The sequence below is a fragment of the Lissotriton helveticus genome, chromosome 3_1, assembly GCF_964261635.1.
Source record: "Lissotriton helveticus chromosome 3_1, aLisHel1.1, whole genome shotgun sequence".
Classification (NCBI taxonomy): domain Eukaryota; kingdom Metazoa; phylum Chordata; class Amphibia; order Caudata; family Salamandridae; genus Lissotriton; species Lissotriton helveticus.
The window spans coordinates 1,376,983,809-1,377,055,897 of NC_136061.1; positions in this window are offsets into that span (position 1 = coordinate 1,376,983,809).

Consider the following 72,089-nt stretch of genomic DNA (forward strand, 5'->3'; position numbering starts at 1 on the left):
CTGATAACGGCCAGCCATTCTCATCAGAACTCATGAAACATGTTTCCCTTTTGTTAGGGTACCAGTGGAAGTTCCATTGTGTACGCCATCCAGAAGCAGCTGGACTAGTCGAAAGGCATAATCAGACTCTGAAAATCCGTATAGCAAAAGTCTGTAAAGACAAGGGTGTGGATTGGTTAGTAGCTTTGCCAGTCGCTCTGTTTTACATGCGTATGGTCGCACATTCCAGATCAGGTCTGTCCCCGTATGAGGTCGTTTTCGGCCGCCCCCCTAACATGTGGGGTACTCCTAGACCCCGAAGTATTACCGATGTTTCATGTAATATGCTGACAGATTACCTAGCTTCCTTGATGTCTGCCCTCAACTCATGTCGTTCACAGGTTGCCGCCGCATTTCCAGACAATACCGAGGTGGCACCGCACGAGATCGTTCCAGGCTCCCTTGTGATGATCAGAAATTTCGACAGATCAAGTCCGCTGGAACCACGTTGGAAGGAGCCACGTCAGGTCCTCTTGACCACCCGAACTGCCGTCAAGTTGGAAGGCAGGAAGGGGTGGGTCCACCTTTCTCATGTAAAACTTTTCAAAGGATCGAAACCAGTCTTCAAAAACATTTCCAAGAACATTTCCCAGGATTCGAAGGATTGCCAGAACATTGTTTTAAAGGACTGTCCCGCACAAGACATTATTACAACCCCTCCCTTGTTAGAGAAAACTCCGCAACAGGAGTATAAGTTAAAGCTCAGGTCTAATAAGTCAGCCAGTTTGATTGTATAAGTCCTCCCCTAGGTGAAACGGTTAGACTGTTTCTGACATGTATAAAATAGACCCCCATAGTGAGAGAGTCAGTCAAAGCTCAATCAAATGTATCGTTTTTCTGAGTTTCGTATTATTCATCAGCATAATGGCTTCCTGCACCAGCTATGCTTTCTATCTGTGTTTTTCAGTTCCTCATGTAAATATGTCTGCTCATGCTACAGTAGAGCACACGTTTAGTGATCTGCCTCCTCACGAGTATTCATACCGCCTCGCTATGCGTAATAACACATTTATCCGTATGTTACATTATTCACACCAGACCAGCAATGCCACTAATTGTTGGGTGTGTGGTCGACTCCCCCCTTTCCAGACACCGAAGGGAGTTCTGCCACTCTTTCCTTATCCATTCTCACACAATGGTTCGTGTGGAGCATGGTCCACGTTAACGTCATCCTCAACAGATATGTCTTTTCTTAACAGTACATGTTTCCCAGACAAGCAAGGTCCCCCCCACAGAACAGGTTTAGATTTAGAAAATGAAGTATATAATTTAGGAAATTATTCGTCGAATTTCATGGTTCTGAATGTTCAGTCTGATACTACTCCAGACTCACCCGCTATTTCAGTACTACCAGTCAAAGGCGAATTATGTGTCCGTAGTTATGGTTCTGTACATATAGGTCATAGTGAATGTACTACTGTTATCCAGTATAGTGACAGTGGGAAATCTATTTTCAAAGCTTCACGTCATTCTTATTTTATTTGTGGTCAAACTGCATATGTCCGTCTGCCCCTCGATTGGGAGGGAACCTGTTACATTGCTTTCCTACTGCCACCTGTTTTTCTAGCCCCACCTGACTATCATAGGAATTCTTTCTTAGTACACACTAGACACAAGAGAAATCTCCCGATTGTCGATTATACTGAAACCGCCGCAGAGCAATTCATTGATATAGATAAAGGTGTTTTCCCTTATTTAGGTACAGTTGTAAATAGTAAGCTCATTCGTAGGTTAACAAGAACCCTTGAAGCAGTAGTAGATGAGACTGCCTCCGCTCTAGGTAACTTAACTGAAGAGCAATCCTTTATGAGAATTGTCGTTTTACAGAATCGTCTCGTCCTTGACGTCATACTGGCCGATAGGGGCGGGGCCTGTAGAGTTCTCGGATCCAGTTGTTGTATTTTCATTCCAAATAACGCGCCGTCTGTTTATTCAGCTATAACCAGACTCCATAAAATTGCCCATCTGTTACACCAAGATCCAGGCACCTGGACATGGTCCGGTTGGTTCTGGAATATAATTTCCGCATGGGGTTGGAAAGTCCTGTCCTTTTTAGGTATTGCAGTAGCGATCATATTTAGCTGCTGCCTCTGTATACAATGTGGCCCTGCGATTTGCAGCATGTGTGCTACCTCTTGTATTCCCAGTCCCAAGCCCTGTTCTAAATCCCGTTCCAAGACAATTCGAGACGAGCAAATGGTACTGTATGAAATGATAGACGGTATCATGAATATTGATGTTTCCTGATGGAAACGTAGTGACAAGGAGGGAATGTGGAAAAGTAAATTTCGCCATGTTCTGTGTCCCTACGCCTCATCCATCATATGTTATGTGTGCATGATCAATATGCATATGTTATTCCCCATTTCTGATTAAAGACGCAATTACAGTTGTGTCCACCTCTAGTATGTTAGTTTCCAGTCCTCGTGAATACTACGAATATCAGGCCTATGTAAGTAATGTTGCCACGTTTCTCAGTGTGCACGTTATTCAATTATAAAGTCTCCGTTTCCAGGCCTCAAAAGGGCCCGGACCACAGATTCAGCTCCTGTCTCCTGAAAGCCTCGCTGAGGAGCGATACAGCCCCCACCTGTATCCTCGACCCTTCACTTACTTCCTGCCTTGCAGTGCCCGGTGCACCCCGGCTCTGCCTCTGAGTCTGCCAAAAGTATGTTATAGTTCCTGCTATCAGTTCAGTCCTCCTCCTTCTGCATTCCTAAGCTACTGAACTGCATCAATAGTTTCCGTCATTGTCTAGCCTTCTCGTCTCCACGTTAGAGAAATACTGTATTTAATGGTCATTTAATATTCTTCACGTACTACATGTAGAATAATGCATGGTCCAGTCTTAGAGTCAGGTTAGCCTCTCCCCTCATGACTTCTAGTTTATATCAACATGTTCCCTAAACATTAGATACCAGATAGGGTTTAGGTACATGTCGCTCCGACCCTCCAGACTCTAGTCTCTGCTCCTAGCACAGAGTTCGTAGCCCCCAGCTTCTCCTAGTAACACGTCATTGCTAGTTTTCGCGCACCATTAGGTTAGAGGTCCCGGCTCCTTAGGTAGCCCCCTCCAATGTTTCCGCCCATTCATGACATATTCTGTTACGTTTTGCATCACATGTCTAAGTAAACTCCCAGTTACACCTCTTATTTCTGTTATCTCCCGCGACTGCTACGCGTCACGTCTTCTACTCCACCTACTGTTACGCCTACTGCAATGTAATGCTATGTGTTTGCGCTATGTATATAAGTCAATGTTTTGTTATTAAATGTTAGCGCGCTCATCCCAGACCAAGCCCCGGCAGCTGCTGGGCCCCAGTTGTCCTGCCGGGCCTTATTGTCCTATTCCCATGCAGGTTGTCCTGATCCTGTCCTTATGCTGTAATAAACCTGCAGAAACTCCTACTACCTCGAATCTTGACTCTTATTTATTGAGCTATCTGTTATGCTATAAGTCTAGTCAAAAATAGGGTATTATTTATTTATTTACCACACCACCAATATAACCACTAATACCACCACCACCAATACCATCACCACCACCACCAATACCAATACCACCACCAATACCTCCACAACCAATACCACCACCAATACAAATACCACACCTATACCACCGCCAATACCACCACCACCACCAATACCACCACCACCAATACCACCACCACCAATACCCCACCACCAATACCACCACCAATGCCACCACCACCAATATCTCCAATACCACCAATTCCAACAATACCACCAATGCCAGTACCACCACTACCAATACCTATACCAATACCACCAATACCGATACCACCACAAATACCACCATCACCAATACCAGCAGCACCAATGCCACCAATGCCACCACCACCAATACCACCACTACCAATACCACCAATCCCACCACCACCAATACCAGCACCACCAATACCAGCACCACCAATCCCAATTCCACCAATACCAATACCACCACCACCACCACCACCAATACCACGACCACCACCACCAATACCAATACCACCACCTCAGCGCCTCTTGCTCACTGGTAATAGCAGGGGCACTGTACTAGGCCGGAGCTGCAGCCAAGACCATCCCTCCATTACTGCCAACAAGCACAGCCCACCCTGCACCAGGAGGTGAAGCCAGGGCCCTACTATGGCTGGAGTGTTTCTTATTAGGCCAAAGATAGCAATGACATTACGCAGTGCCACACTGCATACTCATATCACAGAGAGGACAGGAAATAGCCCCCCTCCACTCTTCCTCCTCAGCCGCGACAGTGTAATCACAGAGCAAAAAGGTGTTGGAGCGCTTTGTTAGTGTTTATAGCTTGTATCGTTTGTAACTCTCACTTCACACTTTGTGTCTGTGTAATTTACAACACTTCCACATCTTCTTCACTGCACTATTTATCACTGCTTTGAAGACATCGCAGGCTGGTCTATTCCTCTGATATTTACAATCTAACAATCGGTCGAGAAGGCCCTTTTTTGCAATGCAATAGGTCCCGCATTTGTGAGAGTTTGAGCTATTAGTATTGTAAATGACAATGCCTTTTATTTATGTTTTAAAACCCAAAACATAAATAAAAGGCATTGTCATTTACAATGCCAATAGCTCAAACTTGCGTGAATGCAAGTCCTATCGAATTGCAAATGCTTGTTTTTAGACAGGCAGACATTCTGATGTATAGGCATGACAAGCGCTCATAGCAGAAATATTTCTGCTGGGCGTTGAAACTGTCATTGTCATATCTAAGCATGGGCGTAAAATCCGTTACGCTCGCGGATTTTTCGTATTTTCGGAGAATCCGCAATCCGCGAACTCTCGCGGATGTGGCGAGAATACGCAAATCCGCGCGAAGCGGATTTTTTGCTTGTGTTCGCACTGCTCGCGGTCCGCGGCGCGGGCAGCAACAATCTCGCACTCGCGAAAGTACAAAAAAAAGAGGGGTGCATCTCTACAGTCGCATCGCAGGCGCGATGCAACTCTAGCAATGCTCAGGGCTGCCCAATACTCAACATACCGCATCAGTCCTTACGCCTGCTTCAAGCAAGCAGGCATAAAGAATTGACGTAGCAGCGTCGCGGAAGTGCCTGCGTTAAATCTTGTAGATTTCACGCAGGCACTTTTGCGAGGCACACATCTGCCTGACCGCCACCCGCCCCCCTCCCCCTGCGTGGGAACGCTCCCATTGTGGCGCAGGCCCAGGTCTTAACGTGGCGCATCTCCCTAGATGCATCACGTCGTACATGACTCGCAGGGATGCGCCACGTTTACGTCGCTGTGCGTCAGGTAAGGCAGCGTAAACGTGGCGCAAGGGGCTTGTAAATCTGCCCCTTTGTGTCTAGCATTACGCAGTTCTGTAAAGTACACTCATACATTACTCAGCCCAAATAAATGAACACATAATAGAAAACAAATAAGCAGTGGCACCGCCACAGAGAAGGAGAGCAGTGCACCTGAAATGCACAGAAGATTTTGAAATATTAATTTACCTCTCCTATCAATGTAATCAGCAGCATTATTGCTCTTTGTAAAAAAGTTAAAGCAAACATTTGCAATATTATATAACACACAGAGCAGGAGAAAAAACAGAGTAGTGACGAGTGATGAAAAAATTGCTACTACTACTCACCAAGCCCGGGGACCTCCACTCCCAGCAGGTCGAGCAGGTCGTGCTCCCGGTCCAGGATGTTGGTCCAGCGGTGGGTCACCTGATTATAGGTGCGCTGGACCCCCGTGATGTTAAAAAGGGCCCGGCACACCTGCCCCCACCGCTTCCGTCGCTCCTGGCTGTTGGTGTAACCGGCAGCGATCCTGCCGCCTGCCGCGATGGTCCTGGGGAGACGGCGCTGCACATAATAAACAAGTGAGCCCACCTCCTCAGGACTGAAGATCTCCCGGGGCACCACCATTTCCGCCCTCAAGCGGCCACACGGGAGCCGGGCACGGGCTGCGGCGGCCGTCTTGGGCAGCTTGACTGCTGTCTTCACCATGTTCTGTGCAGGTAAGGAGATAAAATGAAAAAGAATAAGAGTAGAAAAGAAGGAAATAAAAGTTTAAAAAAGTAGTTGAAAAGTAAACAAAAGTAGACTAAAACACAAAAATATAGACCTAGAAAACAAGAGGGATAGAAAAAAAGTTTAATAGATCAAAAAATAAATAAAACAAGCAAAGGATGGCAGAGATATACAGAGGATAGAAACACCATGCCCAGACACATAGGAATCAATGAAAAACAAGATGGCCGCCCGAACACGTGCGTGTAAGTAAGTTCGCACGCGATTTCTCTCGCGAACTCGGGCGAACTTGTATTCGCAAGGCGCTCATCGCGCGAGATTACACATAGCGGGCGGAAACGGAAATACGTCACGCAAACAAAATGGCGGCGCCCGTAGTCAACCTTGTGGTAACTCGCACGAGTTCGCGGCTTCCACGGTCAATTTCGCACGACGCCGCGCCTCGCGAATAGGGCGAAATTACCGAAAAACGAGTTTTGCAAAAGCAAAACCAACAAGCAGGTGCAAAAGTTCGAGCTCATCATTTGTAACCATTTCCCTGTAGTGCTTCCTGAAGGGGCCCTCCAGAATCCGGTTGCCTACTTGCAACTATTGTGTGACCCTGCTCTGACAGTCACAGAATAGTTACAAGTATGCCATTGCATCCTGTTAAATTTTTTTTACATTGCAACAAAAAGGAAAGGGAGCAGACAAGCAGGTGCCAGCCTTCATTAATGTCAGTTGGGGCAGGGCAGGTGTTGTTGTTTGCAAAACTTAAAGCACTTAGCAGGTGTGCTTTGCTTTGCCTCAATAATGTACACTCACTGGTCAATCAGAGGGTGCTGTGATGACACCGAGGGTGGCATGGGTGTGCCAGCCAGAGGGTGGCATGGGTGAACCAGAGTGCCAGTGTTGACAGGATGGCAGTGCTTTGCTTTGCCTCAATAATGTACACTGGTGAACCAGAGGGTGCTGTGATGACACAGAGGGTAACATGGGTGAGCCAGAGGGTGGCATGGGTGACCAAAGAGAGTGCCAGTGGTAACAGAGGGTGGCAGTGATGAAGAAAGCCTTGCAAACAGGCTGGGCACGTAGAAACAACAAGTTCGCAAAACTGGCGACCCGACAAGTAAGTTCGCAATTTGCGAAATTGTACAAAACCCTCGCGAACTTGCAGAAACCCGTGCGAACACACCCCCCCACAAAAATACGCAAATTCGCGAGAATTCGCGGATTTTGCGGATTTTCGCAATCCGCAAATACGCAAATTCGCGGATTGCGAATCCGCAAAATACGCCCATGCTTAGTCAGATCATAGCAAGATTTGTAAGCCATCTTTAAAATAATGACTACCTCAAAGCGGATGCTCTCCCCAGGGCTAGAGCCTGGTTTAGCACAAACTGACTTGTCTTGAGCTAAAAGCATACATTATGTTCAAGCCAGGAATGCGGCTCCCTTGTTAAGGCCTAATGTTGCATTCCACACCACACTCATTCTGGCTGAGCAGCAGGTAAACATAAGTTACAACACATTCTAATGTGCATATAGGGCTATACATTTACCACATACCAGAAAATGATCAAGTCACTGTCTTAAATCATGATGTTTGCATTGAAAAGACCACAGTGTGCATCATCCACGTTGCCTCCAACTGAAACGCGTGCCATTACATTATATGAAAGACAGAAAATGCTATTAAAAAAATTCCGCAACCGTAACATTTTGAATTGAGTAATCAAATCAGAGGATTCTTTTTCTGAGGATAAGAAATTTAATTCTTGTGACATCCAAACAGAAGTATATTATCCAATATTCAATTAGCGTGTAATGTTACAATGAGCCACTCCCCTGTGCTAGCTATCCCGACCACCACAGCAGCAATGAATGCTCGCCCAATCCCCCTAGGATAACTCTCAGCATGAGTCACAGTACTGTATCCTGGCAGCTATCTCACAAGGGAAAGGGGACATTGGGATGGGAAGGGATGTTTGGTGTCTTGGTCTTCTCAATGGATGAAGCTGGTTGAGGATGGGTCATAGCTTGTCCCTCGGGCCTGATTTCACATTCTAGGGTTGTGCTCTGTTTCTCTGTTTCTGGGGGAGATGGGGGGTGAATGTAAACATTGGAGTGATCACTACATGTATTACACTATGCCTCCTAAAATTCACTTTAAACAATGTCAATGTGTAACAAGATCTACTACATCAGCATTCAACTTACCACAGCGTTGCAGGTTCAAGCATAAATACTATAATCAGTTGTTTCACTCAACAACCCTCTGACCAAATTGGAACCCTAGTTGTGGAACTGCTTTTGCAAGTTCTGTTCTCCCTGAGACTGTTTGTTTCACAACCCAAACGGAATCTGTTTGTTTCACAACCCAAGTGGAATGTACTTTAACTAACTGTTCTTCCCGAAATGTCTTTAGGTTTCATGCACTAACCTTGATTCTGAATTGAGTTTACTAATCCGTTCTTTTAACTTTTCTTAAACATAGATACCTCGAGTTCAGGAGCCAGAATCCCAGAGTCTGATGAGCAGCCAAGGGCACGGGCTACAAGATGTCGCCAGAAGTGCAGCGATCAACATCGCCCAAAATGAACAGACCAACACATTATCAGTATAGCAAAAAAGGCCACTTTATTTAGATCAGGTAAACTCTCTAAAAATAGCAATACTCTTTATTTTATTATGTATACACAATTTGGTAAAATAGGCCAAAACCTCACAATTCATTCATTAAATGTTGAACTTTCTGACCAAAACCATCAATATATATATATTTGTAACTTTTTCCAAAAACCTTGCTTTATTACCTTTCCTTCAGCATCCAAAAGGATGGGTAAGCCCGCTCCAGACTTACCCACCCCCCCCAAATTCGCCACCTAGGAAAACCAACGAGTTTTCCTGGTCCCAATCCTGCCACTGAAACAAATATGTGCACAATTATACATGTGGTACATTGCACCATAAATTCACCTGAAGCTCCTGAGATAAGAAATCACGCAGTTCCAATAAATAGTAGGCAAGGCCCAAGTCTGAAAGGTGTACCCCATCTTTCCTGAATAAGTGGCCTTCTTTGCTAGTGATAGGTTCATGTGAGATATAACTGATACCCATTGCTGCACAAAAAACTTTCATTGCCCTGTTGAGCTTTCGGCGCGCTTTGTCCATTGCTGACTGGTCTCGTGCCTGGCTCCACCGCTGCCTATAAATAAATTCCGTCCATGCAATGCAGGTGCCCAACCAATTATTCTTTATGACAGCCAAGTCTAACTGCATGTGCTTTATCAATGTTAAACCCGAAAGGGACACTTGATCGTTCTCGCCGAGGTGTATTTGTCACGATCAAGTCGAACTCCTCAGGATCAGGGTGATGCTTAAAGGGGTCCACCTCCTGATGTCCCCACACTCTGACTAGTGATTGACATACAGAGCATAGAGGTAATCAAGTGAGGGAAGGAAGGGAGGGAGCAGCAGTGGAAGGGACACCTGAAACGAGAAAATACAATTGTTAGGCACACCCTAATACCCTAGCTACTCTCAATTATTCTCGCTTGATATAACACACACCTAAAATAATCAACTCCGGAGATGGACCCTTCCTTATGTCTCAAAAATGAATAGATGCTTCTCTGTGTGTGGATCAATAATTCCTACAAAACCAAAGCAGAGATTATAGACACCAACATGTAGTATGATACGTACCAATCAACACACGCTTGTCACATACGTACCCTAGCTCGCACTCCCCTATTCCTTATCAAGAACAGAACCCACTCAATACTGCCTTGAGTAAGTGAGAAAGGTCAATGGAGAATAGTGGAAGTTCATGGTACTCTCAGAAAATAAAGAGTGTTTATATCACAGTTCAGAACACAAGATTTCACTTGAATCCAGCTTAATCCAGCTCTTAAGAATGATTCCAAGTGATAAGGCAGTCAATAAAATAAAGAATAAGCAAAGGAAAACTCATAATCTGTGGTAGTACATCCAGCCAGGATGTGACGGCTTACCGGACCTAACGGATCCTCCCTCAGGTTCGGAGAGAGCAGAACTCCGCTGATAGTGCTCAGCCGAGCAGAACTGTATCCGGGAAGTAAATCAGGAGTCACGCCGGACTCCGACAAGGCAGGACTTTTCTCCCCGCAGCAGTCGCTAGCGAGGCAAGGCAGCAGAAGCCTGCTCCGCCGAGCAGGAGTAGAGCAGACAAAACTTAGGATCAATCGGGGCTTGAGTCACGCCGGACTCAGACACATCAGTTTCCCCGCAGCAGCCGCTAGCGGGGCAAGGGTCACAGAAACCTGCTCAGCCGAGCAGGAATAGAGCCGAACCTCGGAACAATGGCTCAATGAGGGCTTCGCTTCCCAGCCGGGAGAACGATGCAAATTGGCAAAGAGTCAGCCGCGGAACCAGAAGGGCGACTCGACTCTGCCCAGAGGTTCGTAGAAAGTACTAAGAATCACGTAAGACGTGCTTCAGTGTCACGTGGTTTAAATGTCATTCAGTTCCTCCCAGAAAGCCTTCTGGGCATTGTAGTCCAATGTAATTCAATGTAGGCGCCGATGTCAGTTCCTGACAGTATTACCAAGAGTTCTGGTGGTCTTCTGTCATACCTCATTTTGTCAATGGTCGGAAATAGATCATCCCACCTCATTCCTCCTTTGCCACACCACCTCAGTTCATGCTTTGCACTGGGCACACCAAGAGCTCGTCCATAAATCTGCTTCTCCGCAAAGAGGGCCGCCCCTTTGACAAAAGAATGCCCAACTATCCACACCTGCTGTTTCTCAAAGTAATTAGCACTAATGTCACCTAAATTGGAAAAAACAATTAGCAACAATATACAGCTTAACAGAAAAATACAAGCATTATTTGCGCACATATCGAGCACACCAACTCAATTTCCACCTCCCTATTCGTCGAATAGCCTCCCAACCCATCCCCAATCTCGCTGCCTTCGTGGCTGCCCCAATTCTAAATGAATGAGTCGCAAAGGCTGTAGGATTTTCCCCAATCAAAAGCAATGCCTTCCATAAAACAGCTAGCAACTGGGGACTGGTAATCATATGGCCTGACTCATACACAAATATGGCACCTCGCTTAAGGTTGGACACTGACTGGAAATGCGCCCACTCTAACACTGGGCAGCAACTTTTTATACCACTACTTTTAAGAACAACCCAAACACCTCTCCCCAACTGGTCTGTTTTGGACCGCTTTAACCAGATCCTAATTTTGTTCTCCAGTAAAAAATATCCTCATAACAAAGGCCCACTTTGTCCCTCAAACCCAGAACTTCAGAAATCCGAAATGCTCCAAAAAATAACCATATCATACATAATCTGAAGCTGGCCACTTCTGCTTCACTGTAACAAAACACTGGCAACTGAAGTAAAATGCTTTGTAAAAGTTGAAAAGTGATAGGGGCACGGGGCTGCACCACCGTGGCCTGCTCCCTGCTCAAACCCTTCAACATTTTCTTGACCAGAACACTGTCTACCGGGTCAAAACCCCAAAATAACTGGCCATAAAAGGACACCCCGACAACTTCCCCGCTATTGTGGTATAAGACAAGCCTTTGTTAGCCAAAAACAGAGAAAATCTAAAATCAGGGGGTGAGGTCCTGTGTATTTCTGTTGCCCTGGAAAACCTGTTCATAACTTAAAAATTCCAGCCATGCTTGTCTGTACGTCCGCCTGGTAGATTCAGCTAAAGAATTCTCTATGAGCTGCGCAATTCTCAGTCCCGTAGGGCCCAAATGCTGGACGGAATTGGAGTCTTTGCGGCTTCTGCCCCAGGTGCCAACTCCTGGAAACGCTGTCAATGGAAACGTGAGAGTGTGTCAGCAATACAATTGTTCATCCCTGAGATATGTTTTGCTTGAAAAACAATGTTGAACTGCAAACTTAACAACATGAACTCTCGCAGCAATCTCAAAACGTTCACATCCCTAGCTGTCTGGTGATTGATCAAGTTCACTACCGTCATGTTGTCGACATTAAAACGGACTGTCCTGTTCCGGAATTCATTGTCCCAAACCATCAGTGCCACGAGCAAGGAAAACAGCTCTAAAAAGCAATACTGCGCCCTTGTTTTAACCGAGTCTCCGGCCAGCTTTCCACACACCAGCGGCCATCCCAAAATATTCCAAAACATTTGGAGCCTGCCGCTTCAGAATATAGCTGCACCTGCCACACTAAAGGTTCATCTAGAAAGTGCAAAGGGACTCCATGGAAATCTTTCAAAAAAATGAGCCATACCTTCCGATCCTCTTTCACCTGCATAGAAATGCTCACTTTATGGTGAGGCAAACTAGCTCCAGACATTGCCATGCCTAATGATCAACAAAACGTACGACCCGCTCTAATGACTCTACATGCAAAATTGAGGTATCCAAGTAAACGCTGCACATGACGTAGTTCAAGTTTTACCTTGCCCAACACCTCCCCAACACAATCTTGTATTTCTTGCAACTTATCCTGTGATAGTCTGGCAATCTTGGAGCTTGTATCAATTTCAATGCCCAAAAAGACCAAATGAGAGCTGGGAGTTACCGTTTTTTCGGGCGCCAACGGCACACCAAATTCTTGAGCTAGTTTCTGAAATGTCATCAACGCCTGCTGGCATTGCTGTGTCCTGGCTTGCCCCATGAACAAAAATCATCCAAGTAGTGGCAGGCCATGGCTGACGTACAAACCTGAGGAAAAACCCAATGTAAAAAAGAGCTACAAGTCTCAAATAGTGCACAAGACACTGCACATCCCATGGGGAGCACTCTATCTACATAATAAGCTCCCTCAAAAAACATGCCCAAAAGCTCAAAATCTGTAGGGTTAATTGGTAAAAGCCTGAAAGCCGACTTTATGTTGCATTTAGCCAACTCGGTACCTTCGCCTAGGGAATGTATCATTCGCATTGCCTCATCGACCGACGTGTATGACACTGCCGTGTCTGTTGGAGAAATGAAATCATTGACTGAGCCACCCTCCGGCCACGACAAGTGCTGGATCATTCTGTAATCCCCAGGTGTCTTTTTTGGAATGACCCCTAAAGGAGATACAATCAAGTTAGGCAAAGGGCAATGCAAAAAGGGGCCTGCTGTTCTACCCAGGGATACTTCTTCCTTAAATTTTGCTCTAACTTTCTGTGGTAATCCCTTAACCGATCGGAGGTTATCCGCCCAGCGTCTTACTCTGGGGCCCTGGTAACTGATCTTGAACCCTTCCTTAAAACCCCCAAACAACTTACTTGCAGTTTGCCTGTCAGGGTAGCTTTCTAACCAGGGGGCCAATGCCTCTAACTTAACTGGGGTATGTGCTTTTTGCCATAAGAGGGAATGCTGCCCCGCGTCCTCTGGCATGAAAACCCTGTCCTTGTGGACCTTGTCCCCCTGTCCCTGGGCCCTCTGACAAACATTGGAGAATTGAATGTAGTCCCCCACACTGCGAACATTTGTGTCGGAAACGACATGCTGGCCTGTCACAGAATCCCTGATTAAAATTTCAGCACGCACCCCATCCAGCCGCCTGACCTCTACCTATTCCACCCACCCCCTGCAGGACGGGACGCTGCAGAAAGGGCTGATATACCATGGGCAGGCCACTTGCCGTGTGTATTGTCGCCGATGGGTGTGTTGACGACATCAATTGTAACCACAACTCCGCATCAACCTCCCCCCAGGGTTTTTCATTCCACATGCCCATCCAGGCTCTAAACGCCTCATCATAATTAAGCCAGGAATACCCCCAAAGTGCATCTGAGCCATCCTCACTATGTCCATATACTTGAAAAGAGTGACTGCCCTGTCAGGATATCTCTTAGCATATATACTCGCAAAAATGAGGAATGCCGAGGTCCAATTCTCAATGTTACGAGGAACTCTTGGGCGCCTCGACAATTCCCACTCTTCTTCCTTCGACCCTTCCCTTGCCTGCACTTCCCTATGTAATAACCGAAAGACGTCCACGTATTCATAATCCCAAATTCATCTCTTAGTTACTACTGATAAATGAGTACCCAATGGCATAGCCAGCCCCATATATGGAAGCCGTTTATTAGCACCTGTCCCCACACTGCCTTGGGTATCTGTGTTGCTAAGCGCAACCTGTTTCACCTTCTCACCTTTGTTTCCAGTGTATGTGCCAACTACCTCAGTCTCAGCGACCCAGAAATCCTCCCGCCGAACCCTCTTGTTAACGTGCCTATGTGACAAATTCCCTTCATCACCATCGTTACCCACAATTCTATCATTAGAATCCCATACCCCCCACCACTGCTGCTTACCACATGTTAACTGATCCGTACTTTATTGAAATTCTGAACGAGTTTTCTTCCTGTGTTCTCTATATTGAGGCCTCTTCCTTGTAACTGCTGGGTCCGCTCTTGACTTCTGCAACGAGTTAACAAAGGAGGTTGACCTCGCCCCACCACCCACCTCCCGTTCCCTTTCCAATGCAACAGAACGTGATTCTTTGGGCAACTTTTCGTAAATTTCACCCTCTTCCAGATCACCAAAACCAACTTCCCCACCTTCATCAGAGTCCCCATCACCCTTTCCAACCTTACTGCTACCTGGACACTCCCCATCTCCCACTCTTCAATCAAAATACCGCCAATTAATGACAGACCGACGCTCTACCGGCCTGCCTGCACACCTAAAATCCGCACTGGACCCGTCACTGGACATCCAATTTTTATAAAATGTAGAATTAACTCAATTCAGGACTTGATCTCGCTTTGCAAGGTTCGGCCAAATGAATTTGTATGCTACAATTTATTTAACTCTTTAATCCTTTTTAACTTTGTATTAGAATGTAAACTTTTATCATCTTACTGTCTGAATTTTTTTCATCATTTATCAAAAATTGGTGGTTCTCAGCTGAAAACTAAATCAAATAAACTTAAACTCGTGAGTACTGCACATTCCTGCATTTTCAAAATGTCAGGACGTGATGCTGCCAAATTTGGCACAACTCTATGGCCCTACATTTTCTTGTGATTATGTCCCATAGTTCTCTGCCCTGAACTGTCAGACTCTTTAAACATATTAAAAATGATATAATAAGCTGAATGTATTGTTTGGAAAAATATAGATATGGCATAAAAAAGTAAAATTTCTATAGCTTTTAAGAAAACAGAGTAATGTGCCAAATGCATATCGCTCTCTATGTATATCTTTTTTGTTGTTTTTAGTATGTTTCTTTTAAATTTCAATAGCTCCATAATAATGTTACAATTATAAATAAACTAATTATTGCCTTACAGTATTACCTACTGAACTAGGCATTACTAAAATAAGCATTCACAATTTAACTGGGACTATTTCTGCACACGCTGCAGATTAATAATGCCTGGAGAGGAAGAAAACCAGCAGCACAATATTTAACCTACTTCTCAAATCTGTCAGTGACTACTAATGGAAATAACGTCTGAGTTTGAGGCTATCAGTAGGTGAAATGAGGCTTCCACTCCCTGACTGCTTTATATATGATTACAAATCTAAACTCGACATGTCATCTGGAATTCTAGGAACATTCAGTGGGTGCAAACAGTATAACATATGATGATGTTTTCAACCTACGAAACCCAAGTCCTTTATAGGACGAGCCTAGTGGCAGCGTGCATGCATTGCTCGCTCTGCGAGACAGCTGTAGTAGAGTATGGGACAGAAGCCGCGCACACTCTTCACCCATATTTTTCATTGGCTTGTGTCATTGTCTTTCGTAAATGCTGCCTTCGGATTTGTTAATAGGCTTTTTAGTCCCTCCTTAGTACGGCCTTGTCTTCATTTGTATCCTCCCATGGCTACTGCCGCCTTTCCTTTGGTTATTTCAAGGGACCTGTTATTGACACATTGCCGCTACCATAACCCTTGGTATTTTGACTACGACAGCCTCATTTCGGTTGCTGGTCTTTTGTTCACTCAATTTAATATTTACTTGACGGGACAGAATTTGGACGTCTACTCCTCCTTGTTGTGGCCTTGGGTAAGATGCCTCATGTAATCCCATAGGCTGATATCATTTAGGCCGATATTAGCCTGGTGTTACTGCTTGTCCATCCTGCGGGCTTTTTTGCATACTCTTGGTGTACTTGTTCTAATACTAGGAATTTGTACTCTTGGATGCTATCTAACTATAAAACGTACATTTTGGATGTGAGCCCATGTGTAATACATTACTGCGTTGATCGACATCCGAATGTTGGGATCCTCCTACTAGCCATCAGTGCCACATCCTCTCATCTCTTCATGGTCTTGATATAGACGGTGTATACATTTGATACTGTATACCATTTGACGGGGAACGATTTACAAGCAACAAAGCCTGCTACTCACTGGCCTCTGGATGAGATTGATCCACTTAATATCTAGTGCCCTGTAGAAGTCCTGCACTAGGACGAAACACGTCGGATGTACCGTGTGAAAAGTTATACATTTTGACTTTGCTTTTATTCTACTGGAAATGGAATAAAAAGAGAAAGTTTGAAGAACTACACAAAACTACAGGGTAGAGTAGGGCCCAAGGGGAATTATTATTATAGACCTATCAGCACCTTGTCCCCCAACTATACATATTCAATACAAGGAAGATGCCGCAGGTCTTGGGTACAATCCAGACACAGTAGGGGAATCTCAAAGGTATTCCGCAAGAGAGGCTGGAGTAACAGGATAGACACAGGGATACAAGAGGTGAGAAAAGTACCCATCAGCCCACTCAATAGTGGAAGCTCGTCATTTGGGATTTTCAAATGTAAAAGGTTGGTGTCCAGCAAGCACTGCCTCCAGTGAATACTGAGGCTAGCTTAGGACCCAAAGGTTGAACCCTCAACCAGAGCAAATGACAGCATAAGTGGCTGAAAAGGGCTTAGTTGCAGTGCTCAAAGAAATAAGAAAATGTGAGAAAAAGGAAAATGATCCATGTGATTCTAAAAATGCCTACCTTGACGTCAACAAGAAAACTTTATTGGGTGTGCCCGTCAAGATGGTATAATTAAAAACAGAGTGATAATAGCAAGAAAGATGGTTTGCTATTTACCAAAGATGTTATCTGGTCAACATGTTTCAGCCTATAAAGGCTTTCGTCAGGACCTATGTATCACTACTGCAACACTTACTTCATAACGTGTGAAAAAGAAAAATCAATATTTTCATGGGTGGTGTATCCCCTCCTGTTAGGAAAAAGAACAAAGAAAAATGTTTCCAAAGAAAACAGAATGCAAAACGTAACTTAAATTGATTCTAATGACAGTCACGTGTGTATGTATTATTTACAATATTTTAGTTTACTCACTTACCCAACTTTTTGGGATCAGGAACCTCACCTCACCTGGCGACAGCTCAGGCTGAAGGAGGCCACGCACTGAAAGAAATTTATTCAGAGTGGAGTTGTAATTTATTTAAGTTCATCTTTTATGCAGTTATTTCCCAGATTACATGCAGCGGCAGACTCAGGCAGTTGTTGGCTACAAACGTGCAGTGGTTCAAAATTGTGCAAACCAGATACTACACCCAAATATACCCTACACCTATATGGGTGACATAAAACCTCCATGGAAGTGTGTATCAATGGTATTAATTCAGAATACAGCTGTGTTTATTAGGTGACACAAAAATCATGGATACACATTCTGTGCCATCCGTTGTTTAAACTATAGTCTTAACAAACAATAAATTTACAAAACACAAAAAATGTTTGTCTCAAAAATCCTATCTAGGATGGAGAGTTTGCTGAAAGCTCTGTCATGATGGAGAAGAGAATGTATTCCTACATGACAGACTCCTTAATAAAGAATAAGGAACATATTCTACATAAGCGCTACTGAAAAATATTCTAAAACGCTAAAAAAGGGGGGACAGAGAGAGCGAAATTCAGTCCAAAATGTCCCTGCCTGGTCACCTACCTCTCCGTCGTTGCCTCTGGCTTAAACTGAGCCGAGGGGGAGGTAGTGTGCCAGTGTAGCTAGAAGGAAAATAAAGGGACAGAGCGGACCAGAGAGAAACACTTATTGTCTACTCTCCTATTGGTTCGTCCCCGCACGCTGAATAGACCAATCACACTCGGTTTTAGCAATCACCCGCTCCTGCACCGTTCACGATGCTGTGGTAAATAAATAAATAATACCTCTATTTTTGAATGGATAAATGAATAACAGATAGCTCAATAAATAAGAGTCAAGATTCGAGGTAGTAGGAGTTTGCAGGTTTAATACAGCATAAAGGACAGGAACAGGACAACCTGCACGGGAACAGGATGGCAGGGCCCGGCAGCTGCCGGGGCTGGATATGGGATGAGCGCGCTAACTTTAATAACAGTACACAAGCATATATACTAAAACAGTTGCATTACAGCGAATACAATAGGCGGAGCAGTGGGTGTGGTCAATAGCAGTCGCGAAAGATAAGAGTGAAAGTGGGTGTAACAAGAGGCGTGTACATAGACATGTGATGTAAACGTAACAGAATATGTCATAAATGGGGCGGAAACATGGAGGGGGCTACCTAAGGAGCCGGGACCTCTGACCTAATGGTGCGTGCAAACTGACAATGACGTGTTACTAGGAGAAGCTGGGGGCTATGAACTCTGTGCTAGGAGCAGAGACTGAAGTCTGGAGAGTCAGGGCGACATGTACCTAAACCCTATCTAGTATCTAATGTTTAGAGGACATGTTGATATAAACTAAGAGTCAGGAGGGGAGAGGCTAACAGACTCTAAGACTGGAGCATGCATTATTCTACATGTAGTGCGTGATGAAGAATATTAAATGACCATTAATACAGTATTTCTCTTACATGGAGACGTAAAGGCTAGACAATGACGGAAACTATTGATGCGATTCAGTAGCTTAGGAATGCAGAGAAGGAGGGCTGGACTGATAACTAGAATCATAACATACTCTTGGCAGACTCAGAGGCAGAGCCAGGCCGAGCCGGGCACTGCGAGGCAGGAAGTAAGTGAAGGGTCGAGGATACAGGTGGGGGCTGTATCGCTCCTCAGCGAGGGTTCAGGAGACAGAAGCTGAATCTGGTGTCCGGGCCCATTTGAGGCCTAGAAAACGGGGACTTTACAATGAAATAACGTGCACACTGAGAAACGTGGCAACGTAGTTTTACATAGGCCTAATACTCGTAGCTTTCACGAGAACTGGAAACTGGAATACTAGAGATGGACACAACTGTAATTGCGTCCTTAATCAAACATGGGGGATACATATGCATATTAATCATGCACACATAACATAAGATGGGGGACACGTAGGGACACAGAACATGGCAAAATTTACTTTTCCACATTCCCTCCTTGTCACTACGTTTCCATCAGGAAACATCAATATTCATGATACCATCTATCATTTCATACAGTATCATTTGCTCGTCTCGGATTTTCTTGGAACGGGATTTAGAACGGGACTTGGGACTAGGAATACAAGAGGTAGCACAAATGCCGCAAATCGCAGGGCCACATTGTATACAGAGGCAGCAACTGAATATGATCGCTACTGCAATACCCAGAAATGACAATACTTTCCATCCCCAGGCGGAAATTATATTCCAGAACCAACCGGACCATGTCCAGGTGCCTGGATCTTGGTGTAACATATGGGCAATTTTATGGAGTCTGGTTATGGCTGAATAAACAGACGGCGCGTTATTAGGAATGAAAATGCAGCAACTAGATCCGATGACTCTACATGCCCCGCCCCTATCGGCCAGTATGACGTCAAGGACGAGACGATTCTGGAGCACGACAATTCTCATAAAGGATTGCTCTTCGGTTAAGTTACCTAGAGCAGAAGTAGTCTCAATCACTACTGCTTCAAGTGTTCTGGTTAATCTACGTATCAGTTTACTATTTACAACAGTACCTAAATAGGGGAAGACACCCTTATTGATATCTATGTATTGTTCTAGAGCAGTTTCAGTATAATCGACAATCGGGAGGTCTCTCTTGTGTCTAGTATGTACTAGGTGGGAATTCCTATGGTAGTCAGGTGGGGCTAGAAAAACTGGTGGCAGTAGAAAGGCAATGTAACAGGTACCCTCCCAATCGAGGGGCAGACGAACATATGCGGTCTGACCACAAACAAAATAAGAATGACGTGAAGCTTTGAAAATAGATTTCCTACTGTCACTATACTTGACAATAGTAGTACAATCACTATGGCCTACATGTACGGAACCATTATTTCGGACACATAATTCGCCTTTAACTGGTAATACTGATATAGTAGGTAGGTCTGGAGTAGAATCAGACTGAACATTCAGGACCATGAAATTCGAAGAATAATTACCTAAATTATAAACTTCATTTTCTAGATCTAACCCTGTTCTGTGGGGAAGACCTTGCTTGTCTGGAAAACATGTACTGTTAAGAAAAGACATATCTGTTGAGGATGACGTTAACGTGGACCATGCTCCACACGAACCATTATGTGAAAATGGATAAGGAAAGAGTGGCAGAACTCCCTTCGGTGTCTGGAAAGGGGGGAGTCGACCACACACCCAACAATTAGTGGCATTGCTGGTCTGGTGTGAATAATGTAACATGCGGATAAAGGAATTATTTCGCATAGCGAGACGATATGAGAGTTCATGAGGAGGCAGATCACTAAACGTGTGTTCTACTGTAGCATTAGCAGACTTATTTACATGAGAAACTGGAAAATACAAATAAAATGCATAACATGTGCAGGTAATCATAAGGCTGAAAAACAATATGAAACTTAGAAAAACGATACATCGGATTGAGTTTTGACTAACTCTCTCACTATGGGGGTCTATTTTATACATGTCAGAAACCGGTCTAACCGTTTCACCTAGGGGAGGACTTAGACAATCAAACTGGCTGACTTATTTTACTAGACCTTAATTTGAGCTTATACTCCTGTTGCGGAGTTTTCTCTAACAGGGAGGGTTCAGTATCATTGTCTTTTGCGGGACAGTCCTTAAGAATAGTACTTTGGCAGTCTTTAAGATCCTCGGAAATGTTCTTTGAAACAGGCTTTAGTCCAAAAAATCTTTTCACATGTGACAGGTGGCCCCAGCCCTTCCTGCCTTCCAGCTTGACGGCAGTACGGGTGGCCAGGAGGACCTGTCGGGGTTCTTTCCAGCGGGGCTCCAGCGGACTTGAATGATCAAAGTTCCGGACAAGAACCATGCATCCGGGAACGATGTCATGCGGTGCCACCTCGGTATTGTCTGGAAATGCGGCAGCAACCTGTGAACGACAAGAGTTGAGGGCAGACATCAAGGAAGCTAGGTAATCTGTCAGCATATTACTTGAAACATCGGTAATACTTCGAGGTCTAGGTGTACCCCACATGTTAGGGGGGCGGCCGAATACGACCTCATACGGGGACAGACCTGATCTGGAATGTGCGACCATGCGCATATAAAATAAAGCGACTGGCAGAGCTACTAGCCAGTCTACACCTTTCTCTTTACATACTTTGGCGATGCGGATTTTCAGGGTCTGATTATGTCTCTCTACTAGACCAGCTGCTTCAGGATGGCGTACACAATGGAACTTCCACTGGTACCCTAACAACAGGGAAATGTGTTTCATAAGCTCGGATGAGAATGGCTGGCCGTTATCAGAATATACGACTCTAGGGAGTCCATAACGGGGGAAGAATTCACGAACCAACTGCTTGGCAGTGGTCGCGGCTGTTTAATCTGGGACTGGATATGCTTCTGTCCACCTGGACAAAGCGCATACAACTACAAGGACATACTTGAAACCTCGACATCGCTCCATCTGAATATAATCCATTTGGAGGACTTCAAAAGGGTGGTCAGGGGGCTGGAATCCACCTTGTTCCACCGGGACACTTTTACCTGGATTAAACTGACAACATATCATACAGGTACGGACTTTCTGTTTGGCTGCAGCCCGTAAATGCTTGTTGAACCAAATGTTCTGGATACTGTCTAACATAGCTTTTTCTCCTAAATGTGCTGGACTATGTGCGGTATTGATAATGACTTGAACCATAGAGTCGGGGAGAAACCATGTGGCTTTACCCTTCGTTACCCATCCCTGATCTGTCTGGACCCCTCCTTGTTCGGACCATTTCTTGATTTCATCGGGAGTAGCATGTAACTGGATATCTATGACATCTTGAGTGGGGTCCTTAACTGTCATACATGTAGTCTGATCTGGAGTATGTGTCTGTGTCGGATTAACTGGCATGTCTGGAGTCTGTGCTGTAAGCTTGGCTGTGCGATCTGCTAGATCATTACCTTGAGAAATAGTGTCAGTAACTTTCGTATGTGCTTTGCATTTCATGACAGCAATAGATGTCGGTAAATGTATGGCATCTAACAGAGCTTGAATAAGGAGACCATGCTGAATCTTGGTTCCATGAGAAGTCATGAAACCTCTCTCCTGCCAGAGCACTCCAAAGTCGTGTACAACTCTGAATGCGTAGCGTGAATCTGTGTAAACATTAACTTTCAGGTTCTTAGCGTGTATGCAGGCTTGTGTCAGAGCAACTAGCTCTGCTGCTTGAGCGGACAGGGTGTCAATACGGTGTGTTTCTATAACTTCAGTGTCAGTAGTCACTGCATACGCGGCTACTAGTTCTCCTGTACTTGTTCTCATACATGAACCATCCACATAAAGTGTCAGGTCGGGATCTGGTAATGGAATATCTGTCAGATCTTGTCTTGGCTTAGTCATAGTGTTAACTACTTCCACACAGTCGTGTGTGGCAGGATTCGAATTAACTGACGGTAACAGTGTAGCAGGATTTAGAACGTTGCAGCGTCTGATTTCTATGTGTGGCTGGAACAGTGTCAATTCATAACCTGTTAAACGTGCAATTGTCAAGTGCTGAGTCTGTGTTCGGTTTAAAAGAACTTCCACAGAGTGTGGAACTTGTACTGTCAAGGAGTGTCCTAACACTATGGAATCACTTTGTCTGATAGCTAGTGCTGTGGCTGCAACTGACTTGAGGCACGCAGGCAGAGCCTGGGCTACAGGATCTAGTGTGCTCGAAAAATAAGCACATGGCTTGTATTGTCCTGCTTGATCTTGTGTGAGAACAGATAATGCTGTACCTTCACGTTCAGAAACGAAAAGTATAAAAGGCTTACTGTAGTTCGGTGTAGCTAGAACAGGAGCTTGGCATAAAGCTTTCTTTAACTCATTGAAACTAAGTGTATGTCCAGATGTCCAAGGTAGGACAGTCGATACGGCTGCCTCCTGTGTCGTTAACTGTATCAGTGGTTTGGCTAAAAATGCATACTGAGGAATCCATTGTCTGCAGTAAGAAGTAAGGCCGATAAAAGCACGTACCTCCTTCTGGGTCTTGGGCTGAGGAAGACTCGCTATTAACTGGATACGGTCTGGTGTCAACTGCCTACCCCTCTTGGACAGTAAGTGGCCTAAATAGATCACTTGCTGGACACAGAATTGAAGCTTCGAAGGGGACACCTTGTGCCCCATCTCGGCAAGGAAATACAAGACTGTAAGTGATGCTCGCTCGCAAGCACGTTCAGAACGGGCTGTGATTAGTAGATCATCGACATACTGGAGCAGGGCAGTGTCAGTTGGCATGTGAATGTTGTCTAGTTGTCTCTTAAGTGCTTGACTGTAAATACTAGGACTTTCTGTGAAACCTTGAGGAGCTCGTGTGAACATATAGCTCCTTCCATTTAAACAAAATCCGAAAAGAAACTGGCTGTCTGGATGAATGGGGACACTGAAAAACGCGTTCTTGAGGTCTATGACTGTGAAAAATGAGGCTTCGGAATCAATAGCTGTCAATAGGGAAGAGATATCTGGGACAACTGGGTACTGGGGAATAATACATTTATTGAGTTCTCGAAGGTCAATCACTAATCGATATACTGGGGGTGCATTTGGATCAGTACGTTTCATGACTGGAATGATCGGAGAATTACATACATTGGAGTCAGTTTCTGCAACTACTCCTTGAGCCATGAGCTCGTCAATGATTTTGGATAAGGCTGTTACAGCCTCAGGTGGCAGTCTGTACTGTCTGATTCGTGGTAACACTACACCTGGTTTGAGAGTCACACGATGGGGTGTGATTTGCATAAAACCTACATCAGTTGGACCTTGCGCCCATAGATGCTGCGGAACATTAGACAATCTCGGATCAAAATCTCGTAACACATAGTGACCCTTGAAGTCACGTAGAAACAGTCGTATTCCCTCGGGGGAACAGCAAATAACTGCACCTAATTCTTTCAGTGTTTTAATACCTAACAGATTTTCTGGACATGACTTCGTAAGTAATAGATCAGTAGTGCGGGACAATGGACCTACTTCTAGAGTAACTGGCTTAGATATCTCATTTACAATAGGCTTTCCTGAAAATCCAAGGGAAACATTTCTAGAGCCTGAGAGCGGAGCCCCTGAAACTTCGGCGTGGCTGATGGTGGTCCTACTTGCCCCTGTATCAATCAGAAACTTTCTGTCTTTCCCTAATACTTGACTATGAACATAGGGACCCTCTTGATCTACAGGTATCTCGATGAGAGGCAAGCCTACCTCCCTCTCTAGGCTGTTTCATGAATATGGCTGATACTCTGGATACTCGGACTGTGCATACTGGTACATCTGCTGTGTAACATGCTGTGTTGCAGCGATAGGCTGCGGTGCTGGAACTGTCTGTTGTGCATTCTGCGGCTGAGAAGTCTGTGAAACTTGTTCTTGTCTAGGCGGACGTGGTCTTTCTTTAGTCTTACCAGTAGCTATATTGTGTTTCAGAACTGCACACTCGTTTATATAATGACCTGGCTGTTTACAATAATTGCATGTCCCTTTAACGGGAACTGCAGGATGACTTGCTTGATTCGGACCCCTCTTCTGACTGTCTTGAGGAACAGATTGTGCAACTAGTACTTTCATTTTCGTGTCTTTCATACGTTTTCTTTCATGATCTTGCTCTTCTCTGATTCTATTCTGGTGGTACTGGAGCATCTGTAACATCTGGGACGGAGTATTAGCTTGCCAGGTACTTTCGACTTTCTAAACTCGATTCTTTACTTGGGGACTTGAATTCTCGACTAATTTAGTAACAAAAAGATGAGGGTATGACTCGCTACTCGTTTTCAATCCACTGTTTATAACAAAACACTTTTCAAATCTAGAATAAAAATCACTAGTGTCTTCGTCTTGTTTCTGTTTACAGGCTGAGATTGCATCCCAGTCTTCCTTTTTAGTGGCTAATAATCTAGGCAAAACTTGTATTAACAGTTCTGGTAATTCTTTACATTTCTCTCCTAGACCGGTACCTGGTACTCGTATCTTATCTTCAGCTTCTAGAACTGCCCAATCGATCTTTTTCTCTCCCACCTCCCATTCTTTTTCCTTGAGTTTCTCATATACCCCTGCGGGCAACAGGACCTTTAACATTTTAATTATATCTGGATACGTGTATTCTCCCATACGGAGCATGTCTTTTAATTCTCGGTGGAACCCTGCTGGATCTTTGTCGTGACAAGGAATTAATTTCTTCATCTCTAAGAGTTCCATCTTTGTAATCGGGGTGTAAACAAACACTCGTTGCATTTCACCATCTGTTGTCCTGACTGGGTGTACTTCCCGTAACGGGTTCTGTCTATCTATGTAAAACGGTTTACTTTCTGGAGGTGAGACATGAACAAAATGCGGGTTCAAAAACGTTCTATATTTGTGGCGCTGTTCTAGAATGACGCTAATTAAATCGGTACCTAGACCTTTCCATCTATACTGGAGTAACTCGTTCAGGACATCGTGTAACGGACCTGGATCAGAGTGTTGACCCTCATACAGAGTAATGAGATGCTGGATCATATACATACCCACCAGTCGCTGCTCGGCTGGGGGCAGTTTCAGAAACATTTGTGCCACTATTTCATCTGGAAAAGTGGTAGAATCAGTAATCCATCGGACTGCTGATCGGACTAGTTCTTGTTCATGCATAGTACTTAACTCACTATAACCGATTCGTGACTTCAAAATGTGATCGGTAGCTTGAAATACTTGTTCTAGAGAACCTTGTTCTGGTGCTGGATGATGAAAAACTGTCTTGTGTTCTAGGCATAAATGGCGATCTGGAAATCTAGATTTTCCTACATACGCTATTCTAGTGGGATTCTCGTCGTCTACCTCTTCGGGAGAAGAGTCATTTTCTTTCTCGCTTACTTGTGCTGCTTTACGTTGTTCGTGTAACTTTAGTATTTCTTTATGAATTTTCTTGTACATACTCTCTATACTACTGATAGTCTTGTGCTTACCCTCGGCTATATTATCACTCCACCTTGTCAGGATTCTCATTTCGGCCGGATCTTTAGTCGGGTAGTCTTGTTCTCTTATTAGACAATTAATCAGAAACTTTAATATCATGAGCTGGATCTCAGCTTTCCTTTGAGACATGGCTTCGCTAATGCTTTCTGGATCATTCCCTGTACGGATGAAACGATATATTCTGTCTAGATCTTCTTTCATATCTGGTAGGGTGTCTAAATACCCGGTCACCCGTCTTACACGGATGGAATATATTACTGTACTATCATCACCTGCAACCGGATCATAGCGGCATTCAGTAAGAGCTCGTCGGATATCTGCAACGGACTTAAATTTGGGCGTACGTTGTAACGCACATTCATGTAACTCGGCCAACGTTCTACGTTGGTGTGGTGGCGGGGTACCAGGAGGACCTCCTCCTGCGGCCCCTAAACTAGAATCGTCGACTGATACTCGTCGTACCGGTGCGGTGGGAAATTGTAATGTAGGCTGGACCGGGGGTACCGTAGCGGGTACTGCAAAGGGTGCCCCGGTGTCTGGGGGAGCAGGAATTGCCTGATTTACAGGGACTGGCGGAACAGGATTTGCATATTCCGGGACTGTGTCGTCCAAATAGGACGAGATGAAAATATCAGCTGCGGTCGGTTTGTGACGTAGCTTAGTCGGAACTAATGGTGGCGGAAAATTACTGGATGCCTCTGGGGTCGCTTTTGGCAAGCCCTCGGCAAGAAGAGGATACATACCCTTAATAAGGGCATGCCTCTGTCTGTCTGACTGTTCGGTTTTGACTCGTTCACCTATCTCGATTAATTCCCTTTCTTGGGCTCGTTCTAAAGATTCTCTACTTAATTCTGACTTTCTGATTTCTTTTTCGGTTCTCTTATGAGATTCTTTGCGCCATAACTCGATGGCATCTTTCTGTGACTGTCTGGCTTTCTTTTTCCATAATGCTTCTTCTACTCGCATGATGCACTCGGCATCCCATGTGCCTGATACAGGCCATCTATACTTTTCCTCTAACTGTTTGGTATACTCTACCCATAAATCTAGATATAATATGGCACTTATGCCATGCTTTTGATACATAAAATGACCTGGACTGTCCCTAGGCGGGACAGGAACTGCTGCTTCTAGCAGACCTTTTCTGTTTTTTAACTGACGTAGTTTAGAAAATAAGGGCATGACTGAACTGTAACCTAGACACAATACGCAATTACAATACACAATGAACACGATAAATACTCCACATTCATACCACGACATTACAATACATGAAAAACATTTAAAATAACAGTTCGAACAGAATACTACCTGGAATACTGAAAACAGAATACATGAATTTTCTCGAGAAACAGAACTGACTAAAACAGAAACTAGATGTACTGCTAAAACAGTACGAAACTCACCGGTCTCATAAAGAGACACGTTAGGACCCGCATCCACCAAAGTGGACACTTCGTTTTGGGTCTGTGTACCACCAACCCACGGACCAGAGTCAATTTAGATTGACCCTGTCTAGATACTACCCCAGCAATGGTACTCACCGGGCAGCAAGAACGGAAGGCCTCGGACTGGACTGGACTGCTTCGACGCCGGACGGACGAACTTCGGACTTCTGTTACGGGTGGGCCTCCGGATACCTCGGACCTTGGACTCTCGGCTTGGGCTCTGGTCGGGACTCGCCGCGTTCCTCCACCGCCTCGTCTGGATGCTGGACCGCCACCTCCGTCTCCTCCGTGGGCCTGAGGGATACTTGAAGCAGAAATATCTGCCGGTGCGCAGAAGAGTTCCGTCACGGCTGCAGAGGGTCAGGGGGCCGGCGTGGCTTCGCCGGCGCGTGGGGAAAGGGCAAGTCCCTATTCGGGCGCCATTATGTGATAAATAAATAAATAATACCTCTATTTTTGAATGGATAAATGAATAACAGATAGCTCAATAAATAAGAGCCAAGATTCGAGGTAGTAGGAGTTTGCAGGTTTAATACAGCATAAAGGACAGGAACAGGACAACCTGCACGGGAACAGGATGGCAGGGCCCGGCAGCTGCCGGGGCTGGATATGGGATGAGCGCGCTAACTTTAATAACAGTACACAAGCATATATACTAAAACAGTTGCATTACAGCGAATACAATAGGCGGAGCAGTGGGTGTGGTCAATAGCAGTCGCGAAAGATAAGAGTGAAAGTGGGTGTAACAAGAGGCGTGTACATAGACATGTGATGTAAACGTAACAGAATATGTCATAAATGGGGCGGAAACATGGAGGGGGCTACCTAAGGAGCCGGGACCTCTGACCTAATGGTGCGTGCAAACTGACAATGACGTGTTACTAGGAGAAGCTGGGGGCTATGAACTCTGTGCTAGGAGCAGAGACTGAAGTCTGGAGAGTCAGGGCGACATGTACCTAAACCCTATCTAGTATCTAATGTTTAGAGGACATGTTGATATAAACTAAGAGTCAGGAGGGGAGAGGCTAACAGACTCTAAGACTGGAGCATGCATTATTCTACATGTAGTGCGTGATGAAGAATATTAAATGACCATTAATACAGTATTTCTCTTACATGGAGACGTAAAGGCTAGACAATGACGGAAACTATTGATGCGATTCAGTAGCTTAGGAATGCAGAGAAGGAGGGCTGGACTGATAACTAGAATCATAACATACTCTTGGCAGACTCAGAGGCAGAGCCAGGCCGAGCCGGGCACTGCGAGGCAGGAAGTAAGTGAAGGGTCGAGGATACAGGTGGGGGCTGTATCGCTCCTCAGCGAGGGTTCAGGAGACAGAAGCTGAATCTGGTGTCCGGGCCCATTTGAGGCCTAGAAAACGGGGACTTTACAATGAAATAACGTGCACACTGAGAAACGTGGCAACGTAGTTTTACATAGGCCTAATACTCGTAGCTTTCACGAGAACTGGAAACTGGCATACTAGAGATGGACACAACTGTAATTGCGTCCTTAATCAAACATGGGGGATACATATGCATATTAATCATGCACACATAACATAAGATGGGGGACACGTAGGGACACAGAACATGGCAAAATTTACTTTTCCACAATGCAGTAAACATATCGTGCATCAAGGCGGACCACATAGGGACCCAAAAAGGCAAGGAATCCCATTGGTTACCACTCTACACAGGAAATGATAAGTCGATGTCATTGCATTTCCTGTCGGTAAAGACTGCAGCAACCAGACCGCTCCCAGACCTTAGCCATAAGCGGACCTGATTGGTTCAAAACAGGAACCGGAAATGTTCAAGAAAGTGCTAAGACAGGCTGACACTGTTCCGCTTATTAAACAAACCGACCCAACCTCGAATGGAAAGTTCTGATTGGTTCATGTTTCTACAAGCGGAGAACTATACGTTCCGCCAATAGATAGACAATTGCACAGCATATATTTACAAACAACAGACTATAAAAAAGACTTATTGTTTATTAAACACCAAACTACCAGTTTTGGTGTGTAACAAGCACACATTTAAGTGTATATAGTTAGTGGACGATCACATCATCCCACAGTCGCCTTATGTCAATTCCACACGCGTGACCTAGTCGCCACGTTGCATTCAGATGCTATCAATTGTTTGAGCAAAAAAGTGCCAACCTGTCAGTGCCCTTTAGACAGGATAAACCATTGATTTCGTCCCATTTAGTCGGACAAGTGCAACATATGGTAACAGTGCCTACGTTTTCAAAGTCCGGTTAGTGAGGACAATCAACACGCAGGTAACAATGTCTTCACGGACCTGTCTCAAAAGACTGAGGTCTCCCTCAAATGACACAACTCTGTCGGTGACATAGTCAAGAGGAATGCTCATTGACTGCCTAATCCCAGTGGTCACCCGAATATTAGTCCGAAAACCTCAATCGCTCATAGTTGAACCATAAGCAAAAAACCATTGTACTGTATAAGGGTAACACCAGTATTAAGGAAGCTTCTAGAATCCCATACTCTCTGTGGTACACAGTAGATGGTATTACAGCTGTAACCATGGAACATCGTCGTTCAATCCCTCGGTATCGCACATCAATTTATGGACCCATCTCTGCTCCTTTCTTAATAGAAATTGGGACACATCTGTGACATGCTGAGGTATGTAAGGTTGCTCTAACACCACCCATTGGAGTTCATCCGGTTGGTGTCTCGCAGTAAGAAAGTGTGAGGTCAGGCGAGTCGCCTGTTTGTTACGCCTGATCGTGCTCTTATGCTCTTGTATCCGTAGCTTGATCTTTCTCGTAGTCATACCTATGTATCTTAAATTGCACGGGCAGGTGATTAAGTAGATTACTCTCTCGCTGTTGCAATTGGTATGACGTTTAAGTACCCACGGTTTATTAGTGCCAATGTCAACATGGATAGTTTTTCTCGTTTGCGGGCAGACTGAGCAGTTCCCACAGGGATAGTGCCCTTGGACTGGTGGGAGGTCCCACAGCGTAGCAGTCGGTATCTCAGGCGTCACTCGTGGTCTTGTGTGTACTAATTCATCTTTGAGGTTGCTACCTCTCTTGAACGCAAACAGAGGCAATGGTATGTTCTCTCCGGTGCTGTTTAAAATGCGCCATCTGTGTCGTATTATTTTCTGGATCTTCGATGACGAAGAATTGAAGGTAGTTACACACGCCAGTCTGTCTAGAGGAGGTTTCTTGACTGGGGGTGCTAAGAGTGCCTCACGGTGATTGTTTTCTGCCCGTTTCTTGGACTTCCTAACCAAAGTACCTGGATATTTTCGTGCGACCAATTTAGTCGACTGGTCTTTAGCTTCAGATTGAAAGTCCACTTTATCTGAGCAGTTCCTGCGGACCCTCAGGAACTGCCCAAAGGGGAGGTTCTCACGCAGTGACCGAGGATGATGGCTGTCGAATCTCAACAGTGAGTTGCGGGCCATGGGTTTTCGATACAACGTGCTGGCTAAATGTCCATCTTTAGGGAAGATCCACAGATCCAGGAAAGGAAGCGCTGTTTTGCTGTAGTCCAGGGTAAACCTCAGGTATGGATTCTGGCTATTGAGCCAGTCTTTAAAAGCCAATAGCGATTGTTCATCTCCCCGCCATACCAGCAAGATGTCATCAATGTACCTTCTCCACACCATCAGTTTCTGATGGTGTGGATTGGTGGTAGCAAGGACACACTGAGTTTCAAACTGGTGAACATATAGATTCGCCAGGCTCGGCGCAAATTTGCTCCCCATTGAGGTCCCCGATACCTGTAGGTACAGGTCATTTTCAAAAGCAAAGAAATTCTCGGTCATAGCTAACTTTGCTAGTTCCATTATGAAGGGGATCGGTGTTATGGTATCTGGTGCTGCATCCTCCAAAAGTGGACGGAATTGGAGTCTTTGTGGCTTCTGCCCCAGGTGCCAACTCCTGGAAAACGCTGTCAATGGAAACGTGAGAGTGTGTCAGCAATACAATTGTTCACCCCTGAGATATGTTTTGCTTGAAAAACAATGTTGAACTGCAAACTTAACAACATGAACTCTCGCAGCAATCTCAAAACGTTCACATCCCTAGCTGTCTGGTGATTGATCAAGTTCACTACCGTCATGTTGTCGACATTAAAACGGACTGTCCTGTTCCGGAATTCATTGTCCCAAACCATCAGTGCCACGAGCAAGGAAAACAGCTCTAAAAAGCAATACTGCGCCCTTGTTTTAACCGAGTCTCCGGCCAGCTTTCCACACACCAGCGGCCATCCCAAAATATTCCAAAACATTTGGAGCCTGCCGCTTCAGAATATAGCTGCACCTGCCACACTAAAGGTTCATCTAGAAAGTGCAAAGGGACTCCATGGAAATCTTTCAAAAAAATGAGCCATACCTTCCGATCCTCTTTCACCTGCATAGAAATGCTCACTTTATGGTGAGGCAAACTAGCTCCAGACATTGCCATGCCTAATGATCAACAAAACGTACGACCCGCTCTAATGACTCTACATGCAAAATTGAGGTATCCAAGTAAACGCTGCACTTGACGTAGTTCAAGTTTTACCTTGCCCAACACCTCCCCAACACAATCTTGTATTTCTTGCAACTTATCCTGTGATAGTCTGGCAATCTTGGAGCTTGTATCAATTTCAATGCCCAAAAAGACCAAATGAGAGCTGGGAGTTACCGTTTTTTCGGGTGCCAACGGCACACCAAATTCTTGAGCTAGTTTCTGAAATGTCATCAACGCCTGCTGGCATTGCTGTGTCCTGGCTTGCCCCATGAACAAAAATCATCCAAGTAGTGGCAGGCCATGGCTGACGTACAAACCTGATGACACCCAACTCTTGTTTCCATTCCAGACCCTCACACCCACAGTACAAACAACTTTTGCAGACGGGATGAGAGCTGTGGCCCGATGGATGGCACAAAACTATCTCCAATGTAATGTCACAAAAACCGAAGTAATGCTGTTTGGGGGGGCAACTCTCCTGTGGTCTACAGATTGGTGGCCCCTGGAGTTGGGTCCGGTCCCCAACCCCAAACAAACAGTAAAAAACCTTGGTATAAAACTTGACCAGGCACTGTTACTCAAGGAACACACTACCCAAGTGACAGGTGCATGCTTCCATGTGGTGGGGTTGCTCCGACGTGTTTTCCCCTTTCTGCCAGACAACCACAGAAAAACACTCATTCAAACTCTCATAATAGGCAGAATGGACTATTGTAATGGCCTTTACGTATCGGCTAATGAAGAACAACTGGAGAAACTACAAGTGGTCCAGAACACGGCAGCAAGACTGGCCCTAAATGCTCCCCACAGAACCCCTTCTCGTCCCCTACTACACCAACTCCACTGGCTGCCGGTAAAGCATCGTATCAAGTTCAAAATATGCTGCATGATACACAGATGCTTGTTCGGTACAGGTCCCAAATATCTTAAGAAAATATTTGTACCGTACATCCCCGGCCGCTCACTGCGCTCCAGCAACCATCTACTGCTACAGGTTCCAAAAGTACGGAAAGCCAGACAAGGTGGAAGAGCTCTATCATACAAAGGACCAATAATCTGGAATTCTCTACCAATCGCATTGAAACTGATCCCTAGCCTTGAATCTTTCAGGAAAAAACTCAAAACATACCTTTTCACACTATCCTAAAATAATCCCTTCTTTTTATTCTCACTCATAACTGAAAAACTAACAGCAAAATAAACAGCAGAAGCAAAAAAAGCGCAGAGATATCCCTTTGGGAATTGAATCAGGCGCTCAATAAGCAAATAAATAAATAAATAAATAAAAACCCAATGTAAAAAAGAGCTAAAAGTCTCAAATAGTGCACAAGACACTGCACATCCCATGGGGAGCACTCTATCTACATAATAAGCTCCCTCAAAAAACATGCCCAAAAGCTCAAAATCTGTAGGGTTAATTGGTAAAAGCCTGAAAGCCGACTTTATGTTGCATTTAGCCAACTCGGTACCTTCGCCTAGGGAATGTATCATTCGCATTGCCTCATCGAACGACGTGTATGACACTGCCGTGTCTGTTGGAGAAATGAAATCATTGACTGAGTCACCCTCCGGCCACGACAAGTGCTGGATCATTCTGTAATCCCCAGGTGTCTTTTTTGGAATGACCCCTAAAGGAGATACAATCAAGTTAGGCAAAGGGCAATGCAAAAGGGGCCTGCTGTTCTACCCAGGGATACTTCTTCCTTAAATTTTGCTCTAACTATCTGTGGTAATCCCTTAACCGATCGGAGGTTATCCGCCCAGCGTCTTACTCTGGGGCCCTGGTAACTGATCTTGAACCCTTCCTTAAAACCCCAAAACAACTTACTTGCAGCTTGCCTGTCAGGGTAGCTTTCTAACCAGGGGGCCAATGCCTCTAACTTAACTGGGGTATGTGCTTTTTGCCATAAGAGGGAATGCTGCCCTGCGTCCTCTGGCATGAAAACCCTGTTCTTGTGGACCTTGTCCCCCTGTCCCTGGGCCCTCTGACAAACATTGGAGAATTGCATGTAGTCCCCCACACTGCGAACATTTGTGTCGGAAACGACATGCTGGCCTGTCACAGAATCCCTGATTAAAATTTCAGCACGCACCCCATCTTGCCGCCTGACCTCTACCTATTCCACCCACCCCCTGCAGGACGGGACGCTGCAGAAAGGGCCGATATACCATGGGCAGGCCACTTGCCGTGTGTATTGTCGCCGATGGGTGTGTTGACGACATCAATTGTAACCACAACTCCGCATCAACCTCCCCCCAGGGTTTTTCATTCCACATGCCCATCCAGGCTCTAAACTCCTCATCATAATTAAGCCAGGAATACCCCCAAAGTGCATCTGAGCCATCCTCACTATGTCCATATACTTGAAAAGAGCGACTGCCCTGTCAGGATATCTCTTAGCATATATACTCGCAAAAATGAGGAATGCCGAGGTCCAATTCTCAATGTTACGAGGAACTCTTGGGCGCCTCGACAATTCCCACTCTTCTTCCTTCGAGCCTTCCCTTGCCTGCACTTCCCTATGTAATAACCGAAAGACGTCCACGTATTCATAATCCCAAATTCATCTCTTAGTTACTACTGATAAATGAGTACCCAATGGCATAGCCAGCCCCATATATGGAAGCCGTTTATTAGCACCTGTTCCCACACTGCCTTGGGTATCTGTGTTGCTAAGCGCAACCTGTTTCACCTTCTCACCTTTGTTTCCAGTGTATGTGCCAACTACCTCAGTCTCAGCGACCCAGAAATCCTCCCGCCGAACCCTCTTGTTAACGTGCCTATGTGACAAATCCCCTTCATCACCATCGTTACCCACAATTCTATCATTAGAATCCCATACCCCCCACCACTGCTGCTTACCACATGTTAACTGATCCGTACTTTATTGAAATTCTGAACGAGTTTTCTTCCTGTGTTCTCTATATTGAGGCCTCTTCCTTGTAACTGCAGGGTCCGCTCTTGACTTCTGCAACAAGTTAACAAAGGAGGTTGACCTCGCCCCACCACCCACCTCCCGTTCCCTTTCCAATGCAACAGAACGTGATCCTTTGGGCAACTTTTCGTAAATTTCACCCTCTTCCAGATCACCAAAACCAACTTCCCCACCTTCATCAGAGTCCCCAGCACCCTTTCCAACCTTACTGCTACCTGGACACTCCCCATCTCCCACTCCTCCATCAAAATACCGCCAATTAATGACAGACCGACGCTCTACCGGCCTGCCTGCACACCTAGAATCCGCACTGGACCCGTCAGAGACTGAAATTAAATTTGTGGCAACCGGTGCTGGTGCCGCCGCATAAACCTTATGGACTCCATGAGCAGCTTCTTGATCTGCACCAAGTTGCATCTTTGAGTCGCTCGAAACCAAAGAGCGGTGCAACTGCTCCGAATCGTCCTTCTTCCTCACACACTTCGACTCGTCCCCTCACGTTCCATACAGACATTGGTTGCAGAAGCTATCCACACCCATTGACCCCCTGCTTCGCTCCCATCGTGGACCAAAGGTGGGGGGCACTGCCCTGGAGGGGGCGGGTGCGCGGAAAAATATACTCCGTATGGAAACGGCTTAATGGCCTGTCGCGGGCCCCTGACTGCCCAGCAGTGCACAAGCTCGCCTGATGAAGGGCCCCCACCTCTGCTAAGTCTAAATCAAACTCAATTAAGCCCTCCGATCTTCCGCGGCCACCAACCAGGTAAGACTGACTCTCTAAACCGCTAGACCTAGGGTCCTTAACAGTAATGTTGGACCCATTGAATACATCTTGTTCCAGTTCACTGGCAGCAACAGTATTTACCACAAAACTCTCCATAGGCTGATGATGGGAGAGGGGGGGGGCAGTGGGGAAAAAGTAACCTCCTCATCGCTGGCGCTAGGGTACTCGACCAGCTGAGGGGTCGGCTGCTGCACAAATCGCCCCAGCCTTCTGTCCTGTCCACTCAAAAATGGGCCATCATGCGAAACCCGGCCCAAATCAATCCTCTGCATACTTTTCGCCTCCTCATTTGACAAGAACATGGCCCTGTCAAACCCCCGTCCCCTTCCGCCTCGGGACCTAAGACCGGCAGGCGGCGCTCGGCGCTTTCGCAAAACACTCTCACTTCCCCTCCCAGGCGCATCCGCACCTTCTACGGATTCAAAAACACTAAGGGCTTGCTAGGCTTGTTGAGGGGGGCTCAAAGGGGTAGCGGGGGACAAAGAATGTGCCCTCCTCTTCACCGCCTGTCGCACCACACCCGTACCGGCACCAACACTGTGGGATCTACTCTGCTCCTGGCGCGCAGGGCCGCGTCCTTGTGACGCATGCTGAGGTAAACATGCCTCAACTGCACGCTGAACTCCTCTAGCAGCTAGGCGCTTGGGCAACTTTTGAAGGGCTTCACGCCACCAACCGGGCTTCTGAAGACAGCAGGTCTTCTCTGCCCTCCTCCTGAATTACTTTCAAAACCTCCAGTAATTCCGCCTTGAGCGCCATGTCACCAGTGGAAGCAGCGCCCTTTTCAAATAAATAAAATAAACTGCATGAGGGTCACACTCTGCACCACTCTCCCACCCTTTCAGCCTGTCTCCTTCAACTGTAAATCTCCTGTAAGCGCAGTTGCGCCCGTTTACGCCACGCGCACTGTCACACCGCGCTGCGCACCCATAGATCCCCCAACTCCGCTGTACTTAAAATACAATCACTACACATTACAGGGTGCACAACCTGGAAAAACGGGAAAAGGTGTTGGCATGTCATACAAGCAACAATGTCATTGGGGTCTACATGCACTGCAAAATAAGGTGGAGGAAAAAAGAGGCAATGAAAAAACCAAACAACTGTCACATATGAGGAATACACCGAGAAACAATTGCACCAAATGCTGCCACTGAAAAGTGTACCCCAAGTAAGCGCCTGACCCCTTAAGGTTGGTGGTCTAGGCACGAAGGGCGTACATTGCGCAATTTTATAGCAGAGAAGTTAAACACAGTGAGAAAAAACTACCTCGCCTGACAGGTATCAAAATTTTCAGCTGGGACAGTAAAAGGCAACCACATTACTTCACGCCTTAACAGAGAACACATGTAAACCACAGTAAATACAGCACACAACACCTCAGACCGCAAGTGTGAGGGGGAGGGCCTACCTGTCACAAAAGGGGGGGGGAACACACCATAGACCAACCTGGCTTCCTCCTGTTGTGACGCCGCACCGGGAACCCGAGCAGCCAGGGAAACCCAGGGCTCTGTCACGCCAAAGCACAGGAATCACAAAACAGCAGGGGTCTCTGCGTCACAGCCCTGCCACAACACCTCCGGAAACAAAAACAGCCTCTCCGCCGACCTCACGCTGCTTTCGCCGCCAAGAAAACCTCTCCCGCCCCCCTGCCTGCCTCCTCAACAGGTAACTTGCGCCTAATGCGCAGTTACCAACGTTTTCTGCGCTTGCGCCGCTGCTCTCGCGCCTCCCGCCATTCGCGCTTCCGGCCTGTTCCATTCGGGCGAAAAAGCCCAGGGGGGAGACTGCTTTCGCTACACTCCCCCTGGGGCACCCAGGATGCTCCAGGTTAGTGAATCCAGCACAGCAACCAGAGGCCCTCTTCCTTTATGCTGGAATTGAAGCCACGCATCAGCCTTGCGGCTGGGGCGTAGTATAGAAACCCGACTCAGTCAAAATAGGTGCAGGTCACATGACACATCTGAAAACTCGCAGGCTCTCATGAGAGCGCGCAGGATTTCAGTCTTTTGTTAGAATATTGAGTTGGAAATGCGGACGTTATTGTTATTATGGGGAGGAGGGGTCTTCACAAAGATTCACTTGTGATCACTTGTCATTACTCTTTACTGTGGGCTAGAATGAGCCTATTGGGCATATTATTAGTTTATTTTGAAAGGGGTACTTCAACCTGTGAAGACAATATTCGGGAGACTAGCAAGGCGAATGGCATAAAGGGTACAGGAGGTGGTAGCAGTTGCCCCTACCAAAGGCAGACAGAGGGGGCATGGATGAAAGGGTGCTGCAAATAGAAAGCACAAATGAAACATGGGGCATGAACTGCAGTTGCTGGTTCCCAGGATTGTTCCTCCAGACTGTAGCCTTTCCAGTCAATCAAATAATATAATACACCATAAATACATTTGCCATCCAAGATTTTTTGTACCTCATATTCCCATTGATTCAAGACCTTAGAAGGAGGTGGCGATTTGTTGGGTCTGGTATAGGATGGTACGGTGGCAACAAGGATACATAAAATACTGGGTGTATTTTCTAATCATCAGGTAGAGAGAGTTTCACAGGATCTCGGTTATTCACTTTAGAAACTGGGAGAGGGCTGGTATCTTGGTTGAAACTTTTGACTCCCTTCCAATTTCAGGTTTTTGTGGTTAGCCAAACCAAATCCCCCACTTTAAAGCCTGATTGTACAGTTTGATGTTTATCCACTTGTCGTTTCATATGTTCTTGTTACTGGAAAAGATTTTGTTTCAGATCCTTTAAAATCTGTCCCACTCATGAAATATGTTCTCAGACTGAGTTGAAGTAGAAAGGCAAGGAATTTCCAGAGGCACAATTCTAGGATGGTATCCCAGAAGACAAAAGAAAGCTGCATAGCCGCTCCATGCATGTGTACTCTTGTTGTATACAAATTCAGCTAAGGGAATGGCTTTATCCCATTCGCTAGTGAATGAGGCCAAAAGACAACACATAACCTATTCCATTGACTGGTTGACGCGCTCCGTTTGCCCATCTATTTGTGGATGGTAGACAGAGGAAAAAACGAGTTTCATGTCCAAAGACGCACACAGACCTTGCCAGAACTTCGACCCAAATTGTGGTCCCTGATCTGAAATGATGGCGGTAAATAGACCATGGAGTCTCAGTATATGTTGTATATAAAGTTCAGCTAAGTCTTTAGCAGATGTGATCTTTTTAATAGGTGTGAAATGTGGCATTTTGCTTTCCACCACCCAGATACCTGTGAAACCAATGGATTTGGATAAGTCGGTGACACAGTCCATACTGATGGTATGCCATGGGTTTGGAGGAACAGGCAAAGGATGTAATAGTCCTCGGGAGCTTGTCTTTTGGTTTTGTTCCTAATACACGTGGAACATGTCTGTACATAGGTCTTAGCATCCTTGGATAGGGCTGGCCACCAACATCACTGTTTACAATTGCCTCTGGTTTTGTCTTTTCCAGGCTGCCCTGCTAGAGTACTACTGTGTCCCCAGTTCAAAACCTCCTAAATCAATTCTTCGGTGAGAATGAATAGTTTTTGTTCATGATAGCACAAACCATCAGAAATACTGTGAGCTTTATCTGCAAGCCATTCTTGATGTTTAAGTTATTTGTAGCTCATGTTGGAACTCTTTCAATGAACAGGTGGCAATTATTTTGTTTGCAGAATTGTCTCCTGAGGTGTCGCATTTGATTTTGAAAGAGAAGCATTGTCTATTAGGGAGAGGGCATGGGCTTTCAATTGTTCTGTACCTGGTCTGTAAGTGGTCACAAAATAAAATTTGCTTTAGAACAATAAACAACGCGATACTTGAGGTGTTACAGCCGTAATAGCGTGAATAAACTGTAAGTTCTTGTGCTCAGTGTAGATTGTAATGGTATGCCTGGGCCCCAAAAGATACTATCTCCATTTTTGTTAAGCTACCTTTATGGCCTGCAGTTCCCTTTCTGAGATCTTATAGTTTTTCCCTGCTAGTAGGAGTTTTTTTTGACAGAAAGGTGATAGGATGTAGATGACCCATCAAGGTGTCTCATTGAGACAAGATTCCTCCTAAGGCAAACTGAGAGGCACCGGCCTCAACAAAGAATAGTTGAAAGAGATCTGGATGCTATAATACTGGGGCAGAAGTACATTTCTCCTTCAGTAAGTCAAAGTCCTTTTGTGCTTCCTCTGACCACTTGAAAGGTGTTTTTTCTCTCAACAACTTGGTGATAGGTGTGACTAGCCCTGAGAAGTAAGAAATTAAGTGTCTATAAAAGTTGTCAAAGCCCAAGAAGCAGTCCACCTCTGTGACTGAGGTCATGGATGATCCGTCTAATATTGCTGTAACCATTTTTGTATCGATTGTGGCGCTTTCTGAAGACAAAATGTACGCTAAGAACTCTACATTGGAAACAAGAAACTAGCATTTTTCCAACTTTGCATAGAGGTTGTGTTTGCGTAGCCATTGTAGAACAGCTCCCACATGGTGCACATGTTCACTGGCATCCTGAGAATAAATCAGAATATAGTCGATAGAGACGATTACCGTGACATCAAGAAGGTCCTATAGGACCTTGTTTATGAAGAATTGAAATGCCACTGCAGAGTCAGAAGGGCAAGACAGTGCATTTGAGCAAACCAAACTTGGATCGAAATGCAAGCTTCCACTCATCACCCTCATGATCTTTGATTAGGTGGTAAGCCCTCAAAGGTATAACTTTGTGTATTGATCCAAAAGTACTGGGATCAAAGGAAGTGAGTACTTGCTTTTTTCAACACTCCGTAGTCAATTAACACCCGCAATTCCCCATATTTTCTAACAAAGAACAGTTGGTAGGATGCTACTGCAAGGCAGTGTCTGGAAGGTCATATACTAGCATGATTCAAGTTGCAGAGTAAAGGGCTAGTTAGTTTAGGAGCATCTTGATCACAGCTGTGAAGCCAGTAGCATGAGTTCAAAGTAACTCTGCGTAAAACCCAGTCTATTTTGGGGTTATGCTGCTGTAACCAATGAACCCCACATATTTCTCTAAAAACTGGAGTGTCAATCAGATCAAATATAATGTTCTCAGCAGAAAAAACAGTGAGGGGCTCCGTTTGAAACATGATATTTCCAGACGAGAGGGCTAACCCATCAACTGCCCTTACAGGTTCAGGTAATGTTCTCAGCACAAAAAAACAGTGAGGGGCTCCGTTTGAAACATGATATTTCCAGATGAGAGGGCTGACCCATCAACTACCCTTACAGGTTCAGGTAATGTTTTTCAAGTTTTGGGAATCCCCTATTCTACAGCCAAAGTGATATCCAAAAAGTTGCTGGTGGCCCCGGAGTCAAGTAACAATGGGAAGTGTTTCTTATTCTGAGCGCTTTTAATAAAAGTCACACTTAAGGTCAAGTGTTTGAGAACCCTAGCTACAGCATTTGCTAAGTACTGTGAGATCATGCACTTTGAAAGCTCTTTCGAGTCCATCGCTTACTCGAAGACCACCTTAGTTTTCTGTCATGGGCATCTCACTTTCCACCATCACAGTAGTCAGTTTCATGCCTTTTGTCTTCGCCAAACAATCTTTAGCAAATGGCCCAGTTTTCCACAGTATAAACATAGATTTAGTTTATGTTTCCTGTCCTTGTTGGTTTAGGTTAAAGGGGATCTCAGACCACCAATTTGCCTTGGTTCCAGTACCTTGGACTTAGCCAAGAATTCCTTTTTCTCGGTTTTAACAATAATTACTTTAGGGTCCCCTTAGGAATGTTTTCCTTTTTCCTTTGCTAGTCGATGATCAATCTTTACTTCCCGATCGATAAAGTCAGAGCATTCTTCCAGAGGGTCCACATTCTAGGATAACACGTCTTTTAGTTCATCCCTTAACCCTCTGTAAAAGAGAGAAGTACTCTTCTCCCCTGGCCAGTTTGTCTCTGCCACTTACCAGATAAAAGTGGTAACATAAGTGAGGAGGTCTTTAGTCCCTGGGCGTGAGTTCAAAAAGTCATTATCACTAGCCTGGACAAATATATGCTTAGCAAACAACTTCTACATGGCTTCTTTGAACTGAATAAAGTTGTATAATACTAAATCATTGTTTTCCACCAGGGGAATGGACCAATTGGCTGCACTTCCCCTAAGTAAGAGATGATAAAGGACACATTGAAAGCATCGCTCGAAAACACACCTGGTTTTCATAAAAGCTGGAGGTGACATTGGTTCATGAAACATTGCATTTATAATCATCTCCAAAAAAAACATTCAGTAGGTGCTAATGGCACAGGGTTGGAGTGATAATTGTAACATTTAAAGGGTGGGCACTTTTAAAAGTTGACGGGAAGGTTTAATGACAAAATTACCCAACTTTGGCTATTGTATAAATGAACGGGCCATTTAGGCTTTGCACCCTCTTCCCAAGACCATGCGTTCTCTCACTATATACATCATTCCAATTCACCCTTCAACTCACTATTCTGCTGCCTTAAGGTGTCAATCTCTTCCTGTAGCACAACTAACGCTCTGGGCCAAATCAGACACTGTCGGAGAACCATCTGCCAAGGTCTGTGTCAGGTCTCTAGTATCAATTTGATTGGCATCCATAGCTATGGGGGGTTTAGGTAGAGGCTTGGTTTCCTGTCACATTGGTCTACTCACCTATGCTATCCTGACTACAGCAGGAGTGAAGAACGCTCCCCTAATTCCCCCTAGAATAACTCTCATCACGAATCACAGTCCTGGATGCATGCAGCTATCCCACAGGGGGAAGGGGAAAGGTACATTGGGATGGGAAGGGAAGGGAGGTTTGGTGTCTTGGTCTTCTCGGTGGTTAAAGCTGTTTGAGGATTCATCACAGCTTGTCCCTCAGGGCATGATCTCAGATTCTCAGGTTGTGCTCTGTTTCTCAGTTTCTGTGGGGTAATGTGAACATAGGAAAGATCACTACATGTATTACACTATGCCTCCTGAAATACACTTTAACCAAATTCAATTCATAAAGAGGTCTACTACATCAACATTCAACTCACCACAACATTGCAGGTTCAAGCATAAATACTGTAATCAGTTGTTTCATCCAACAACTCTCTAACCAAATAGACAATACACTAGGATCCATTGTTACAGAACCTCTTTTGAAAGTTCTGTTCTCACTGAGAATGTTTGTTTCACAACCCAAGCGGAATCTGTTTGTCTCACAAGCGAATGTCCTTTAGTTGACTCTGCTTTCAGAAATGTCTTTAGGTTTAGTGCACTAATCTCGTTTCTGAATTGACTTTACTAATCCATTTTTTTCTCCTTTCTTCCTTTTGGACCTCCAGATCAGGAGCCAGAGTGCCAGATTGTAATGATGATCCAGGAGCTCAGTCTAAGGGATGTCACTTCTAAGTGCAGCAGTAAACAGAATGCTCCAGGTAAGTGAAACGAGTGCAGCAAGCAGGAAGCCATTTTGCTGTGTGCTGCAACCGAAGCCAAGCATCGCCTCACGGCTGGGGCGTGGTATATATACCCGCCGCAGTCAAAATTGCCGCAGGTCACATGACACTTCTAAAATATCACGGGCTCTCGCAAGAGTGCACAGGATTTCAGTCAATTGTTAGATGTTTGTGTTGAAAAAGCTGACAGTACTGTGAGGAACAGGAAACATGTTCTTAGGTGTGGGGAGGGGTCTTCACGAAGAATCATTTGTGATAACGTGTCATTAGTCTTTACTGTGGGCTAAAATAAAGGCCTTTCCCAATGACCCCAGAATGGGCCTATTGGATATAATATGAGCTTACTTTGAAAGAGATACTTAAACTTGTGAAGCCATGATTCGCTAGACTAGCATGGTGAAGGGCACAAAGGGTACAGGAGGTGGTAACAGGTGAAAAGGAAAAGGGAAAGGGAAAGAAAAAGGGAAAAGGAAAAGGAAAGGGGAAGGATAAGGAACATGAGATGGAACTAGAAAGAGAAAGGATAGCTCTAGAGAAGGAAATGTTTTGGATCGCAGTGGAGATAGCTACATCTGGGAAAAGCCATTTGACTTCAGTTTCTTTAAGTTTTCTTGCCAAAATTCTGAAAGTAGTTGTGCACGTGTATAATGAGGTACATGATATTTTGGAATTGTGCCTAAAAAATTAAGATCACTTGTAAGGCTCAGGCTTTGAATACTTTGAAAAGGCAGCAGTGCTGATGAGTCAGTTGCCTATGGAGTGGACAGCAGTCATTAGAAGGATGCCTGGGGCTGAGCAAGTGGTGTATGAGTGTATAAAATGTGGTTTGATCATAAGGTTTGGTCTGAAGCTAGCTCAGTAACTGCGAAGGTTAATGGGCTGTGAGCGAACAGATGGTGTACCATTTGAGAATTGGATTTATGGAGTATTGCGTGATTGGGAAAGGTAGATGAGAGGTACAAAGCCTTAGGATTTTCATGCTATAGAGCAGTTGATGGTTAGGAGAAACTTCTGTAGGATCTCTCTACCCCACTTAGAACAATACCTTAAAGGGTATACACCCGTTACAACGGATCTTTTACTCCGCACTACCATTACAACGCGACCATTACTCCGCATACCATTACAACGCATTGCGCTGGGGGGCGCTCTAGGATAGGGAATAAGTATAATTTACTATCCAACACCTTCCCTAGGGTCCACGGGGACTGGAGTTAGAATAGTAAATTATACTTACCACTATCCAGCGCCCCAAGGCGCTATGCGTTGTAACGGTATGCGGAGTAAAAGTCGCGTTGTAATGGTCTGCGGAGTAAAAGTATGCGTTATAACGTCATACATCCCCTTAAAGATCTGACAGAGAACTATCCAGGAACATTTGTTGTGATAGCTCACAAGTGGTTAGTTATCAGGGTTAAAAACGGTTGGAGCAGCATGGCTCCAAGGCAAGAGGAGAGACAACCTCTTACCTCTTAATTCACAGAGTGCTTTCAAACTGGAGAGTAAAGACAGGGACAATAGCCAATGTTCCAGAGGGGGGGCAGAAATAGAAAGTGAATTGGGTTCCTAGTCAAGAACAAAGAACAGATAGGCAGGTGATGCCAGGTGGTTGTTGGAGATATGGACAAATGTAGGAGGTGAAAGAGGATAAATGTCAAGGGTGGTCAAAGTGGAAATCAGATGGCTTGAAGAGCAATACTTACAAGCATGTATTTGAAAAATTATCCATCAACAGGTATTTGTATCGCTCTAGTGCCTTAGTAGTTCCTGAAGGTAGGAGAAGCAGATTTTTGGTTTTGGCTCATAAAGAGCACATTGGTATGCGTGGGATGGCAAGGAGGATAAGGGAGATTTTCTGATGGACACGGTTGTACAGGAGTGTTGAGCATTATGTTAGATATTGTGTCAATTGTGTCAGAAGTGACAAATCCCTAGTCACTGTTCTCAGTCCTGTGGAAGCGACTGAGATACCCAACAAGCCGTGGGGTAAAAAAGCCATCGATATCATTGGTCCCATAGCACTTTCCGGGGATATGTTGGAGTATGGAATTGTGGCTGTGGATTTTTACAGCCATTGGCCAGAATTAAAGTTTGTGAAATCCCCCAACAGTTCCAAAATCATTGAGTTTTTGGAATGCATTTTTCTAAAAGAAGGCATTCTTGATGACATTTTATCAGAGAGCAGTTGTTAATTCAAGTCTGCACAATTTGCTGACTTCTTGAGTTTTCTGGGTATCAAGCATACCAGGACTTCTCTAAATCATCCTAGAAGTAATGGTCTTGTTGAACGTTTCTACTGGGTTCTGAAGGAAAAATATCGTTAGCTAGAGCTAGTGGTTTAAATTGTGAAGAAGAGTTACGGAGATTGTTATAGGCTGTCCTAACTACTCCCAATGTGGATACTGGACTATCACCTTTTGTGTCATTAAGGGGCAGGGTGCCGGCATCCAAAAGGACGAGACAGTGGATGGGGCAATTTAACATTTCGAAGCAGAAGACTGAAGACTAATGTAGAAACAGACATCAAGCTCAGGACAAATACCTAGGTGTCCGGGAAAGAGAGTCTAAGGTGGTTGTTGGAGATTATTTCAGAATACAAATATATAGAATCATCTCTAAGGGGGGGGGTTCAAGTTTTCATCTCTACAAAGGGTTGTGGATGTGAGGAAGAGTGTAGTCAAACTGCAGAATGGAAAGTGGTGGAACAAGGACAAGATTGCCATTGCACATGGTATTGGCACGAAGAGTGCTGGTACTGAGGTGGAAAGTTGTGGAGGTAAGGATGATTGTGGGGAGAGGAGAGTTTCCACCAAAGAAAGGAAATGGCCATCTAAGCTACGTGATTTCGTGCCAAAATGATTTAGTTTATCATGCCGGGTTGAATGTAGTTATAATGTGAATATGGTTGGGTGCATTTTTATTCTACACTGTGATCCTTGTTTTCTATTTTGTCTGCTGTTCTTCTTCCTCTTCCCCATGTCACCCCTGCTTACCTTATTGTTACTCTTATTTCACTTGATGTATATAAGGAGGAGGATGTGTTGCATCCTTACACTCAGTTTGAAATTTGAGGTAGGCATAGGATATAAAACGTTTGCATCGGGAGGCAGTTGGAGAGGAGATTTGTACTGGATGCTGCATACTCGTCCTGTTACCTACATACTTGAATAAAGGACCATTACCTGACACTTGTGCATGCTTCCTTGTATTCTCCAAGTCCAAAGTGATAATTTAAAGTGTCACAGGAATGGGCATTACAAGAAAGACTGCCAGGTGAAGATCGTGTACCAGTCATACCCATCATAGCTGGTATGTTAACTATGGTAGAGGGAACCATACAGGGCCCTCATACAATTAACCAAGCACCTACAGACATCTAGCACAGGGACCCAGATGCAGTGAAACTCACTCAACTGAACATGATGAGGTTTGTGCTGGAGGCTAGTATCAAAGGCAGGAAGGTGCTTGCCCTGCAGGATACAAGAGCTCATAGAACTATGATTGAGCTCCCCAGTGCCAATTTCACAGGCTTAGTAGCCAATGGAAAGGCCACAGAGTATCTGATTGCCCAAGTTGAAATAAATATCAATCGCAAGTCACCAAGGTAAATGTTGAAGGAAGAAAGAAATAATGAGCTGCATTTCTCTTGGATCTAACAGAATCGCTTTGTGATCTGACCAAGCCAGTTCATAAATAGAGGTAAAGGTGGTAAGGAGTGTATCAGAAAACACTAGATATAGGGTATGTGATTGGATTTCAAAGCTAAAGATGATATATATTCCAGTAAAGAATTAGGGAAATAGCCAAGAAGACCAGGAGGTTTACATACCAATAAAGCCTTCTCAGCTCAGTGGCTACTTATTGAATTACTTACAGAAAGCGAAGCAGTACAAGGGGGATGGTGAAAAGTAAATTACTGAACTTGCTAATTATTTCTGTAAATGGCCACAATGCTGCAGCAACACATGCGGTGTTACTGATGTGAACAATCTTATATCATACCTCAAGAACTATGTCATGGCCTGAAGATGTATTAAGCTAGGTTTCCATCATGGAATTAATGTCAACAGCTCTCTCTTGGATAAAGTTGTGGAGTTCAATAGCCATCAACTAAATGCTGATATTTCCTTATAAGCTCAAACCGCAAGAAACCTGGTAAAGGATTGAGGGGAAAACACCATAGCGACAGGGGTAGAAGGTGATGGGATATGGAATGTAGATATGGTTAGGCAGAAAACACTTTTGCAGAACAACGCATATCAAAGTCGTAGAGAAAGGCTTATAAAGGGTGAATCATAAAAGCGGAGTGAGGGACATTATATTGGCAAGGACATATGGTAAATTCTCAAATTGAGGACAATGGCTTTCTGCCAAAATCATCTGGGAATTTCCTGTTGCAGGAGCACACTGTCAGGTTAATTGCCACAACAACCCAAGGTGTGCTGTTTATCCTGGGCCAATTGCATCCTAGATCAGGGTGCAGTTATAACTTGACTGCACACCCTGTTAAGGGAGTCTGTATTTCTGACTGTATACAAAGTGCCCTTGTCTGGCAAATTCACTCTCTGCCAGCCCAATTTTGTTAGTCTGTCAGAATGACAGGTATACACCGATGAAGTAAAATGTACTCCATCAGTGTTAACTTTCCTTTAATGGCACAAGGGAGTATGGCCCGTCAGATGGAAGCCATGTGACCATCCACCCTATTTAAAGTTTTTTTTATTGTCCGTCGCCACCAGGGGTATCGTGGCAGTAAGGGTCAGTAAAAATAAGTTAAAAATTGAGCCTCACTCCTGCCTTGGAAGTTTCTTTTTGGATAAGTAAAAACTTTTGGAAGTTTTTGTAAGCAAACACCACTTATGACGGATGCATGTGTACCCCCATGACAGTGTTTTATACAAAGCCAAAGAGTTCACAGCAGGGCCAGCAGTAAACTCTAAAAGTAAATACATGCTGGTGAACGTAAGTTCCTTCAACACCAGTGCTTTAAATGGGCCATTACTCAATGGTACAGAGTACCAGCACTTTTATATTTTCTTCACTTGAGTACTGGGATTTTTCCTCAGACAAGGAGAGTACCCGTATTCATAAGGGACCAATTTTTGTTGCCCATTGGGGCTGCGCTCCTGAGCTCCATCCTTGGCAGCACATTCTGCACGTCCTGCATGGATTAAAGCACCTTAGGGGGTCGGAAGGTGTCTAAAAAACCTGATGGGCACGAGTGTGGGGCACATTATTCAGGGCAATAGAGCTTGTTAGCAATGCCCATTGTTTTATACGCTCGCAAATCTTCGCCCAACAACAATTGAAATGAAAGGAGATTTGCATGAAAGAAGATACCTGCCCTCTGGACTTAAATCAATGCATTCATGATTTCTAATAAAATGGCAGCACTAGTATTGATGTGTTAGTGTGCCATTTATTGATAAACCTCCTAAATATCTCTGTTCCAATAAGACACACCTGTGGTAGTTTCTGAAAAGGTTTCAATTACATCACACAAAATGAGACCCCCAACTTTGTGCTGCATCTGTTAAAGTTTTTGAAGACCTACACTGTTGGGCACTGCGTGTGAAAGAGAATGTGTGAGAGCCGGGAAGTAAAAGCAATACATGTGTGAGTTTTCAAGCATGGGTATGACTGTGAGGATGAAAAGTAGTAATGGGTGTTTGTGTGAGACTAAATGTGATTCAGGGAGCATGAAATGGGCGTTTAAGTGTGTGAGGGAGCAAGTGTGTGTGAAAGGGGGCAAATGTATTTAGACAGTGTGTAGGGAATGTGTGTTAACAGTTCATATCCATCTTTTCTAGAGATAATTTTGTGATATTTATGATTTTCTCTGATGATGTTGAGACATTTTGTTTATCTTTTTTAAGAAAATGCCAGCTATGTGAACAAAGGATGTAACAGGTTTACCATTCAGAAGACAAATGTAGTGGTGGGGGAGCCAACAAATTTACAGGGAGAACCAAGCCAAGGGTCTGGCTGGGCTCCAAGAGATCTTGCATGAGCAGAGCGCTGGAAATGTTTGCAATTTAATTCATCCAACAAACATCACTTAAATAGGATAACATCTCTTCAAAATAAAAAATCATATTTCTTTAACATAGTACAGCTTTGAAATTAATAGGTCACAATATACAATATTGAGGTATAATTTGTAAACCAAATATTTGCCTAAGATCGCAGAGTTTGGTTAAGTGGAGAAGTCGGGATATATCCTGGTTTTCTTGTTTCACTTCGTACATATCAGCCACCAACTGAGTATCTATTTCTCTCTCCTTTTTACATCAAATGTTAATGTTTTATTTTTGACTTTGTGCATAAGGGTACAGCGGGTGCAGCAGGCAGAAGCCATATGAAATTTCAGCTATTTTTGGGATCAAAGTTCAAAGAGAACCTTGAGTTGATCCAGAGCCCAGAATCTGGCTCAAGCATGGCTTTACTTAAAAAATAGCTACTCATGAGGCCAACTCTAGCTTTATTAATTAGGCAAAGAGCAAGGGTTTGCAGCCTTAAGTGGTCGCAGTAGCAAAGACTGAATGTCATTATTTTTTTTTAACTCTGCCCCAAAGAATTTGACAAGACAAATTTGATAATAAATGTATTCTACTTTCCCTAACTCCTCACAACATGCTGCATTTCGAAATATTACCTGGTACAGAGATCTATGAGTATCCAGTAAATTCCCTGGTACATTGGCACTTTAATAACTCTGGTTTTTAATGCACTTGCTGAAAATATCTGTGCGCATTCTTCTAAAGATTTGACTGAACATGAAATTGCATAGAGGACCAATGTGCCTGCTGTAACGCACAACATGAATCATGCAGATCACAGGTTTGTTTTTATATAGAGAGCTCTGTTGGTTCTTGTTTTTGCTGCAGAGATCATTGTGTTAACTGCAGGTCACAAGTTAAAATCTTTGTCATATAGTTTAGTGAGACATGACCCTGCATCAAGAATATACATGCAAACTTCAAGGCAAACATTAGAAACTTGCTGTTTCTTCCTCAATGTTTGATTATTATAGGGTTGGTATAAAAAAAGGCTACTTTGGTTCATATTTAGGACTTATTGGTAAGTATTATAACAACAACAAAAAATACTTTTATTTGATTTCTTTAAAATTATAAAAGGGTGGAGCGAACCACCACGGTACATGAAGCATCAAACAATTGTTCTGGGTTAAAATTTAAAAAAAACACATGTGTATGATTGGTAAAAATAGTGTTAGGACTATTTCTGTGTAAAGTCCCACCCTGTTAGGGAAGCAAACTTCTAGGTGAGTTAATTAAAACTGTACACAAGCATACATGTTTCTTCGGGGTATAATAAAGTGCAAGTGCTGAGGGGGTATGGACTGCAAAGTTTAAGATTGATGAACGAGGCAACTCTGTATAGTCAAGTTCAGTTCATCGGTCGTTCTTGTCTAATTCTTTTGCCACTAGATTCCAAAATTGTATTGTCTTGCAAGAAAATTGGACAGATGAGCCTCCAAGACATTTTAGAACGGCCGCTCTGCAGGTCCTTATTTGTTCCCTCCTCAGTGTAGCCCGAAGGAGAGTTTTCCGAGTGTTTAGTAGCACAGGACAGATCAGGCCCGGACTGGCCGTTGCAGGCACCGGGCAATCCCCCGGTGCACCGCAAGGATGGGGGCCGGTTTTTGGCCCCTGGGGGCCGTTTTTGTTACAGGGCCGTTTATGCAGCATAGCTGCAAAATCGGCCTTGCAACAAAATCGGCCGAAAACCGTCCCCGGCAAAGAGCTCAGACCTCCCCCGGGGGCCGGCTGAGCACTTTGCCATGGCTGGTCTGGTTCCCAGTCCGGCCCTGGGACAGATGCATAATAGCTGGAGTTGTGACTCATCTCCTTGACCACAAAGGTGGCATTCCTTTGTCAACCTTGTTCGTTTCCATTTTGGGGTGAGGTATTTCGAGGGGAAGTGTCCTTGTCTCAACAGAGTCAGATTCTGCTTATATTGTTCTGAGAAGTGTTCAGACAAATACGGTTGAGGTTTCAACGATTTATAAGATGAACTCACCACCCACACATGCGTTTTGTGGGCCAAGACGACTTTGTCTGTTAAAAGCGTTTGTTGCTTGATGGCTTTGTCAGCTATATGTCTAAACTCAGTAAGTGCTATATAAATGGTTAGACATTCTTACAATGCATACATATTTTTTGCATAGAAAGGTAAAAAAAGTAGCCCTGCCCCTTGCCCAGCCCCAAACTCCACCCTCAGTCCACTGCCCATTTTTGGTGAGTACCTGCACTTATTTATTTCCATTTAAAGCACTGTTCAACACCCTAGCCGTCTTTACTTCGTCCATCAAACACTAATTGGGGCCCAATGTATTTAGGCATGTATGTGGATATTTTTACAGCACTAACCCAGCTGGGGACACATGAAAGCTGTACAAGGCTAGCCGCCAACATTACGATCTAGGATCAATTACTGAATTGAGTGGGAAACGTTACAAAAGTTAACAAAGGCCCATGGAATTTCTAAGGTGTAGAGATGTATAAAATACACTTCAGGTGATAGCATGTAACATCTTTCCTTCCTTGTTCCTTAATTGTCGCTAGAGGCTGTTAAATATCCTTCAAAGAAAAGGAATGGAAAAGGGGGAGAGGTTTCAATTGCTTTCTCCTCCTCACAGACTGACTGATCTGTGGTTGCCTTTGAGCACCAGATAACCAATGTTTCACTCGGTTTCAGGAGCATAAACATGTAATCTATGTACCATCCCATCAATAAGTGGGCAAAGCGTCATCTTTTTGTGATATCAGAGGTTCAACGCCACATTGTGGGCTGCAGGAGAAGGTTATTAAAGCAGTATTCATATTTCTATTTTTTTCTTCTTTGTTATCGTCTGTTTATCTCACAAGTGCATTTATTTAATACGTGGTAGAGTGGCTAATACTTATTTGGCGAGACAGATGGCTCAGGGATTATGAGACAGGCATATGCTGCTAAATGTGTTATCAAGAACTTGCTTTGTCTATTTCAGGCAATAATAATGTGATTTGCTTCAGGCCACGGACAAGGATGAGGAGGAGAAAATCCCCCGTAGCCGAGTATTTTCGCTGCAAATATATGAAGTAGTCGCTGATTTTGTCTATTTGCCAGCTGAATGGTTTTAATAGGGTAATAGCCTTGATGTTTCTTATTTAATAGAGTATTTGTGGCACAAATGCACTCCAACTTGCTAATGGGTTATGTTTGCATTAATGGAATGACTCACTGTGTGAGGCACCAGGGGAAAACATTTCCATCTGTGTTTGCCAGTGAAATACAAAATGCATTTTCCCTTTGAGAACATCTGTCAAACTCATTATTAAACTAAAGCCTGCTGCTTAGAAGGGTTGGTTTGCATCCTACTAAAAGGAATGCAGAACATTACATGGTTCAGAAAGGGAACTTTTTAGCTGTAGTTCACCTTTAAAGTACGCGAATCCATTTCAGATATAGAACGTAGGTGTTGAGGAAGGTGGCCATGGCCTGCATAGTAGGCCCAGCCGCACTACAGCATGCCTGAGCGATGCTGTGCGCAATATTACCCTGCGATTCAATGCCTATTTTCTGATGGTAAAGATTCTTTGTGCTGATTTTTGAAGCCATTCAAGTGCAAAAAAGGTTTCTGGGTTGTCATTCCTCCCCCCACCATCCCACCCCACCCCACCCCCACTAGCAGGGCCGGACTGAGAACAAAAAAACGGCCCTAGCAAAGTAGCAAAGTGCTGGGGGGGTGTCCGTTGGGGGTGCGACCGAGCTATTTACCGGAGCCGGTTTTCGGCCGATTTTGTTACAGGGTCAATTTTTCCAGGTTTGCTGCAAAAATGGTCCTGTAACAAAACCGGGCCCCAGGGGCCCAAAACCGGCCCCCACCCGTGCGGCGCACTGGGGGATTGCCCGGTGCCCGCTTCGGCCAGTCCGGCCCTGTCCACTAGTTATGCAAAGAAGGCGCAATAGGGAGGAGCCAGCACAGACAGACGTAGGATTGAAAGCAAAGCCGATCAACTAAATGTGCATAGCGTGCATAGTCACATCAGGGCCACAAGGACCCCCCGCCCCAACATTGCCCAAACCGCAAATAACACACAGACACAAGTGTTAAGTTTGGGAAAAATTTGCTGCAGGTTTATTACATACAACATATGTAATGATGGTGGGTTATCTTACTGGCGATCAAAGGGCAGGCCGCATTCTCGCCACCTGCCAGCCTGTTGAGCCAATCAGCACAGTGGCGAACCACCCAACTGCTGCACACTTATTATAATAATACTACTCACGCCCCGCAGTGTCTAGGCAAACCCCCGGTTGCACAGGCCCACAATCGCCCGAAGGACTACTGGGGCGCCGACACGAGTTCCTGCACCTCCCATGAGGTTACAGGTTAGGCTCTGGCACCCATATGTGCCCGCTGAAGTACAGTGTTTGCACCTCTCTTCTTCCGGATCGCCCAGTAACTCCGCCTGCAATGAAAAAGGAACACATTAAAGCTCCCCAAGAGCCCCCCTCAATCAGACACTCCGGGTTTTAAGGGAAGGGGGGCGAAAGAGTGTCCCGAAGCTGTAACTCGACGACGTCCGGAGCGGCAAAGAGGCCTCCACAATGGAGCAAGGGGGTAATGAACCCCTTGAGGCTCCTCCCAGCCGCCCCGGACGTGCGTCAGCGACCGCCTACCTCCTACCGGGCGATGTCTGCCCTGGTGAGGAGTGGCTGGCCACAAGGTGGGAGGGGGCAGCCCTCCGTGACTAGGGGCCCGCCCTCCTGCAAGCGCATAGTCACATCAGGGCCACAAGGACCCCCCGCCCCAACATTGCCCAAACCGCAAATAACACACAGACACAAGTGTTAAGTTTGGGAAAAATTTGCTGCAGGTTTATTACATACAACATATGTAATGATGGTGGGTTATCTTACGGGCGATCAAAGGGCAGGCCGCATTCTCGCCACCTGCCCGCCTGTTGAGTCAGCCAATCAGCACAGTGGGGAACCACCCAACTGCTGCACACTTATTATAATAATACTACTCACTCCCCTTGTGGGGCGTGTCTAAGCAAACCCCCGGTTGCACAGGCCCACAACCGCCCGAAGGACTACTGGGGCGCCGACACGAGTTCCTGCACCTCCCATGAGGTTACAGGTTAGGCTCTGGCACCCCTATGTGCCCGCTGAAGTACAGTGTTTGCACCTCTCTTCTTCCGGATCGCCCAGTAACTCCGCCACAGCCCGCGCGGTGGTACCCGCTGCCGCACGGGCCCCCCACCACTGCAACTACTCTTTACCTGCAACCTTTGCTCAGAAGTGCTTCCTTCAGATCGAGGAGGAACAGGTCTAAGCCCACAGGCGTGAGATGAACACCATCTGCCACAAATAGCCTCTAACCTACAACCCTAGCTCTGCAGAGCTTCTCGTCAGACCAAGGAACAAGACCAAACGACAGGTGAGGGGACCCTTTCCAACTCAAAGAGACCTTAGCTCCTGACATGAACATTACCTGTCTGAAGGAACCAAGGCCCCTCTGCCACTAATCTGCAGATCCCCCCGGGTCCTTAGACCTTTACCACATTAGAGTAACCATCCCCGGTTCGTGAGGCCATACTACCAGGAAAAGACCAAGGGTGAAGAGGGGCCCCTACTGCTGAATGCCCCTCGTATCATAAATAGGCTGTCCTGCACAAGCCACTGGAACTCAACCACACACCTCACACAAAGCGTTAGAAGACTACACCCAGGTGAAGGTACAGCCACTGCTGCAATGCCGTCCTCTACATAATCATCGAGAAAGTGTGCTTACGTTGAACGCTTGTGCTGCTAAACACAAAAGAGCACAGGGGCATTGGAGGGATCAATACAAATATACTATATAACTTTGGCGATGTCCCATCATATGCTAAATACAGGATTTAAAAGGTATTACAGCAGGCATCCCCTGCCTCTTGCCTAGGCCAGGCTACCACTAAGATAGCTAGTCTGTAGGATGACTTGCGACCACCACCAAGGGATTGCTGTGACTGAAACCAAGTGGCCCCTTAAGATCCTGACCTGCATAATGACACGCCTGTAGAAACCAATGCCCCTCTGACACTAATCCGCATATACCCCCCGGGACAATCCCCCTACAGCAATAGTGTAGAGTATCCCAGGTTCGTGAGGTCATACCTCTAGTGAGAGACCAGGTGATGAGAGGGCCTCCCCTGCTGGTATCCCTCCCTAATCATACAATAGGGGAACCAGGGCATGTCACTGAGACACACTAAACACCTTCACACAAAGCATCAGCAAACTACACCCAATGATGTACGACTTCTGCCGAAGTGCAGTTCTCAAACTTCAACTGTAAACTGTGCTTGGTTTACGCTTGTGCAACTATACTCATGAAGAATACAGAGGGGTATGTCAGTGCGCAATGTATGAATTGGTAAATAACTTGCGAGGTGGACTTACATTAAATATACAGGATTGCCAAGGAAACAGCTGGTATCACATGCCCCCCAGTTTAGCCTGGAGGCTGTTAAGTCCATGCTACCTCGAGGATAGCTTGTCCTTAAGGTTGACTTACAACCCCCCTAAGGGATATATTAAACTGAACCAAGGGGCCCCCAAGATTGGCGCCATCAAACGTCAGGCCAGCTTCTCACTTTGGGAGGGGCATGAAGGAATCTAAAGGTTACTCAGGTTCATTCACGCGGCTGTTCAGCGCAAGCCAAGGGAGCCCCACCATACAAACCGTGATAGAGAAGCCGTGTGTCCACCCTGATAGGAGCCCAACGTGCAAAGCCACCACCCATAATAGTGACAACGAGCAACGAGGTGTGAAGATACCCAATAGATCATTCTATATAGAGTCTTCTAGGGGCCCACATCTTAGGTATTATTGGCAGTCCAGGCTCAGGCTGTGGTTGCAACCTTTGCTCCACTTGTACGTGAAATGGGGGTAACACTGCAGGCTGTATACCCTACATACTACTGAGAGGCAGCAGGAGCTCCCGAACTGATGGCGCAGCGGGTGGGCTGCCTTCAGATTCCAGAGTCTTGGATGAACAGGAAGGTAACAGCAATATTATGGAAGGGAGAAATGACCATTGTCATGTGACCTTGCCTTCTCATGGTAAAATTAACACAGTACAGGTCCCAGGATTGTACATGTAACAGGACTATCCACACCTCTTGGTGAAGGCCCCAGGAGATGATATGCGCCAGGGGTTATCATGATCCTAATAGCTTAGGGCTAGGGCTAGAACTTGCTAATTAGCCTACTTTTAGCACATCCTAGACGGTCTTCCAAACAGATAACCTAGCCATGACAAACAGTCAGCTAACCCAGAAGTGAGGGCCCCTCCCAATTGAGCGCCACAGGAGTAAGCACAGCAGCAAAACTGTAATATGTATGATATTGAGGTGCCAATACCAATTTTCCCCACAGCCATTAAAGAGTCACATGACGCGGCTCGGGGCTCCCCATAGCACACTAGACGTGTAATTCATGGAGTGCATGTTCTACTGTATTAAAACAGACCCAAAGGCCGCCAAATACATGACGAGTGACTGGAAATTACACCTTTTGCACACTGATTCCACACTGTAGTGGTCTACATACATACTGTTCTGACAGTCGCAGCACTATCGTGCTTTGAGATAATGTTATCTGGAGTCCTGACAACGCTCAAATGGCCTACAAATGTGCAAGAGAAGGTGTCCCTTCACATACATGTACATGTATGCTGCGCACCACATCTCCTGTACACCCGCAATCGGTTGTGTGTACTTATTGTCCACACTATGCAAAGCATTCGCTTGGCTGGTGTCGCATATGTCCTAGAACTGGTTACTCGGTCACCAGTACCTACTGATCACCTCATGCATAGGTGGCTTACCGTTTGTCTGAATAACACAAATCTCTACCATGGGCACACACTTACATGTACACATTAGTCACCTCATACCGTTCTAGCTTGCTGCGTGCCTGATGTATCACACTTCTTGCACAGGGGCAGCCAGTCACACTTACACATAGCAGCCTTATGCAGCGCACACTAGCTGAAGGCCTGGAGTACCGCACCCTAAAATTTAGGTACTCAAACCCGTAAATATACTGAGTATATCATCTCAACACATATGCAAGCACCCAGGATATGTACATGCTGAGTATATCATGCAGTGTCGGTTTGCTGCTAGCTTCACGCGCACTGAAGCACTTCCAATTCAGATGTACCACCTTTCCTAAGCAACTGAGACGTTTCTGTCTAATATCGGATTATTAACCCCGAGGCAATGTAGTGAAACTGATTCTCAGTAATGTGCTCAGACACCTATGGGCAAAGGCCGCGCTATGTAAAACAGGTGGACTGCCTAAGCTACCGCTCCTGCCCCACAGCATGATGGAAGCATTAGCCATGCTTGCAATAATTGAACATGGTTCAACTATGCGGCGCCTGACACCCAAAGCAATGTTCGCGCCCGAGCATGGTACGATTGTGTAACATGCACACGCCACTTTTTCTTAAAAGACAGCTTGTGAACTGTACACTTGAAAGTTTCTCCTTGCTTGACAGAGACGGGCAATGTCTCGCTTCCCGCGTACACCAAACAACTGAAATAGACCGAATCAACGCCAGGCAACGCCTGTGCCAGCAGGCCTAGAGTCTCAATGCAAGGAAGGACATACGCCAAGAAATGCAAATCCTGGCTACAAGGAGCTCATTTTAAAGACCTCAAATGGATAAAAGGCTGAGTGGACCCGACGGGATTTGAACCTGTGACCATGAGGTTGAACACGGGCCCCTTTCGTGGCTGCTTTGGTCCCCTGAGCCACCCGACCCGGCGGCACCCATCGGCTCCGAATGCCACAGGGTAAACTGCCAGTCGATGTGAAACGCCACAACTGGAAGGAACCCGGGACCAACAAACCTGTAAATGCGCCGAAAAAACTCGCATAACGGACTCCTATCCTGCGACATGTAATTACGCAGATGAACCCTATATTATGGAAACCGACGCAACCTAACATTTTTGAGTAGATCTATAATTCCTTCTACCAAAACTACGCCCTCGTGAAACCGGACAAGAGATAGGTTTTGGAATCGCAACATCTGTTAGTCCCTACAGATCTAGACGGTAAGCAAGCATCACTTAACAGTACACCCCTCCCTACATAAACGCATATCACTGTATACTTGTAACCACAAGGAATGCTCCTGTCTTGATGCCTAGCGCATCGTGTACTACATACCTGCTGAGATAGCAAGGGATCAATCTGTGACGCAGTATGCACATAATACGGATCCGCCCGAGGACCTGAACGTGCGAGCGTAGTTGCCCAACCAATGCCACGCCACATGCCTCGAGGTACTATGGCCTAATGATACTCCGCACCATATTTACATAAGGACACTAATAAGCAATTAGCGCACGTTATCCGCTTACCCTACTCGCTGTGATATGCAAGGCCACGTATAAAATGAATTAATCACCCGATTGGGCCGAGAGATACCATGGCCCTATGATGCTAGACACCAATTGAAGATACGAACACAAAACAAAGTTGCAGCCGTAATGGCTTACCTCTCTCGCTGAAATATGCGTCGCCACCTGTTCGAACTGAATAAGTCCCTCTATTGTGCCTCAAGATACTATTGTCCAAAGATACTAAATACTTTGTAACTACGGACACCATCAACACCACTGCGCACGGATAAGGCTAAGTCATCGCACTGCAAAAGCAATACCAAGTGTAAAGATGAAAGAGTCATTCAAAAGGGGCCTCGAGGTAATATGGCCCAATGCTACTATACCCTTTATGAATACAGACTCAAGCAATGAATTCGCGCACGCAATAGACTTACCAATCTCGCAGCCATAAGCAATGTCACATGTTAGAAATGCACAAGGCACTCGATTGGGCCTAAAGATGCTATGGCCCCTTGATACTATACCCCCATTGTAAATATGAACGCCGTAACTCAATCACGCGCGGAATAGGCTTACCCATTGCGCTGAAGTGCACTGCAACGCGTTAAAATTAGGATAAGTCACAATTGGGCCTCGAGGTACTATGGCCCAATAATACTGGCAAAGCACTGGGGCCCTCCGACATCAGCCCCCCCAAGCATTCTAAATGCTGTGCAGCGCCTACCCAAAGGTGATTCCGGGGGGGGGGGGTCTATTCCTCAAATTGTGAAAATGAAACCACGTACTAAATGGGAAACTTGGTCTGAATATATTTCCTATTCACACCGAACATGCCCACCCGGTTACCCCGCAGGTCCCGAAACATACCTCACAGTTCTGGTCCTGGCGCCGTGCCAGAAGGGGGGGGGGAGGTTTAGTCCACCCAAGCCCGATGCCGACGACGGGGCAAGCACTGCGAGAAAGAAGAGAGAATGAGACAGCCCCGTGGCTTCCCACGAACTGCCGGACAAAACCGGTAACAAAAGAACGCACCACATTTATGACCCCTCTGGCGGCACTGGTGGAGTCCTTTGGGGCCCAGATCGTTTCCTACGCTGATGATACCCAGCTTCTTTTCACGTGTGGGAAAGATCAGGATTTAGACGGAGAGAGTATTCGGGATTGTCTCGGGCGGTTTTCAATTGGTTTCAGCAGAACAGCCTCAAATGCAATTCTAACAAGTCGGAGGTGCTGTTCTTTGGTTGCTCCTTAGATCCTGACTGGCAGGCATGGTGGCCGGTGGATATGTTCCCCCCTGCACAGGCGTCCCAGCTGGCAAAAAATCTAGGAGTCAAGATTGACAATGGTCTGACGCTGAGATCTCAGATCCTCGGTCTGACGGGCACATGCTTTGGCATTCTCAAGATGCTCCGGAAGTTTCTTCCTCTGCTCACAGAAGAGCACAGGAAGATTACGGTGCAAGCCTTAATTGGCTCCAGATTGGACTATGCCAACGTCCTCTATCTGGGTCTTCCGGAATATCTTGTACAGCGACTGCAGGTTGTGCAGAACTCTGCGGCACGTGCCATCTTTGGCCTTCATAGGAGAGCCAGAGTGTCCGGCCTTGTGCAATCGCTCCATTGGCTGCCGATCCGGAAGCGGATAATTTTCAAGGCGTTGACCCTGGCTCATAAGGCGCTTTTTGGTTAAGGAGCAAAATACCTGCAGCGCAGGCTTGTCTTCTACCGCCCGGCCCGATTTTTGCGTTCTGAATCTTTGTTTCTGGCGGCGGTTCCCCGAGTAAAGAGGGCCCGTATCGGGGGGCGTTCCTTCAGGCTGAGGGCATCACAGCTCTGGAACACTTTGCCTTTGGCCTTACGCGGTACCTCCAATCTTCTGTCTTTCAGGAAGGGCCTTGAAACCTGGCTTTTTACCCTTTAGTGTGTTTCCTTTTTACTGTTCAGGAGTGTTTTATATGGTGTTATGTTTCTTCTCTGAGCTGCCAAAATAAAGCGCCGGGACACTCAAATCGAGTAGCCGTGCGCTATAGAAATTAAATCTAACATAACATAACATAACACATACGCCCTGTGGCAGGGGCACTGAGGGGGGGGGGGGGCGCACGGACATACCGCCTGTATGGCTTACCATGGACCCCACCCCCATGTGTCAGCAGCCCAGTACCCCAACCGGGACCCCCACACGGGGATCCTGACAGTACCTGCCCCTCCTGCTTCGGACGCATACATACCTCCCAGAAAGTTCCTGAAGCTGAAAACACCGTGAGACACCGGAGAGCGCGCAGAGAGGGGTGTAGAGGGGGGGGCAGCAACGTGGAAGCAATGATAATGTTAGCAAACAGGCCCACACGCTGTCTATGCTACTGTGGTAGCTGGAGCAGCGACATAATCATACGATGGACACACCTACGCAGCCAGCGACAACCTAACCTAACCCAGCTGCTTAACTAACATGACGCTGGACACCCGGCCACACCATAGAACATTTAACACAAACCTGTGCCAAATTTTAACCAGGCCACCTTAACACGCTTCACCCCTGCGACGCGGTCTGGCCACCCCCAGCCCCAGATACAAACTTCACACAATTGATGATGCAGGCAGGGGGGGTGGCAGACCACCGGGGCGAGCGCGCAAATGGCAGGCCGAGTCGATCTGCATGATAAGGAGGTACCATAATAAAAATTGAAGCACACGACATCGCACTAACCGTCTCACGTACGTGCTGAGCTCATAAGGAAGCCGGCAAACGGAGGGACAACACACGCGCCAAAATTACTGACGCTCAAGCAATGCTGCAGTTCCATGCTTGATTGAACGATACAATATTATTGTTGAAAACCAGGCCCCAGGGATGCACACAACCTGAAATCGCGCAACGACAAGGCACTTCGGCCGACGTGCGGGGGGGGCCCGACAAGCAGGGAAATTTAGGGAAATAAAACATCATCGTTGTACGAAAACATTGTTAAACAGAACCTAAATCATAATAACCCCAACGTACCACACCGATGCTGCACAGGGTGGGGGGGGGCACTCGACGTGGCTGCCGCGGCACATTTGAGCAGGCTGAATTTAGCATGCCCAATGCAGTCTTGAACTCACATGAGGACTATCTTAATCGCACTCAACCGAGTGTCTAGTGCCACATTGTACACTAATACGAGACTTGGAGCATAGCTTACTCCTACTAACGGCTCGGGCGGAGGGCCGCAGCCCGGCACTCCGGGAGACAAGAGCACAGTTAACACCCTGAGGCCGGACCCTGGCTGCCGCCCCATCAGCGTACACAAATACGGTCCCTTGCCGACTCACCCGAGCGGTGGCCGAGCCGAGGGGGCCACGCTGGCGCAGCACAGAGGAACGGGTGCAAGACCAAGTTAGGCCTGGGTGAGGGAGCACCAGGGAGTCAACACACCCGGCACCGCGTTTTACCCCCAGGCGCCACCCCGGGCGATGCAGTCACTGCACGGTCATGCAGGGGAACAATGGATCGGCCAGTGCCTAGCCCGGCCTGAGAGCAGACAATCACCACAATTCAGGCATATGTACACCTTACCGAGGCTAGGACTTACCCGGCACCGGACACGCGGAGGCCCGCGGCCGCCGACACAGCCCACCGATCCGCACACTTGATAAGCGGAGCTCGCAGGGCATGACCGGACATGGGGCAGGGGAAGGAACCGCGTCGGAACCCTCCCACCACCCAAAACGGCAGGGACACCCTGGGCACGCACTGGCGAGTACGTGGCCCAAGGCAGCCGCAGGCTGCGCCCTTCGCTGCATCCCTAAAGCAGTGAGCGCGGCTAGGAAAGCAGACCCTCAGGCCCGACCTCACATCAGCCCGCCCCGACCTCACATCAGCCCGCCCCGGCCGGGGCTTACGGCTGATATAAACCCGTTTTGCCATCTACCCCCACCTCCACAGCGGCCCATCGCTAAGCGGGCCGCCTAGCCCCGCTCAAACCTCCGAAGGGAAGGAGTAGGCAGAAGGGGGGTACCGGCCGCAGGCCTCAGCCCGAAGGCATCACTCACCGAAAGAGTGTCCCGAAGCTGTAACACGACGACGTCCGGAGCGGCAAAGAGGCCTCCACAATGGAGCAAGGGGGTAATGAACCCCTTGAGGCTCCTCCCAGCCGCCCCGGACATGCGTCAGCGACCGCCTACCTCCTACCGGGCGATGCCTGCCCTGGTGAGGAGTGGCTGGCCACAAGGTGGGCAGGGGCAGCCCTCCGTGACTAGGGGCCCGCCCTCCTGATGGCCACTGCGTGGCCTCGGGCAAGGGCATTTGTGTGAAATCCGAAAACCAAATGAAAGCAAGCACAAGCAACGAATAAGCCGACCATCATGTGATATTCCTCTGTATAATATGTGTAATTTAAGCAAAATCATACATTTTGCATAGACGGTTGTCAGTGCCAAGAAATTAGTAGCTGACGCTGTTCATCGAGTACCAGTTCCATGCAAGACACAGCTGTATTGCTTTCTCAGTGAAAATTTGCACTAGACTTGCATTTGAAGCACTACAGATTACATCATTTAAATGAAATACTTCATAGATTTGTACGATTTTTCCTCAGTCACGCAAATCAATGCCGCAATTTTCCGTTGAGCACTCAGGGCCAGATGTACAACCCTTTTTGGCAGCCGCAAATGGGATATCCTCCCATTTGCGACCCCAAAAAAGGTTAATGGCATGTACAAATGCCATTTTGCGACTCACTGACTCGCAAAATAGCAATTGGACTCCCGCTATTAAGAAGGGGTGTCCCTTCCTAATAGCATGTCATCATGCCATGTACAACTTTTTTGCGACCGCATTTGCTGCCGCAAAACACTTGCAGTTTACCACCTACTTCAAGAAGGTGGAAAACCACTCGCAAACGGGAAGAGGTCCCCATGGGACCTCTTTCCCTTTGTGAGTATGCGAGAAAATGTTTTTAAGAGCAGACAGTGGTCTGGGACCACTGCCTGCCCTTAAAAAAAAAAGAAACTGAAAAGTGTAATTTTTCTTTTTTAAATGCATTCTATTTTCCTTTAAGGAAAGTGGGCTGCATTTGAAAAAAACAGTCCTAGACATGACTTGACTATGGTGGTCTGCTGACCCCAGCAGGCCACCATCCCTTGGAGTGCTAGCAATTCCTAATGAGGTCGCAGATTGCGACAGCCTCATTAATATTCATGAGGCATGCAATTTGCGACCCCATTAAGAATCGCTAACAGTGTCTGAGAGACTGTTATACATCCCAATTTGTGAGTCACAAATTTTGAGTGGCAAATTGGTGAGTCGTAGATCTGGCCTTAGTTGCCTTAAAAAGAGTAAATCTGCACCTATGTGACTCTTGATGGGCACTGAAAGTTACTAAGGAATTAGTTGAGCAGAACTCGTTTGTAACATGTTTACTATTTACAAATTGTGTCTGACATCCTCACCCCTGGCTTGTCCTTGAGAAGATTAGCTCACAAATGAGCATCAGTGCCATTTGCGGCTGGGCCCCTGTTTTAGCCCAGCCTCGAGGAATGCATTATATTTCTTTTATGCTTTGACATTTATAGAGGTCAAAACTAGCCTCAGGAAGCAGCTGAGCTCTGCTCATAGCATCAGCTTCGGTGCAAGATGACAAGGCCATTGTGAATCTTTGACAAATATAACAGGAAAGGGTTTTGCTGTGTTACAACTGCCACAAATATAATTCAAACTAGTTTTTCATTCTGAACTTCACAAAAACAGCAGAGGAATGGGCTTTACACTCTTTAACAGTGAGAGACCTGTTTGCACAGATGTTCAGGAAGAACTGTAGAGATCTGGTTTTCTTTGTGTACTTTTTACATTTTATGTTTAGTATTTTTTTGAGGGAATTAATTAACTTTGTCTTTCTAAATGTAAAAGAACTACCTGAAGATTGATTTATTAAGGCTCTCTGGCCGAACCACATGGAATTCCACACAGCCCAATCATGAATGGCTTGGTCTTTTCACACACTCGGTTTTGGAGAACGACCTTTACCATGCAGTCGTTACACCGTGGTATGTTTACATCGCGGGCATTACAACGACTGGAAGGCGCTCTAAGCTAAGGAATAGTATGATTTACTACTCCAAAACCTTCCCTACTGTTATGTAGGCTGGAGTTGGAATAGTAAATGATACTATTCCTAAGTCCAGCGCCCTACAGCGCAAGTCATTGTAATGACATGCGTTGTAACGAATGCGATGTAAAATACCGAGTTGTGAATGGATGCGTTGTAACGCCATACATTCTCGGTTTTCCTAGGTGCCAGTCCCAATTTTACCAGCCAGAAGAAAAGGGGTAAAGTCACTTCAGGCTTTGGCTGCAACATTTGGCTGCGAGGTCATCTCCTCCAGCCCCACCCAACTTCCTGCCAGGATTAGTGTGCCAAGACTAGGATGTTTGTAAAACACCAAGAAGTAGTCTATCATTGCATATATTGTGAATATGAATGTGAGTAAATGTTACGTGCTGGAGCATTGGGATTCTCAATGCTCCCATTGTCCATGAGTTATAGGATTTCCATAAACTATTTGACTGCATTCTAGACTTTATACATTCTATTCTTATATTGCACATTGGTAGTGTCTATTTGAGAGTGCAAAGTGCACTTAACATCCTCTGTTCCAATCACAATATGAGACAATAAGGCCGATGTACGAGACAGATCTTTCAACAAATAGGTATCATCTTCATTTGAGCAATTCAATTTAACAGATGGCATTTACCAGTATATACTAAGGTGATTGCAACCATAGCACATTGGCCCTGTGTCCACCAAGCTCGACCTAACTGTGACTATTGGATTACATATAATTATTGCTGCTCCTCCGATCCAAGAAGACTGCTTTGAGCAATATAATCTTTAAAAATCCCGTCTAGAAAACTTGGTTTCTTGTAGGCAAAATATATCTGGTTGGAATCCCTTGATATCAGCGTTAGGTAGCATCTGCATTTAATGAAAGATTGGCACTTACTAAGTGTTCGTTTTCGATGTCTGTCAGAAGGGCTCTGAATCAGATTCGGGTTTGTCGAATCTGATCCGGAGCCCTTGTTTCTGACCGCCTCATTCCCAGTTCTAAACAACCAAGGGCGCTGCCTGGAAACAGTTACGGCTGACTGAATACCTTGCACAGTGTGGCAGGCACCATGGGGTGCCCGCCACTGGGTGCAAGGTTTCCCCCCAATGTACTTCACTCTACCCCACTCTATGCTACTCTACTCTACATCACTGAACGCCACTCTATACCTTATGCAACACTCTACTCAACAACACACCACATAACAACACTCCACTGTCCGACACTCTACTTGACTTTGATCCACTGTACGACACTCCACTCTATGACATTCTACTTGGCGGCACTCCACTCAATGACAATGCACTCTACTCCATAGTATGAAACAACACTCCCCCACCCTACAACACAATGCACTCTACTCCATTCTATGCAACTCCACTCTAGAACACCCTTCTCTACTCTATTCCACCGTACGACACTTTATTCCACTCTACAGCACTCTACGATACTGTACTCCCTTCTACGACACTGTACGCAACTCACTCAATGCCACTCCATGGCACTGCACTCTACGATACTGTACTCCCTTCTACGACACTGTACGCAACTCACTCAATGCCACTCCACGGCACTTTAGTCAACTGTTCATTAAGACACGCTACTTCAGTTTGCTTCAATGTACTACACCACTCTATGCCACTCCATTCTAACAAATTCTATGACACTCTAATCCACTCTAATCCACTCTACGATACTCCTCAATATAATACTGTACTCCAGCCTATGCTACTCCACTTTATGACTTCCCACTGCACAACACTCCTTACCATGACACTTTACTCTATGACAATGCACTCTATTCCATGAGACTTCACTCGACAACACTCCACTCGACGATACTGTGCTTCACTCTATTCCACTCTATGCCATTCCACTCTACAAGACTGTGCTCCACTGTATGTCACTATACAACACTCCACTTGACAACACTCGACTGTCCGACACTCTACATGACAACACTCCACTGTGAGACACTCCACTATATGACACTCTACTGTACGACACTCCACTCCACTCTATGCTACTCCTCTATACTATACAAAATGCCACTCCACTCTATGCCACTCTTCTATAGAATCCTCTACCCCACTATATGACTCTCCACTCTACACCACTGTACTCAAATCTACTAAACTCTACCACACTCCACTCTATGACATGCTACTCTACGGCACTGCATTCTACACCACTACACTCTACACCACTCTAGTCTATAACACTCTACTCTACGTCACTCTACAACACTCTACTCAATGACAGTCAACTGTATAACACTCCTTTTTTTTCTTTCCTCTTTCCCCCTCTTTATTTTCTTTTCCTTTTCTTAACCCAAAAAATGTTTTTTTTTCCTTTGATATCAGGGCAACATTTTTATCCGAACCCCTCAGTGCAACCCTGAATACAAAAACCCAAAACAACCACTAAACTTGCGATTAACCTCTCATCTGAGACAAAAGGGTATCAACATCTTCGGGTAAACTGAAGTTATGCATTTTGTTTTTCCCCATTACTTTCAGCAATGCGGGGGATTTCATTTGGACTTGAGCACCCAAGCTTCTTAATTCTGGCATTCTGGAGCCTAACTCTCACTGCCTTTGCGCAGTACTCCCCCCTATATCCGAACGGATTTGATAGGGCCCAGCCTGATGATGAAGTGCCGATCCAGTCAGAGACCTCCCCAGGATTAGCTCTTTTACACTGTAAGCCTGAAAGTTAACTAGGATTTTCCGGGAGGCTTTCCTATCAGGGTGCAACTTAAAGGGATCCCTATGCACTCTTTGGATCTCAGCTTCTAGGTTGATGTCTTGTCGGTCTTTCAGCACCCCCTCCCGCAACAGCTTACATACAAAACCCTTAATATCCTCCTTCTCCGCCCCTTCTGGTATCTTGAAAATCCTGAGGTTATTCCTACGGGCTTGCATTTCTAGCCTCTCCATATCAATCTGTAGGGACCAATTCTGGGCTTTTAAGGTGTCTATATCTATAGAATTGCCCTGAACTGATTCTGATAGTGATCTAACCTCAAGTTCAAGTGTCCCAGTGCGTGTACAGATGTCATCTAGCTTTGATTCAAGGGCCTCGCACTTATCATGAATCCCTTTCTGATTAGCCTCTGATATCTCAAATTTGGTCAGCAGGTCCCCCCTTAATGCCTGCAATAGGGAACCTAACCCATCCATATCAGCGTTTACCCCACCCGACGCTTGTCCAGCGTTATTCATATGAGGTTTTTTTGAGCTATTATGCCTAAAGGGCTGTTTTCCATACTGCCCTCAATGGTTACCGATGCTTGCAAAACCTGTGGGGCTTGTAAGGATGGAATGGCAACAGATGAGGAAGGGGCCATAGTGGTGATATCAGCACTAAAGGTGGCATTGCTAGGACTACTAAGAGAGTCCATAACGCCGCCTCCATCAACCGCCCCTATACCCATCTCTAACCCTACCATATTCTCAAGGGGAGAAAATCGATTTTCTAGTGTAATAGGAGGGGCACTACAATGCGAGGCTAAGCCTGAGGCTAAGACTGGGACTGACTCCGTAGACCCTAGTACCCCCACTGCCTGCTCCATAATTTTAAAATAGGTCTTGAGGGACGGGGTGCTTTTTTGGGAAGGGTGAATCACTTTGGGGCCTTTTGATTTTTTTATCTCCCCAGTCTTCACAGCTTTCTTTTTGTGTGGAGTTGTTGGGGCCACACCACCTAGCCCCTCCATGAGATCCAAACGCCCTTGGTTTTCAGTTCTTGCCGTGACCGCAATTGATATCTATTCTTGCAAGGGCGAGATACCCCCTTCTGAAAATCCTGCGTAGGCACCCCTTCTCTGCCTCCACCCCCTCCGGGTCCAGACTGCAGGCCAAGACCCCTGCTTCTTCTGAAGATCTAGGTTTTTTCAGTGCTCCATCTATTATGATCATGCCGCCATACATCCGCTGGTGCTGCGCTGCACTGCCCGCTGAGCCCCCGCGACCAGCGTTAGCCCGCCGTCATGTTCCTCCCAACCCGGAACACAAGGAAAAAAAAAGAAAGAGAGCAAGGAAAGGAAGGGGGAAAAAAGGGAGAAAAAAAAGAAAAAATAAATATATGTAAAATAGATGAGGGGAAGAGGGCACAGAGAGGGGTTTCTTGTTATCTGTTTTTATCTGTTAACCCTGCTCTCGGGTAACATGGGACACAATAGAAGTGTTTTCTTTTTTGTTTTTTTGTTTTTTCTTTTTGAGCTGCGCTGCCCCAGGGAGAGTTCCCAACAGGCGGTTTCAACGCCTGGTATTGAAGGTGAGTTCCTCAGGGGTGGGTTGGGGCAGGGGAACGGGGGGTGTAAATGGAAAAGTTATCCTCATACAAGCTAAAAAAAAAGGTTTTGTCAGCTCTGGTTGGGCAGTTATGTTTACGGGTAGGCCATGAGTACATCATTTAAGATTAAGTTCCGATCTTGGAATGTGAATGGCCTAGGGGGTAGTAGGAAGCTATTTCGGGTGTGTGAGTTTTTAAAAAATAGTGGGGCCCACATTTATTTGTTGCAGGAAATGCATTTAGAAGCTTCAGACTGCAAACAAGTTTTTAGTAAACTAAGTTGGGTTCAGGAGGTGTTATGCTCTAAACAAAGAGGCTGCACAAGAGGGGTAGCAATAATTGTAAGAGCAAATATGGGGATTAAGGTGGAAAAATGGAACACAGACCAGTCCGGAAGATGGCTGGTGGCAACTCTGTCTATATGTGGGTCCTTAATTGACAGTGCTGTTTATTATGGTCCTAATGAGGATAATTCTGGTCCCCTTTTAAATCTTGGGGCCAGCCTATTACATACGTCTGTTCCAGTCATACTCGGCGGGGATTTTAATTTAGTGTTCGATAAGCAACTTGATCGGACTTATAAAGCAAAATACTGTGCTCCAACTAGAACATTTTCTACGCTTAAGAATCTTATTAGAGAGTTCAATCTGTTGGATATTTGGAGATCAAAAAAAGAGAATTCTCTTTCTATAGTAGAAAATATAAACAATATTTGAGGATTGATTACTTTCTAGTCGATCAGTGTTTGCTCTCAGACCTTGGATCTATTAACTATATTCCAGCAATTATATCTGACCACTCTGCGGTTGAGCTGGTTCTGAATCTTAGGTCTAAGATGATGGAGAAAGGTGGACCTTAGATAGGACTTTGTTACTGGATGAGAGGGTGAAGGGGGAGCTAGATGATAGAATAGGTGAAGTTTTCAGTTTTAATATAGGATCCTCGAGCGAACAAACAGTTTGGGAGACCCTGAAAGCGTATTTGATGGGCCTTTTGAGCTCCCTTATGACACACAAGAGAAAAACCAGTAAAGAGAGAGAAATAGAGGGCCTTAAGTATATCAAAGAAAAAGAACTAGAATTACAACAAGCGGCCCTGAATTCCCGGGAACTAATCCCTTGGTTAGAGAAGAAATTGGCGACCCTACAAGCTGACTTTCAGGCCAGAATTGACAAGATTATGAAGGATAAGTGGGATGCCAGTAAATTGCAGCATTTTGCTTACGGCAAAAAATGTGGCTCCCTACTGCCGTGGAAATCAAGAACAGAAAGGGTTAGAAATAATATTAAGAGTTTAGTACAAAGGGAGTCGGGTGCCCTGTTACAAGAGTATGATCAAATCAGAAAGGAGGCCAGGTCATTTATGCAGGGTTTATATCAAGAGGACATCACTTATAGACCAGAGGAAGTTAGGGCATGGTTAGACTTAAAGGATCTCCCTCAACTGTCCGAGTCTGATAGAGAATATTTAGCCACAAGTATCTCCGAGGGGGAAATTAGAGAACAAATCAGGAAAATGAGCCGGGGCAAAGCTGCAGGCCCTGATGGCCTACCAATTGAAGTTTACTTAGGTCTTGTAGATAAGGTTGTGCCAGTATTACAAGTTCTTTTTAATAAAATATATCTACAAGGGTAAGGCATCCCCCCATCATGGTCAAGGCAACAGTTTCAATAATTCTTAAACAGAATAAAGACCCCCAAAAAATCAAAACTTATAGACGGATCTCGCTGTTGAATTCTGATCTTAAAATTTTTGCTGGGATAATGGCTACTACGTTGGCTAAAATTATTAAAACCATCATACACCCGATCACATGGGGTTGATACCTGGAAGGCAGCTCAATGAGCTCACCTTTCAAGCTATTGCGGCTATAGACTTTGCAGATGAGAAAAAGTTGCCACTTACTATTTCCGCAATTGACGCCGCTAAGGCCTTTGATCAGGTGAATTGGGGGTATCTTTGGGAGACGATGAATAAGTTTGGTTTTCCAATTAATTTTGCTGAAGCTATTAAATCTCTTTATTTGAACCCCAGAGTAAAAGTTTTAGTCAATGGTGCATTAACGGAATGGTTCAGCACCTTTGGAGGGACTAGGCAGGGTTGCCCCTTGCCGCCTTTATTATTTAATGTATATATTGAACCTTTTGTTTGTGCACTCAGAGCGGATCACAGTATTAGGCCTTTCAGAATGGCAGATTTGAAACTTAAGCCCGCCTTATACGCGGATGACCTTCTTATGTATACCTCTAATCATGTTGATGCAATACCTTGGTTATTCGAACTAGCTGAGGAATTCGGTAAAATCTCTGGTTAGAAGATCAACCGAGAGAAAACCGAAATAATGGGGTGGAATTGCTTGGATACCATACAGGAGGCAAAGGGACAGATGAGGTATTTGGGGATCCATCTAGCTCAGAAACTGATGGATATACCCAAGATTAGTTGGGAGAAGGTATCTAAGGAGGTTTGTAAGTTACTACTGAGATGAGGGAATCTGCCACTGAATAGATATGGGCGAGTTAATCTCGTAAAATTGATAATCTTGCCTAAATAACTTTTTTGTTTAATACAATCCCTCTATCTTTTTGTTTTAAGGATCTCGCTACCCTCCAAGGCAAAATTGGCTCCTTCATATGGGCTACCAAAACCCCTAGAATTGCATGGAAAAAATTAAAGAGAGGGTTGAAGCTAGGGGGTTTGGCACTACCCGATTTACTTTCTTACTGTCATGCCTTCCACTTTAAGAATTTTAGAATATTAACCAATAAATTAGATTCATCCTCGCAGGGCCTCCTGTTTCAGGCATTGTTGCATGATATACCGCAGGGACAGGACTTTTTTCTCTATAAATTTGGTGACCCCAAATTTTACCAAAAGGTCCGTCTTGTTAGCTGCTCTTAAAATTGGGGGTACATCAGGAGAGCT